Source organism: Nyctereutes procyonoides, unplaced genomic scaffold (genome assembly GCF_905146905.1).
Source record: "Nyctereutes procyonoides isolate TBG_1078 unplaced genomic scaffold, NYPRO_anot_genome, whole genome shotgun sequence".
Taxonomy (NCBI): Eukaryota; Metazoa; Chordata; class Mammalia; order Carnivora; family Canidae; genus Nyctereutes; species Nyctereutes procyonoides.
Window position 1 is genome coordinate 83,327,695 of NW_026575140.1, and position 60,948 is coordinate 83,388,642.

Here is a 60,948-nt window from a genome sequence, read left to right on the forward strand (position 1 = left end):
CACCACGACCAACAAGAAAAAGATATTTCTGGCCTCTGCACTAAATTATATGAGAATCTCTGGAGTTGGGGGTTGGTAAAAAGCCTCACTTTTTTAAAAGTTCTAAAATTTAAGAACAACTATTTTTTAAGACACTCCTAACATGTTTTAAGAATTATCTTCTTTCTTTCTGCCTCTTGTAGTTAGTGATGGAATCAACTCTATACTAGAATTCTGGAGCGTCCACTGTTTTCTGTGGATGCTGCTTCCTCATTGTGCTTTGAGTCTGCGGACCCAACATGGGCCACTAGGATTGTACATAAGCCCAGAACAAGCAGCGTTGCCAGGTGTCTATCCCTTCCCTGGACCTTTTCTCCATGACTCCTGCTTTCGCTCCACTTCCACTTCTCAACCTTGTGAAAAGGGCTTCATTCCTGAGAAACTTAGTAACCATGGACTGATTGGGTCATGACCAAGCTTATTGCTCTCTTTCTTTCCTTACCACTTTCAGTGACCCCTTTCAACAAGGGTCAGAGCCAGATTTGTAACTGAATACAAGAACAACAGGCAGGAAAAGGTGACAAGAGCATCGAGTCATGCCGACCGCTTTAAAAGCCTTCTTGTTCCAATGCTGCACTCAATAAAAAGAAAGAACGAGGCTGCCATGATGTTCATGAGTGGGTTCAGCAGAGAGCTCTAAGGCCAGAGAGCAGGTCTAATTTCCTCTGTAAAAGCCACATCACTTCACTTCTCAATGCCTCAGTTTACCACTTGTAAAACGACAGATGAGAGAAACTCTAAGGGCTTTAGCAGTTTTGAAACTCTGTGATTGAACAAAGCAAAACCATCCTGACCTCAAGTATTTGAATGGCCACTCTCCTCATGGATGAGACTTGCATTTTTTTGCAACCCAAAATTTTTGAAGAGAGACTTGGCACCGGGGTGATTCACACTAAAGCTTCTGAAAGAAAAAAAAAATTGTATAACTTAGTCAACTTTTCCAGTTCCTCTGGGAGGGAGGAGTGTTTCTTTTCTTTTCTTTTCTTTTCTTTTCTTTTCTTTTCTTCTTTTCTTTTCTTTTCTTTTCTTTTCTTTTCTTTCTTTTCTTTTCTTTTTTTTCTTTTCTTTTCTTTTCTTTCTTTTCTTTTCTTTTCTTTTCTTTTCTTTTTCTGTTCTTTTTTTTCTTTTCTTTTCTTTTTTTTTAAGATTTGTTTTTTATTTTATTTGAGAGAGAGAGAGCACAAGCAGGGGGGAGGGATAGAGGGAAAAGCAGACTCCCCACTGGGCAGGGAGCCTGATGCAGGCCTCGATCGCAGGACCTCGGGATCATGACCTGAGCCAGAGGCAGATGCTTAATGGACTGAGCCACCCTGGTGTCCAGGAGGGAGGAGTGTTGAGAGGAGAGAGGAAGGTGGCATCTGAGAGACAGTCAGAAGTGACTCTGTTTAAATATGTGTGAATGGCTCCTGTCCTACTGCTGACTATGTGTTGGGGAAAAGGAAACTGGGACAAGAAGTTGGGTATTCAAAGAAGATGCCGGGGGGGGGTGGGGAACGCTTGCTTACATCCCCATGTTCTCTCCTCACTTTTCTCCCGCCCAGGAATTTCTGATTCTTTTTGCAAGCAAAAACTCCCCCTGGACACTCTCAAGACTGGTTCAGCTGGTCCAATCTTTGGAATCCAGCCTCGTGACATTTGCAGGCAGTTATGCTTGCTGGTCAAGGTCAGAAGTGTGAGTATTTAATAAAGTTTGGGAACTATCCATCCAGTTGTGATAAACAGTGTCCCCAAGCCATTCTGAGCAGCAGCAGAGTTAGCACCTTTAGCTCAGTGTAGAAAGAGGGAAACACACCTCTCTGAGCTGACAGAGAGGCCCAGGGAGAGTGGGACGAGAGAGCAGTGCAAAATTCTCAGGAGGAGGGGCTCCCTTTGCTAGAGTTGCCCTTCCCAGGATGAGCCCAACAACATCCAAGCATAGTGACTGCCTGAGGTATTCCCAGACCCCCGTTCTTCCTGGGCTCTGGGGTACAGAAAGCTTACCAGCAGTACCGCAGGTGTATAGAATTTGCTTACCATCCCTCCTTTGCTTTCATTCTCTTTTTAGCATTGTAAGATCATTCTGCCCGTTATATGGACTCCCAATTTCATTCTCACTGCTACTGAGCCATCTATGATGGTTGGTGGACTGTTTTGGGTCTTGGAGGATGGGTGGGGGATGCTTTCACAGTCACTAATAGGCTACTCTTTAGGAGCACCTGCACACTGGGCCAACCATCTGTGGCCAGAGAGAGTGGCTGAGCCTGGGAAAGAAGCAAGCAGGGTGACCAATGGAAGAAAGGCCTCAGCACACCCCTTTGCAGGAAACTCCTACAGATTCCCAACAGAAGCAGACCTCAAGGGAAAAAGGCTCAGCCCACAGGCAGGAACAGAAGGCCAGAAACCCTATAAAAATGTGAGACAGAGTTAAAGCCTTGCCCACCTGCTTTGCACTCACACATGGGGCAGTGTCGTGGGTAACGGTCACACACAGTAACGTTCTCCTTGCCACCCCACTACAGATTTGCCTCATGACCTCAGTCAAGTTGCCTAACCTCTCAAAGCTTAAGATTCTCCATCAATGAGCCAAAGTTCAAAACACCCCATTCTAAGTTAGGGAACCTGGAACATTGCACATGTCCATTTCTCTCTTCTGAGTGAACCTTAATAGTTGTCTTCCTGGAAAAACAATTAAGATGAACAATTTCTTCTCATGACTAGCAGAGTTAGGGGAAAAATAATCCCCTTGCCATGGCACCTTTCTTGTGTCACTGAGTCACTATGTATCCTGGATCCAGTCTTCTGCTCCTTGCCTCAATTTCCTGGTCTGTGAAAAAAAATCCCCACCTCCCACCATCCTCAGTTCAACTGAACAAAAGTCCCTTGAACCACCCCCGCACCACCCAGTCCTGGATCTCACATCTAGATGCAAACACCTTTTACCTGCTTCTTGTGTCAGGGGTTGTCAGGTTCCTGAGACTCAGTGTCCCATGCTCGGGCAATGTCAGTTAGAGTTTACTGAGCATGACTTTTGTAACGAAGATGAGACTCAGATAATCCTACCCCACGACACAATTACTGTCTCCTCCTGTTCCAACCAAGGGTTACTCTTCCATCTTGAGTAACAAGTTCTATTCTTTCCTTATTACATGAAAGATTAAAAATGTGAAAAGCCTGGAAAGCCTGGGTGGCTCAGCAGTTTAGAGCCTGCCTTCGGCCCAGGGTGTGATACCAGGGTCCTGGGATCAAGTCCCATATCGGGCTCCCTGCATGGAGCCTGCTTCTCCCTCTGCCTGTGTCTCTGCCAATCTCTCTCTCTCTCTCTCTCTCTCTCTCTCTCATAAATAAATAATCTTTTAAAAAATGTGAAAAGCCTATCAGAAGTACCACCACATGTACCACCCACCTAACCAGGCTGCAGGGGGGGTGGGTTCTCGCTGACTTCTGGGGGACTCCGCCCGTCAGCTCAGAGTCAAAGATACTTTTGGAGCAGAGAGGTGGCTCAGAGAGCATGTGTATACATTTATTTTGTGAACACTGTAGCGCAGGATGGGGCCCAGCGTAAATGCTCATCCCCTTAGAAATCTTCTTGATTATTGGGGGGATCGGTGGTAAGGAAATAGCCAAGGGTGGAAATAAGCAACCCGTCTTTCTAGTCCCATTTGTGTGTCTGAAAGGTGCCTTGAGACCCCTCTGCAGACTCAGCTGTGCCTCCCACCACCTCCTGGAAGTGGGGTGTTGGGCGAGCGGTGGTAGCCCAAGCAAGCTCCCGCAAAGGCGTGTGGAGTGCCCCCCACCACCTGGGTGCAGAGCACACTGACATGCCAGACCGCCTGCAGCCTGATGGTTGATCTTATCGGGTCTGTCGGGGAGGTGAAGTGCATGTGTCAAGGGGTTCGTGCCTGTTCATCATTGTGGTTGCCGCGAAGTGGAGCAGCCAAGGTAACACTTGAAGCCATTTTTGCAGAGAATTGCACAAACATCGGTGGCTATTGAGAGTCAGTGGTTCCACTTCAGATCAAGAGAACACCCACAGAATGGCAAAGGCTGCTAGAGAAACACCGCAAACGCAGAGCAACGTACACACGCACACACACACACCCCAGAACAAGGTTCAAACCCAACGTCCCCGGAGCTAGAGGAAGTGCTTGTGCACCAACAAAGAAGTCAAAACTGGAAAGGAAAGATTGGTTTGGTGGCAGCAGGGACGGGGCTGGTACTGCAGAGTGTGGAAGCTGCCTGGCTTTCTTTGAGGAGGCAGTTCTGAGAGGAAAGACAAACAAAACAAAACAAAGCAAAACACCTTGACTGTTCTCAGGGCTTGAAACTGAACATTTCTACTTCGGAGAATTGCAGACGATATCTTTCTCAAGGTGATGGTGGATGGAGCAAGGGAAGTCCAAATTTGGGGTTTCGAGGAAGCAATGGACATTTCCATCTGCTAAGCATCCAGGGGGCAAGAACCCACAACTGTTGATAATTCCTACCGTTACTCTTCTATAAGTATGCTTTTTATATAAAGATTGTGTATAAAGAAGGTTTTTTTTTCCCTCCGAGTAGAAAGATAAATCATGATCTGATTAAGTAGGTCTTTGATGCATCTAAAGTTGTGCACAATGACCACTATGCATTCCTTGATTTGGCAAACACAGTAGAAAGTGGATGAGACAAACCTAGTGTTGTTCCAATATGGTTTATTATCTAGCAGAGGGAACAGACATAAAAAAAGCACAGAAATACATAATTATAAATTGTAATTAGTGTTTTAAACAAAGAACATGTGGTGCTATGAGGAAGAACACTTTTACCCAGAGGTTTGAGCCTATTCAATAAGCATTTTAAAGCAATTATTATGTGCATAATTGTAGTGATATGTAGAAATGCCTGAAATGTGATCCTAACCTTCCAGGAGTGCAAAACCCTTTCAGGAATTCAGGCATGTTGATACATCAATAATAATAGCTGAAAGGAGAAATGATTTTTCATTAACTTATTTTAAAAGCAACAGGTTTTTTTTTTTCCTAGAAAACGGTGTGATTGGGATCCCTGGGTGGCGCAGCGGTTTGGCGCCTGCCTTTGGCTCAGGGCGTGATCCTGGAGACCCGGGATCGAATCCCACATCGGGCTCCCGGTGCATGGAGCCTGCTTCTCCCTCTGCCTATGTCTCTGCGTCTCTCTCTCTCTCTCTCTCTCTTTCTCTCTCTCTCTCTGTGACTATCATAAAAAAAAAACGGTGTGATTATGCTTTGTGCTATATACACACACATTTGCACCATTCAGCTATGCGGGTCTGTGAGATTCTTTATAACTAAGATTCCAAGGCATAAAGCATATTACTGTTTACCTGGTATAAACCACCCAACTCATGGGCATAGTGTCTTAGAGCAGAGTTTCTCAAGCTTTAATGTGCATACAAATCACTGGAGGGTTTTACAAAATATAGACTCTGAATCAGTTGGTCTGGAGTGAGCCCAGTTATATTTGGCACTTTTTGTAACGATTTTGCTGATGATGAGAATGCTGGTGATCTATGGACCACCTTGTGGGTAGCAAGGCTTTAAAGGAAAGAATCAAATTCTCTAACACTGTGTTCACTCAGCATTCTTTCATTCAACATAAGTTTCCTGATTACCTACTGAGGTTGGCTTATATTAAGCATTAACCAGCCTTTCCCTATTTTTTTTTAAAAGGTGTTCATACACTAGAGATCGAATAGTACACAGTTGATTGCAATCTAAGTAACCATATATCTGGTGTAAAAACTCAATTTACATTGAGTTGGGATGAACCAACCAAGATGTCAAAGGCAGCATCAAGTCTCAATACCTCTTTGGGATTTGTCAATGATTTCACTGCAATGGAGGACATAAGTTGACATGGACATAAATTTATATGCCACAGGTGGCTCTGGAACTCAACATGGCTGTGCTTTAGGCTCAATGATCTCTCAGTACCTCCGAGGTGAGCACGGAGTGCAACCTGCCTTTCTTTCCAACTCATAGCACCTTCCCCTCAAGTTTTTGCACTCTGCCATCTTGCAGGCTCTTGGCGGGCCGGCCAAGAGAGGCTGTAGGTCTGCTACTGTCCCTTCCCACATGACATTTATCAACCAAATGAAACTTGACACTAGAATTGTCATTTTAGTGAGAAGATGATAAAACTCATTTCACCTTTCCACTTGATAGGCTGATAATTCCCTCTGTGCCTGATGAGTCTTGGCGAGGTTTGCCCGAAGAACAGATTCAAGCTGCACAGGGCATGCTAATGCATGTCTTCCCCTTTCATGTTAGGAGTTCTTTTCTACCCAATCATTTTCAAACCTCACACAAATGGAATTTCCAAACCCGGGTTTGAAGAAAGCACCTTGACTTCCTCCCACTCACATCATGAAGAACATCAAAAGCCTTGATAAATGATGAGAAGAGGTAATATTCTAGGCACGATGAAGCCCTTCCCCCCTCGTTTCGGACTGTCAGGGAAGTAATTGATGTGCCTCCCTGAGCACGATTGCTTCACACTACCAACACCCTTGTGTCCTGCTGGGAATTAACCCTGTCACTTTGTCTAATTCTCTACCGGTAAGAAGTATTCACTGCCAGAGACTGACCTGTCATTGGGGGTGTGATTACTTGGAGGCAATTGCAATATTTAATATTCCTCAAACGAGGGACAATCTCGAGAATAGAGGAAAGGATGACACATTTTTAAAAAGGGGAGGGGAGACAATCGTTCTTCATTCTCCAGCTACAGGTGAATTGCTGTCTACACGATCTGAACTAACTGATCCAAATCCAAGTCTTAGTAACAGGAAGAGCCAGTCAGAGATTCGAGAAACCATTTAGTAAAGTGCTTCCAGGTATGCCATGGTTTATTCATGTTACAAATATTTTATGAACATTTCCCATGGGAAGGCACTGTTACAAACCCTATCCATTGTTTTAGGAGGAGAATACTCAGCAAAGGGGTAAGAGATACTCAACTGAGAGAACGTGTGGAAGATAGGAAATGTAAAAATTTGAATCTGATGCAGTGGGAAGAGCCTTGGGTTTAGGGGTACTGAGGTCTAATCCTGCCCCTACCCTTAGCTGGCTCTGAGAATTTAAGCTTGACTGAACAGGCTCCTAATTTCCTTACTCTCAATTAAGAGAATTGGGTCCTTGGCGAAGCTAATGTTTTATGGCTTCACGTAATTAAAACCTTCCTATCTTCTAAGGAAATTGCATTTCTCCCAATTCTTTATCTTGCAGGTGATTGCCGGCGTGATACTAAACCACTCACCATGAGAGGCCAGGGGATGTGAGATGAGCTTCATCACCCCTCAAAATAGGTTCTGTCTCTCGTTGCTTCACAAACCAAGGGATAATCTTACACAATCAAAGAGGCGCATCTAGATATCTCTTCAGGTATCTATAGAGGGCATACTCCTTCTGTTTTAAGAAAGCAAAACTAACAAGATTTCCAAGGTCAAAATAAAATTGCTCTCTCCCACGAATTCTCCTCTGAAATGAGTTTGAACACTTGGGGTCAAGCAGCCTAGAAAAACATTCTAGTTTTAATCCGTGTCTTTTTTGGCTTCTGAGTTTACCAGAGGAGTCTTGGAAAGAACAGAAACATAATATACAACTAAATTCAAATTTTATCTGCTCTATCTCACTTAACTCTCATAATAATCCTATGATGGCAATTATGCCCTGCACTTCATAGGTAGAGAAACCGAGCTTGGAAAGGTTAAACTGTTCCCCGAATATCATGCTGCTTACATACAGTGACATAGAATTTGAACCCAGATCTAACTCTTGCTATTCAATCTTAGGTATCTGCTTCAGTTGACTTGCCTGCAATGGATCAATAATACATCGATATATATATATATATATATATATATATATATATATATATATACCAAAAACAGATCAACAAATCATGGTTTTGTAGAGAGGGTTAAATGACATGATTTATACAAAATGTGGCATGAGAGGCACTCAAACTTTATTGCCTTTTCATATATAAGAAGACACAGATCTGCACTATGGGATTTAGAAATAAACATTTTTTTATGACAGAACGGGGGAGAAAAAGGAAAAAGAGCATTGGTGGTGCAGTTGGATGAACTCTTCCAAGACCTTTCTCCAAGTAAGTTATCTTTCCAAGGTTCCTGTTATTACTTTCTCAAAGGCTTTGTGCTTATGAAGCAGATATGGGCTGAGGAGGATGGGCCAGGTCCTGTGGTCACTCTGCAGCCTTGCTTGTGTTGGGTCAGCATGCTAGTGCTCATGCCTCCGTAGAGAGTGAGCACCCTTTCTGGAATCTTGACAGGAAATGCAACCTCCCCCCTGAGCCGCCACCACTCTCTCCAGGAGTCATGGGTGATGAAGATGTTTCCTGCCATTCTACACAGGACAGAGTTAGTTAACCCTGGTTTCATTATCAGTAGAGTAGCCGGCGATTGGACCTCTGCTCCCTACAGAGAACAAGCAGCCAGGACTAACCCTTTGGCATCACCCCATCTTGGTTGCAAGCAAGCAAACCTGTCACTTTCCTGTTTTATCTACACATGGTGTTTGCTTCCTTTGACGTGGATTCTTACACTCAGGGTGGGAGGGATTTCTCGAAAAACAACATTTGTTGTATGCCACTGATTCCCTGTCTCCCCACCCCTTTCTCTTTCCTTTTCAAGGCTCCAGGAATTGCTAAATGGCACGTCCTGAACACCCAACACTCAGCTAAAAATACCCGAGCATGTGCTTATCTACATCGGGGCTTCCTCTCCTGGGGCTTTACAGACGTTATCTCATTTATCCTTAAAAACACCCTGTGAGGTAGGATGTGGTCAACGAATACTATTCCAGAAAGGTAAGGAAGGCTTTGAGAGGAAAGGTCATCGTTTGAGGTTCTATTCTGAGGCCTGGTCTTTAACTTCTCAGCTTAAAATCCCAATCAACGTGCATTTTCCCTTTGGATCCGTGGGAGTCCATATAAAGCAAATACAAACCCAAGAATCCTGGTCCATAGGAAGAGACCAGGTTTAGATGGCTTTGAAATTCCTGCACTGGTTCTTCTGACTGCCTTAATTATATTCATCACATCTTTAAAGACTAGTGATCCCCCGCCTTCCGCCCTTACTCATGTTTTCAAATTGCCCTATATATTCTCCAGATTTACCTCTTCTGCTACCATGGTTATGACTCTCATCTATATAAATCCATTGTAACTACCAGCCTTCTGTAACTCTTACCATCTCTTCATATAATAACTATATCCTAGAGGTTTTACATAAATTTTTCACATGCACTTCGAAAATGTGTTCCTCAATGTTCCTTGGTTGCCTATCTCAGGACCTGGGAATAATGACCCCATTCCCAAACCTGGGACTCATGGCAGATTCCAGCCCCTCTTTTATTACCATGTGCATGTGCTTACTGAGCTAGACCCTTCCACATGCCCCACCAGAACCATATTCCCTTCCCAAGCACAAGCCCAAGGAGACTGACTTACAGGACATAAACAGTAGTAGCTTCCTTGCTCTTTGGCTGCCAGTTGGGTCTGAATTTGGTGAGCACTGGTGGAGACTGGAATAAGGCAGGAGAGTGAGGGTGCTTCCCTCCCACCCACCCTGCAGGGTCGCCATGGTCTGGCTGTTCTCTAGACATAAGGGCAGACCCCATCACACATCCCTTTCCACACAGCCCTTCTACTGGGGTTCCAGTAATCCTTCTACTGCCCATCAGGCTTGGAGGTGATAAAGGCTCCTGCTCCCTGATGCTAGCAACCCCAGGGCACTCCTCAATCCCCACTTCATTTCTTAAGCCTCACTCACACACTCTGTAAATAATCCCTATATTAAACTTATTAAAGCTAGAGTATACCATCTTTTTCCTGATGGGACTGCAACTATTATAGTCACCAATTTCTAGCTTTTTCATCCAGTTCAGATGACTGTATTTTAAGCCCTCGGAGCTGATTGCTGTTACTTCCAAAGCTATCTCCCTGTAGTCTTTTTGCCATTGTTCAGATTGTCAGAGTGTCTTTTTAAAAATGTCCATGTAATTACATCAATCCTGAGTAAGTCCATCAAAGGCTCACAGTGCCCTTCACCCTATCATTTGCTTACTTGTCTATCTGTCTGTCTTTCTAGAGTAAGTCTTTTATCTCTCTTGCCAGGGCATCCTGCCCTCAATAAATATTTATTGAATGAATGAATATTGAATGGGACTTTAGGTCTTAAGGGAAATAAAGCTATTTCCTTTTACAATATTATTTTCTGTTAAAGTGCAATTTCTTGTACTACTGAATGAGACTCATGGCTATGGGAGTACAAACACCTGGGAATAATGTAATGCCTTTCTATTGTTCAGAACTCTTTTCAATGAGGAGTTATATCATGATAAAAAAAAGTAAAGGCTCTAAGCAATTTCTCCAGGAGTTCTGTGACGACAGACAAGTTACTTAATATTTTATGCCTCAATTTACTAATCTATAAAGTGAACATAGTTATATCATCTCACTCATGGATTTACCACAAAAATTAAAGGAATTAGCACAGACCAAACTCTAAGAACAGGGCCTGGCACTTGGTGAGCTCACAATCAATGTCAGCTCTCATTGCTTAACCTACCCATAGTTTACCACTATCATCCTGTGGCGTCTTTGTTTGTAGTTTGTTTAGCTCATTCATTCATGAAAACAGACCTCTACCTGAAAACCTTCTAATGTCAAAGACCATTCCAACATCTAACTTTTATGACTATGAGAACTTCATCTCAAGTTGACATACGGCTGTCACTTTTCGTAGCTTCTGCTGAAAACACCCTTTATAAATTATCTCCTCTTCCATTCAATGACTTGTTAAGAAGGGAAGATAAAAAGAATACAGGTACTTAGAATGTCTTTGTATGTTATCATTGTGATTCCTTCATGATCGTTTCCAAAACCAAAAGAATATTTCCTCCAACAACACTGAGCCTCTGTCTGCCTCTGTTTCTCTTCTTTCTTTTTGAGGAGACTCGTGCCTACGTTTTCATCCCTTCCAGAGATTGACAGAAGTACATTAATTACATTTGGAATTTTAAAGATAAACCAACCAAAGTTTTTTAAAACTTATTATAGAATATATGTCTATAATTACAATGAACAATTCTAGAAAAAGAAGTATCAAGAAGAAAAATAGAAAACCATCATTCTAACATCCTGAAACCTTCACCATTAATATTTTATAACAATGCTTACAGGGGCACCTGGGTGGCTCGGTCAGTTAAGCATCTGCCTTTGGCTCAGGTCATGATCCCAGGGTCCTGGGATTGAGCTCTGTATCAGCGTCCCTGGTCAGTGGGGAGCTTGCTCCTCTGTTCTGCTTGTGCTCTCTCTATATATCTCTCTTTCAAATAAATAAATAATCTTTTTAAAAAAATGCTTACAGACTTTTTTAGATTTATATTATTCTTCATAGTTGAGAATATATTCTGCATATATTTTGTAGCCTGTCTTTTCCCATTTTGTCAAATAATAGTCACTCATCCAAACTATATATGAAAGTAGTTTTAATGATATATTTAATTCAATAATTTAATTCAATGGCATTATCATATTCTATTATTTTCATATCAACCATTTAATTAAATGTCCTCTATTATTATATAAATTATTTCCTACTTTTTAAATAGGAAAACGTCTTTGGTTATAAATTTTCGTCCGCATTCATGAAAGATTCCCCGAACAAAATTGTTGGGTTGAAGAATATAAATATTTTAAGGCTTTGATATAACTTAATACAAAATTGTTTGCCAGAAAGTATATACCAATTTATGCTTTCACCAGTGTTATGTGAAAGTTAAAGTTAGAATTAGGTTACCCTTAACAAGCTCTAAGTTTATGTTTTGTTTCATCTTTTCTCATTGAAAGTCAAAGCCTATGTAGGTTTTTGTTTGTTTTTCTTTTCAAATTTTTATTAAATTCTAGTTAGTTAATATATAGTGTAATGTTGGTTTCAGGAGTAGAATTCAGTGATTCTTTGCTTACATACAATACCCATCGCTTACATGCAACACCTAGCCCGCTTGGCCCACAAATTTATGTTAAATGTGCATTATAAACAATAAGTATTAAAAGAAATATGAAGGGATCCCTGGGTGGCACAGTGGTTTAGCGCCTGCCTTTGGCCCAGGGCGCGATCCTGGAGACCCAAGATCGAATCCCACGTCGGGCTCCCGGTGCATGGAGCCTGCTTCTTCCTCTGCCTGTGTCTCTGCCTCTCTCTTTCTTTCTCTCTCTCTCTCTCTCTCTCTCTCACTGTGTGCCTATCATAAATAAATAAAAATTTAAAAAAATAAAAATAAAAGAAATATGAAGTGGCTTAATCCTCATTTGAATTTCATACTTTATTTCACTCCAATTTAGACAACTTTAGCTAATTATGACTGCCATGAGATACTTAAGGAGTAGCTCCTCTGCCATCAAGGCCGCAGCTATCATCCTGGATGGTAACCTGAAGATATCCTCATGCTGAAGCCATCCCCTAGACTCGGAAGATTATGGGAAGTCCCCTGCAAGAAGCAAGACCCTGGTCACAGACTACAGCTGGCTGCTTGTAGAGTCTGTATATAGAGAAGGAACCCCTCAGCAAGAAAGTGTTCTTTCCCCTAGTTATTCAATAAATGTGAGCTAAGAGCCAATTTCATGAGAGGAACTATGTTGAGCACCAGGAAAACCACATTAAGAGGAAAGACCTAGTATGTGCCTTTGCAACGCTTAAAATTTAGAGAAAGGAATGGTATTAAACAATTGACTACTGAATTAGATCTTTAATCATATTTACAATGAAGTGTGGGAAAATATATTAACAGATATACAGAACATTCAGTCTGATGAATTTACAATTACTGCTTGAGGTATAGTCATTGGGTGCTTGGAAATCACCCTATTATTTGTAAACACACAGGAAGATCGAAAATGCCATTTGATGACAATTTCTCTCCTTTATACTTCCTGGAGTTTCATGAAATCATGCATGCTCCTTGAACAGATAGAATAGGTGCTGTCTCCCTACCACAGTCTACATGTTGGAATAGAAGATGAACTTCCAATGCTCAACAGATAATGGCTTGGCAAAGATGGAGGGAAAAAAGTGAGTTTAGCTAAAATTTTTCTTTCCATAAGTATAGCATCTCAGAGACCCTCAGTGACAAACTCCATGTAGTAAAGAAAATTAAGGCTCAAAGAATTTAAATGATCGATCCCGTTTATAGCTTATCATGGAAAGAACTAGGAACTGCCCTATGAAAGAAATGGGCTAATTCCTTTAGTTGGTTTTACAAATAGCCATTCACTCAACCTACTTGACCAGCCGGTAACAGTTCATGCTGAGAAAGTGACCAAAAAAAAAAAAAAAAAAAAAAAAAAAATCCTACGTCGGTTTATTGCTTTTACCATAGCCCTTCACATGTTTTGTTTCATTACAGACCATATTCCGTAGATGCATCTTCTTACATGGCAAAGGATGGTGATATTTCAATCTATCTATCCCCATCCATCACACCATATGGATCTAGATCAAAGTGCAGATCTAGGAGCATGGTCTATTGCCCTCTGTCCCATCCACACCAGGCTTCTCAAGCTTCCTTTGGTGGCTATTTGCTTCAAACGATGAATGCAAGGCAGAAACTGGCCAAATAGGCCACCCTTACCACTGGTGAGGAATGGTGTCCTCTGAATGCTGAAGTAGCTTCCGGTGGTAAATGGAGCAAAACACAGATTTTCAAACATAGGAGCCAAAGAGAAGTTCTCGAAGGAACAGTGGGACATACCATGGACTATTTACAGAATTCACTGACCTGTGTTATGGCTACTGAGTTGCCTGGCAATTTGCATTGTTTGGTTCACAATCCCCAGGCCTCCCTCTGCAACCTCCACCCCCACCAACTGCCTGCTCAGCTATTGTCATTGATGGAATCATCTTGGCCTTCTCCACCCTGCACACCCACTGCCCTCCATCATCATTTCCCCTATTGTTTGTCGGGCCGGCCCTGACCCCTGGGTATTTATAAAGGCCACTTCCCGCTGCATCATTGTGTGCTCAGTGGCCCTCAGCTCCCCACGTTTCCTGACAATGAGGGGGGAGCTTGTTAACAGCCTGAGTCCAACTCCTGACTTCCTCCATGTCCTGTTTACTATGTTTTGCAAGCATCTTTCTGGCCACTCCTCAGAGGCCAGCAGCACTGATTTATACCAGCATGGGCTGTATTCCTATTCCAGTCTAGCAGTTTGCCTAGAATCAAACAGCCCAAAGGATGAAGGACTTCCTCATAATGGACTGGAACCTTGAAAGGTATTCCAGTCTTTGGATTAAGCAAAATCAAAGACCATGGTGGGATGAGTGCATTACATCATGTATGTTGGTGAAGGGAAAGAGCAGTACTTTGGTGCATCTGTGATTATAATACTTCAAAGTGTCCAATTCCTAGTCTGTTTTCAAACTTAATTTGATAAGGAGCTCCTTCCATTTCCTGTGTCCATGATGAGAGAACCAAAGCTCAGTCAATGTGAATAAGAAATTTGTTCACGGTCATTAGCTGTTGCAGAGCCCAGCTTCTACCTAAAAGCATTATGGTTGATAGCTTTGGTCATGTAGTCATTTATTTCTTAAAAAATGTATTTATTTATTTTAAAATTTACTTAGTGTGTACCCGCACACAAGTGGAGGAGGGCCAGAGGGAGAGAGAGAATCACAAGCAGATTCTCACTAAGTGTGGAGCCCAACTTGGGGCTTAATCTCAAAATCCTAAGATCATGACCTGCGCCAAAACCAAGAGCAGGTGGCTCAACATATTGCATCCTCTGGACATTTCATCCTGTGCTCATTCTTGATGTTACCCCACTCCTTTCCTTCCTCAGGGTTCCAGTTTCCACCATCTCCCCATTTCCCCCTATCTTCATTCATTTCCTCTCCAGGATCGTGGTGGGATACTTGATGTAATGTCCACTAAAACACAGGAACTCCTTTTAGAAGGATTCTCTGTGGAGTCCTCCAGACCCACTGTTGCTAGAGAAGAACTTTCCAGGCTCCATTCACAGGATGAGCAACTTGTTAAACCGGACTCCAACCCAGGCTGGCTTTTTGTGGTGCACTATGGATCCTGTCAGGAACTGACCTTTTAACTGATCCTTTTTGTTATTGTAGCCAGAGCTCTGGACTGAATGGGAAAGACAGACAAAGGTGAGTTAACCACCAGCATATTAGCCAGGCCTGTTTCTCATACCTCAATTGTTTGGTTTGGCAAAACCATGACCCTTTCCTTGTGTCCAGGTACCAAAACCAGATATTTTTCTCCCAGGGGCCCATGTAGCCACTCGGTTTTTCTCTAATCATGGTACATCTACATTTCCTCGGGCACTCAAACAGAGCATGTGTTTTTGGTCTGTGCTGCATCATCCTCCCACCCTGCCACCTCTCCCAATAAGCATCCTGTTTCATCCTTGGCTCTGCTGCTGCTCCAGCCTGAGAAGCTCCCAGCAGGCATTGGGCCAGTCTCCAGACTGGTGACAGGGTGAGTAATGCACAGGCCAGCCAGCAGGTCAGAGGGCAGTTGCTCCTGGGATTGCATCTCCTCAGATGAAGAGGATGGCTGACTGTGATCACCCCATGGAATTAGTTTCCAGAGCTGATGGGCAAGATAAAGCACATTAGCAAAATGTGCCCTCTTTGATTTTATGCCACAGGGGGCAAGAGCTTGCCTGGAGGACTTGAACTCACCACTGACCCTCTCTTAAGGCTACTACTACCACATAATCACCCTTATCAGCACCATAGTCATTATATAACACTAGAATGTTAAAACTGGAGGGGGCATGGCAAAGCCCCCTTTAATAAATGAAGGCACAGAGGTCCACAGGGCTCAAGTAACCTGCTGTAATCCACACCCAACTCCCCTGTCCAGCCCAGTGACCTCTTCAGCTACATTATGCCGCCATGTCTGGAAATGTCCTCCCCAGGGTTAAGAGGGGAGGTTGGAAATATGAGTTACAGATAAGAGGATATCCTTATTTCTCAGGTTAACTTCAAAAGAAGAAAAGAATGAAATGCCAGGAATGAGTTCTCCAGCCCAAGACACATCCTTCCTTGCAGGTAGGGGGAGACAGAAGAAACTATGGCCTCCTGCCCTGGGGGACCAGTTTCCCCTCCACTGCCTTGCTCTGACCTACTTTGTGTGAAGCTGAAGTCACAGAGCCATAGCAATGAATACTAGAAAGAAAAAAAAAGGACACACACACAGACACACACACACACAAAGACAGCATCATCACCAAATAACACTTGTTCAATCCACAAATATGTACAGACTTGTGTGGTCATGCCAACACCACTCAACTCAAACTAGATAGACACAGCCCCTGACATATAAGATTCTTCAGTCAATCAGACAACCACGGATTCAGTCATTCTCTCACTTCTTCACTCAGCAAAGAGATATGTCGCAATATATATCAGTCTTCATTTATTTATTATATATTTTATGCCAGACACTAAACAAGGCAGCAGAGTAATTCTGAGGAATGATACATTGGAGACTACAGTTTGGTGGGGATAATAGAGGCATTAAAAATAGTATAGCCTGATGTGAGGATACGTATGGATACATAGATGTAGATATACACACATATACTATTCATATATAACCATATGTATGTATATATTTATCTTTCATACACATGCAGTAGAGATGTGTGTGAGGAGCATAAAATTGCCTGGGATGGATGAGAAGAACATCATAATTGTATTCACAGAGAGATAATAGTAGAGCTAAGTTGCAGGCTGGGGATGGGGAGAGCATAGCAGAGGCAACAGCCTATCAAAGGAGGCAGAGAGAAGAGGGGCTTGAGGCTGCTCAGAGAGCCACAGAAAGTGCAGAATAAGTGGAGCAGGAAATGACATGACTCTTTGGGCAGGGCCCAGATCCCAGGAGATCCCAGATCCCAGAATGCCATGCCAAAGAGGATGGGCTTTATTCTGAGGATACCAGAGATCCATTAATTAACTGAATACGGTGACTAAGAGAATGATGCTTTCAATAAGGAAAACCTCTGGTGCTGAAGTGGAAAATGAATTGAAGGGAGGTGCAACAGGCAGCAAGAAGGCTCTGGAACAGCCTAGACGAGTGCTTCCATTTGTTGACACTGATCAGTGTCAGAAACTGAACTTAGCACTTTACACCGTCTAATCAGCATCTGTCAACAAATATTAATGAGGAGCAACTAGTTTCCAGGCACTGTGGAACAACCAGGCTGACAGTCTTCCCAACAGAGTGCTTCCTGAGAGCTCGCCATATGTCCAAAGGGCACATTATGGATAGCATGACAGGTACCCTGGCAGTCAATCTCAAAAGAAACCTCTATGTTTATTACTATTATTTTTCCAATTTTCCTGATGGGAAAATCAGGGCTTAGAGAAGTTAAATGACTTGCCTAATTCACACAAATAGTAACTATTAGAAAATTAATTCAACCCCAGACAGTCTAATCCTTGGATTCACAGAGATATTCGCTACTCCATTCTATTATTCAGAGGACACTCTCAAATTCTTGATCATTAAACAGCTTTATCTTTTAAGGCCTTCACAGGTCTTAGGCACTTTTGCTTTTGTAGACCTCTTCTTACATTTCATATCAAAATGCCCCTAAAGCATCCATTGAATGTTTTACAAATACAACCAAATGAGTTAAATTGATGTAGACTAGGCCTAAATAATATCACACTTTACAGGCATTTAATTAATCATTTATAAATTAGGATTGGGCACTAACCTCAGATGCAGGCTAATGTAATTGCAATTAGATATTATCCCAAGAAGTTTAAAAGCAACCTGATGCAAACTGGTGGAGTTGGGGGATGCTTTTGGAGATACATCTGAGCAGGGTTTGGAAGAATGAGGAGGAGTAAGTCAGATAAAAAGAAATGGCAAGCAGTCCAAGAAGAGGGCAGAAAGGCTGTGGTGTGTGCATAAAGAGAGAGATATGGGAAAGCATGGTGGAGCTGGGAAATTTCAGGAAGACATTTATACTCTATGGAGATAGCTGTCATCCCAAGTGATATTTCCATGAAGAGAGAAATGTAGCTTATTTTTTATATGTATCTTTGTTCTTTGAACCCAAAATGCCAGAATAAATCAGCCAAGTGAGAAGGTTCCACTCTGAGAGGCATTCTGTACATAGTTCAGTGGTGTTCACATGACATAGGACACCAAATCATTTAGAGCTGCCCTCAAAACCTGAAGCCCATTGTTCCAGATATCCTTACTAGGGGTTCATTTTTATTCTTTCAGGTGTGAATTTGATTTCTGGAGAGAGCCTACATCCCAGTTAGAGCCCAGCATGAAGAATACTAAAAGCAATAATGCAGGACAATATTGACCAACAGAAGAACAATAATTGCAATCAAAAGTTTGCTGAAGGCTTTCTATATGCCAGGTACTATACAAAATGGCTTTCCCACTTAAAAAAATATGTAGTAAATACAGAACTCTTATTCCTACTTTATTAATGAGGAGGAAAAAGGCTGTAAGACATAAAGAACTTGCCCCAGATCATGTAAAGATTCTGAACTGAAATGAGGCCTAAACCTACCATCTGAGTTCTTAACAACTATGACATTTTTTTTTTTCTCAGCAACACAAGACTCTAAAATGATGCCTTATAGGGGCACCTGGCTGGCTCAGTCAGTGAAGCGTGCAACTCGGTTTCAGGGTTGTAAGTTCAAGCCCCACATCAGGTGTACAGATTACTGAAAAATAAAAATTAAAAAGTTAAAAATTGAACTACCCTGTGACTCAGCAATTGCACTAGTAGGTATATATCCAAAAGATACAAAAATAGTGATGCAAAGGGGGCACTTGCACCCCAATATCCATAGCAGCAATGTCTACAATAACCAATATATGAAAAGAGCCCATCTGTCTATCAACAGATAAATAGATAAAAAGATGTGGTCTCTATTTACAATGATATATTATTCAGCCATCAAAAAGAATGAAATCTTGCCATGTGCAACGATGTGTGTAAACTAGAGGGTATTATTTTAAGCAAAATAAGCCAGTCAGAGAAAGACAAATACCATATGATTTCACTAATATATAGAATTTAAAAACAAAACAGATGAACATAGGGGAATGGAAGGCAAAATAAGATGAAAACAGAGAGGGAGGCAAACCATAAGGGACTCTTAACTATAGGGAACAACCTGAGAGTTGCTGGAAGGGAGGTGGGTGGGGGATGGGGTAACTGAGTGATGGGCATTAAGGAGGGCACTTGATGTAATGAGCAACAGGTGTTCTATGCAACTGACGAATCACTAAATTCTCAGCCTGAAACAAATAAAAATAATAAAATAACCTTTTGGGGTGCCTGGGTAGCTCAGTCAATTGAATGTCCAACTCAGTTTCAGCTCAGGTCATGATCTCCTGGGTTGTGGGACCAAGCTTCAAGCTTCTGCTTGAAGATTCTCTCCCACTGTCCCTACCCTCACTCACATGCTTGCTCTCTCTCTTCCCCCCCCAAATAAATAAATAAATATTTTAATTAATTAACTAATTAATTAAAATGATGCCTTATGATGTAGACCTGCACAGGGCCATTGAATAACCCTCCTACAACTTAAGCATTCTAACTGGTGGAAGCCTACATTATAATATCTCAAACATATGACATTGTACCTACATCTTACACAAATATGGATTATCTCTCTGTTGAATGGTTATAGACCATTTGACATAATAACAAACAAATTTATTAATTTTTATTATAGCTGCCTTTTGAATTCAACGCAGTTACTTTTTTTCTAGTCTAAAATATTATCTTAGGGCCTTGAAAAATCTGTAGACTATAGGGGAACAATGAGGGCAATACCTACCTCTCTAGTTTTGTTCAAGGGAGGACCCCAGAAAGATTTAGGATCCCGCAGTTGGAATAATTACACGGTCTCCCCAAATGAATATTGTACGTTGAAAAACAACTTTTAGCCTCATTATTTATAAGCTTCAAAATGCAGATGCATGATATCTCATACTCTGAGGAAATGCAGCAGTCTGTCTGTGATTGTCTTGGTTGAGCATCCTCGGCCTTGGCTCTATTGCCCGAAAACCGGTCCTATGTCTTCTTTCTGATTGTTTAAAAACAACTTGGTAAGCAAACAGAATCTCCTTATCACTTTGAATTATTCATAGACAGGGCCTAGTGCACCCATCTCCCAAATCGCACTTCAGTTTTAAGATGTATACAATTGTACCCCACTATGTATTTTTAGGAGCAAGACATGCCTGTCCTGCAGCTTCGTTTATTTTGCTTTTGAAAATGAAAAGAGATTTCCCTAAGCACTAGAAAGAATTTGAGATAGGAAAGAGAACACCAGAAGGGAAACAAAACTTCAGACACAGGGTGAAGGAAGGAAGTGGAAACAGAGACCAGATGAATTCTGCTCTCCCACTTTCAACCTGAGACAGCCTCCCAGAGCTGTGGGATCCCTAGGCAGGCAGGCAGGTCCTCCAGCCAGGATCAATGCGTGTATTTCCATATCAAAGGAAAACACACTGACTGCAGAGGTCTTCAATGAGAGATCCAAACTGAGAAGAAAGTGACATTGGGCTCCTTGGCACACATTTAGAAATAGCTTTAAGCTGGAGCAGCTCGGTCCTTGTTTTTCTCATCTCCAGTGATGAATCATCTATTGACCATCCCATCAAGCCATCCCAACCTTGTGTTTACCCTCTGAAGAAATACATTTCAGAACTGCTTGGCATAGTCCATGAGCATAGCTAAAGTAAAACATCTCAGAAAATGTCGATGTGTTTTACCTTTCAGGTCTCAAAGTGGCTTCCGGAACCACCAGGAAGAGAGAGCCTTACCTCTGCTGTTCATACACACATGGGAAGTTGGAAATGGAGAAAAGATCTGTTTCCTGAACATAGAAATCTTCAGAAATCTTTCCTCATCTCCAACTTGAGATGAACCTATTCCCAGTAGGAAGGCACAAGTTGGAAGAGAAGCAGGGAAATAGAACCATTGAGAGCACCTCATGTAGCCTCTTTTGGCCACTGCTCCCTTTGGGAAAACGCGTTGGGGGGGGTGAGGGAAGCACTGGCTCAGCCACCATGTGTTGAGGTGTAAGGTGAGTAAGCCATGCCTGGCCTCCAAGGAAAATCTGCATCCATCAAGTGGCCTTTCCCTTTGAGAGTCACAAAAATGAACTTCAAAATAGCCGCTATAATCAAGCTTCATGGGTGGAGTAGTCCCCAGCCAAGTCCAGGAAGTTCCCTATCCAAAGCTATTCATTAGGCTGGGGCTGTGCAAATAATTAGTCTCCTATTTGCTCCATAACCCTGCTAGGCCAAGAGCCCAGGTGATGAGTCCAGGTGGGACCATTAGGCCACGCTTGGGCAGGCGGCTCAGACATTACCATGGCAACAGGAGGTTTTATTTATTTTACTAAAAAGAACAAAACAACAGACGGCTGTCTTTAGACAATAGGATCATGTCATCTGAGGCCTCCATGCCCAGGTGACATGCTCAGCCCCCAGTTCTTTCCTGGGCCTCCCCACGCATGTTCTGGAGGAGGTGAGCCCAGCAGGCTGCTCAGGCCAGGCGGTCTGATGCTGACAATGTGTCACTGCAAAGCCGCCCTTGCAGATGTTTCCTGGGCTGAGCCTGAGCAAGGCTGAGAGCAGAGATTTTGGCAGCAGGAGGCAACAGGAGGCGGCCCTGAACTCTGAGTTGTGATGGTCCTCCTGAAAAATGTGGGCCAGGTGCAGGGGAGATAAAAATGCCCCGAAGTACAAGATCCTGAAAAGTTGTTGTTTTAATTAACAAAAGGACTTAGAGCTGGGAAGGAAGTACCACCTTTATGGCCAAGGATGAGTGGTACCATTTGGATGATTGGCTCTCTGAGAAGATCTCGAGGAAAATAAAACATACTATGTCCTCTCCTCTTGTCCTCCATTCATGATCCCAGCTCCTGCCCCACCTGCCTGAAACTTCCTTCAGTTACTCCTGCTTACCCAGAACTCTCTTCTCTGAATACAGCATTTGTCACAGCAAGAGTAGTAGTGATTACTAATGCTGAGTGGCCTCTCTATATCAGGCATTACCCTAAGCATGCCATGTTACCATAATTCCTCCTCACAACCAGCTCAGGAGACAGGTACTAATATTATCTTCGCTTTATCAATAATGACATCAATGTATGAAGAGATTAAGTAATGTGGCTAAAGATTGCACAGCTAGTATGAGGCAAAGCCTGGATTCGAAACCAGACATCTGACTTCAAAGCCCTAATCTACCCCCGTCACTTACTCTCTCCCATTAATTAATTATTTTTAAATTTCCTTGATAGAAAGTGCCTGTGCATGTGTGAGCTATGGGGGAGGCGCAGAGGGAGAGGAAGAGAGAGAATCTTAAGTAGGATCCACACTCAGTGCAGAGCCTGAAGCAGGGCTCCATCTCAGAACCCTGAGATGATGACCTGAGCCGAAATCAAGAGCCGAACATATAACCAACTGAGCCACCCCAGTGCCCCTCTTTCTTTTATTTTTTAATTCACCAAATATTCTGGAATACCCAATAAGATAAGAAGATACTTGACTAGACACCGTGTGAGAAATGAAAGTGGGCACAAAACAGTCTGAAACATGTACACAAGGTCCTCATAACATGTAAGCGTGTATAACACACTCCCAACTAAGAAATACTGTGAGGAGAGGTGAGATCCACATCAGAAGTAGTGGTTGCCACGGAAGGTCCATTATAGGCTTTACAAAGAACCCACCACTTAAACTGGAACTTCGAGGAAAATAAAGCCAAAAGAGGAAGTATTTCTGACAGGAACATGTTCAAGCAAAGCACAGCAGAAGGCGTGTTTGTAGATAGCAACTTTCTAGATTGATAAGAATGACACACGTATGAGGGGAATCATTGGTGTTATGGAGGAAATTGGTAGGTTGTGGACAGAGAATGAATATTACTTAGTTTAGGGTTTATTTGTGGGTACAAGGGAGTTATGAGGGTATGTATTTGAACAACAGAACAATGCAACAGAACTGGGCTTTGGAAAGAGTAATCCACAGTGCGTGTGATGATCAAGCTGAAAGAGAGAGAAAAAGTAGAAGAAATGAGGGGTGCCCTGGGTGGGTCTGTCACAGAGCAGGCAGGAGATAATGGTTAATTAGACCAGAATGAGATGGCAGTGGGCGTAGAGAGTTAGAGCTGATGGGGAATGCATAGGAGAAGTTGAATTGAAGGATCTGTTGATGTGTTGCTTCTAGGGGCCCCTGAAGGGGGACAGTCCCCAACTAGGGGCTGAAGAAATATCATGCCATTAAGGGAAAGAAGTTATGGGGATGATATGGTAGGTGGAGAAAAGGGGAAGTTTTATGTAAGTAGTCTCAGAGAGTATGAGCTTGAGACACATATAAGTGCGTAAAGTACAAAGTTGACGATCTTAGACCACAGCTTAGGAGAGATGTCAAGCATCATCCACATAGTAGGGGCAGTTACAATAGAGACAAATATGAAATTCACTTGAAAATGGATACAGAATTTTCAGTAGATTTTTTTATTGTAGAAGGGAAAATAATATAGGTTTAAGCTCCCTGAAAGTGTCACATTTCCCTGATATATATCTAATGTGTAGACCTCAACTCGGTACAAAATAGCATAAAATAGGTAGGTTGTCTGTGGGAGGAATAAATCTCCAAAGACTTAGGGCAATTTAGAAAAATGCTTTGTTTAGATGGCCAAAAAACTTTGACTTCTGCCCTGTACAAAATATTAATAGATAAACTAAGGTAATGTGGTGGGTTTTTTTTTTTCTTTCCAGAAAGGGTACTGGGAGCACACAAATTAGATCTAGAATCTCCTCGTATGGTGATGGCTTCCAAAGTCAGAGTTACGAGAGCTTCCAGGCCACAAAACCTCAGAACTGAATATCGACGGGCTACGTAGGGATATTTCTCCTCTAAGCTCTTGGCAATTTTCAACTCTGGAATGTCAGTCCTCTCAGCCTGGTAGAGATGTTGCACTCCCCACCCCCATGTTCTATCCATGAAGCAGGGACAGAATTCTCAGCTTCAGTACTGTGAGGAAACATCCTGTCAGACTCCTTACAGAAGAATTTTAGATACTGTTCTAAATGGCAGGATAATTATTAGATGATGCATTTAATATTCTTTAAATCCCTTTTATCTCAGGAATCATTTCTAAGAATTGCTTGGCCTACTTTTACAGACTAAAGAGGATGGATTCTGAGCTAGGACTGCAGCCAGCTTTCCCCAAGTCAAAGATAATTAAGTGGGAAGATTGTGTGTACACTTGAGATTGGTGGATATCCAACAATGGCCAAGAGCACACTCTGCGCCATGTGGCACCCCACTCACGGAATTTCCATCTTAATTTTCAGGTCAGCTCTCTAAGATATATTTGGGGCAACATGATGACTCTGCAGTGGTTTTTCTCTGGTGGTTCTGTGTAGATTGAGGGATGGTTGAGGAGATAAACAAGGAGACAGTGTTACCACAGATACCTGAATTTGTTTTTTCTCATCAAAAGATATTCACCACACACTGGTTCTTTTTATCTCTTGCCAGTCCCCAGCAAAGGCATCGACTTGCACCCTCACCTAATTCTTCTAAATCCTAATCCTAAATCAAACTTCTGAAAACTTAAATTTTTTTTAAAAAAAGAATTGACCACACTATTTAATTTCATCTTTTTACCTCTTTCTGTTATTGTCTTTACATTTCCTGTTTCCCTGCATATGATGAAATGCCTCACCTCAGCCTTATCTGCCAGGGGAAATGTTGAAATGTGCTATTTCTTGGGACCTAACATGCAGATATAGATTAGTTTCATTGGTCTTATTTTTCAGATCCAAAGTGAGATCAAAAGTCTTAACTAAGATCACCCAGCAACTGAAGAGCTATGGTGGGAAGTAAAATTCATAGCTACCAAATCCCAGGAACATGGAATATGAGAAAATAGAAGACCACCACCTCATCATCCTCAGCTTCAGTAAGGCATTAAATTAAAGGGTTAGACAATGAGAATTTTTTAGACTAGGCTAAATGGAAAAAGTAGAATTGGGTTTATTGTGTTTTCACAGAATTCAGGTGGATAAAGGAAAGGGGTGGTCCAATAATCTACCTCCAGTCCAGTCTAACCAACATGTCCACACTTTTACAAACCCACTCCTCCTCCTTTACTAGGAGCACTAAATCAGCCTGAATGCCTTGCCCCTATTCCCTGTCCTTCATGTCTGACCAATTTTCATCGTGAATGGACTCATGTTTTACATTTGCTCCCTCGAAAATACACACACACATAAACACACCCATCTATCCAACTATCTATCATGTCAAAACTACTCTCACTAAAGGGAAATTTTGACTCAGAGAAGGGATAGTTCATATATTTATAGTGTTATTATAATTATATAATTGAGGCTTACTGCTCTTATTTTTTTAACATAAGACATGTTTTATTCACAACACCCATGCCTATGAGTAAATGAAAGTGAATCTGTTTTTCCATAAGAACGTTTGAAATTCTTTCAACCTGCATTTTTGCATTGGAGACCCAGGTTCAATCCATACTTTGGAGTGAAGACTCCTATAATTGACTCATGAAAACTTGTTTGATCACAATCAATGATCCAACCTAAAATAAATAGAAACTTGAATTTTTCCCATTGTTCTTCAGGGAAAGACATAAAGAATGCACATGGCATAACTTATATTCCTACATGGTAAATACCCAAGAGCTATGCTGAAATCCAATGTTGGGTTGCTTCCAGTTTATGGTAAGGAACCACAAAAGGCAAGAAAGAGGGTTACCCAATGCATTTTCCACTTCCAGTCAAAGTACAAATGATCACATATCTCCACCCACATGTACTCTCACTCTCAGGAGTGAGTCAGGAGCTATAACTTTGCAGCCAACCTGTGAATAAGAACGATGCTCTTAGGACTTCAGCAACTTTTATTAGCACAGACATTTGGGCCTTATAGACCAAGGGTTGGCCTGAGGCAGAAACACACCTTATTGTTATCTCAGGATCCTTAATGCAAGAAAAGTTCACCATGGAAAATGCATTTATGACAGAGCAGGGGCAGAATGTGACATCACCCATGTGCCTAAACCTTTACCTATGCCTGGAAACACCAGACCACATGGAACAGGTTTACATCAACATGCAAAAGCCTCAACCAAAGAGGAGCCTCAGAACCTTGAAAGTGTGGGTGGAGCCTGAGAGAATGGAAAAATCTACCTGTCACTCTCAAATTCTCAGAAGACAACTATTAATACCCTCAGGGCTTATTTGGGAAAGAATGTATAAAAGTTAATGAGTATATAGTTCGGGGATCTAAAGCAAAGCATATGAATCAGATCTCATCCACGTGTGTGATAACAGGGGCCAGACTTATCTCCCCAGAATCCACACAATGTCAGGGCTGGGGGAGACATTAGCCCGCCAGACAGGATGCTGCCTGTTAGGATAGAAATAGCACTTGTCTTGAATGCAGAAGACAAGGGTTGGGACTCCCAATCTTGTTCTCCACAAGCCATCTCCCCCTTCTGTACACACTTTCCTATGGTTAGGGCAGATCAAACTAGTTAAGTTTCAAAATTCTTTCTAACATGGAACTCTTGTAGCTCGAAGTCCCCAGGTCTGGCCATATGAATAAGACTCTAGTGTTCTATGTTCCATGTTCCAATATTTTCCAATATTTTAAATTCAGTCCTCACTTCCCCAGACTCAGGGGAAACAGGAAGAAACCAAGTGTCTCTTCCATTTCCTTTGATTTGTTTTTTATTTATTCAGTCATCTCCACTCAGCAAACATACAGTCAAATGCAAGGTACCATGATAGATATGGAAATTACTGTAGTAACTTGTAGCCAGCTAATAATTCTCCATGGCCTCTCATATGTGCTATTTTCTTTGAGCCTTATCAATAAGTCTGTGAGTGTAGGCAAGTCAGACATACCTGTTCCCACCTCAGTCATGAGGATACTAGGAACTGGTGAGAGTAAATGATTGAATAGTGACTACATATCTAAAAATCATGAGAGATAGGGCCAGTAACCACGGTTTTTAATTCTTGGACTCATTTCTGATCCAACATTCCAAATGGCCTCACTGAAATAATATTCCACATTTTTAATTGAACATTATGCTTTAGAGAATGCTCTTCAAACAAAAATATCTGTGTTTACCTTCACAAGAGCCCCACAAAGCTCTATGAGAATAGGGCCCTGCCAACATAACCATACATGAAGTAAAGACTCAAGACTGTTATGGTTAACTCAACTACTGTTAGCCACACACTTACCTGAATTCTCACAGGTAATTCCTGAAAATAAGGAAGATATGAATCACTTTGTTCCTAAAATGCATCAGGAAGCCACTGTGCTATTTTCTTAAGGTATGTCTTTATTAAATTAATTTTATTTATTTGAGAAGAGAGAGTGTGTGAGCACAAGTGGGGGGAAAGGCAGAGGGAGAGGGATAAGCAGACTCCCCACTGAGCAGGGAGCCCTGCCCAGGGGCAGATCCCAGGACCCTGAGATCAGGACCTGAGCCAAAGGCAGATGCTTAACCGACTGAACCACCCAGGTGCCCCTAACGTATATCTTTTTTTAAATTCCTACAACGACCTGTAAAGTATGTACTACCATTTAACAGGTGAGAAAAAACTGAAGCTTAGATAAGTAATAGGTACAAGGTCACAGAGCAACTGAAATGAGTAGCTGAAATGAAACCCTTGCGGCAAAGTTTAAGCTCTCTCACAGTTCATAGGGAGAAGCTATGATTCCAAATTGATAACTTCTGTCCCAAGTCACATTAAGAAACTCAGTTGGCCTCTATCTTTCGAGAGGCAGTGATTCCGAAGAAGTAGCTAATTCAGTTACATCCGGATGGGAAGTGTGGAGAGGTGAAATTTGGGGGAAAATACATTCAGAAATAAAAAAGTCGAATAAATTGGGCAATAAGGATGCCAGGATCAGTAAACCTCTAACCACAGTCTTAGAGAAAGAAGATCTCCAGCTGACAGTGGCTGGTATTCATTCCTAAAGATATCACATGTACTCCTAGAGTTGCAAACTAGTCTTCAGCAATAATAGTCAATACACTTTTAAGAGTTTAATGCTTGAAGCTGGTCATTTCTTAGCTGTATTAGTCAGGATGATTAGCTTATGCTGTAGGAAGAAATTGACTCTAAATATCTCACTAACACAACAACAAAAAATAGTAGAGTTTTATTTCTAACTATGCAAAACAACCCAGTTTTCTGAAGTAGTCACATGACCTCACTTGGCACATGAAAAAATTTGGGAAGTACATGGAAATTCAAGGAGTTCTAAATATCTCTGCCAAACTACTTTTCAAGAATAGGAAACCCCATCCCCAGCCATAATGAGAATCGACAATTTTTTTCTTTCCCTTTAAAAGGTGCTCTTTACCCTTCTCCATCCTATTCTGTGTCCTAGAAAGCTGAACCATGCACACAACACCAAATGCTCCCCTGCTCTTTGACTTCCTCTTGTGTTTGATCCATAGAGAGTGCTTTGAGTTCAAGATAATGGTTCCTTTTTATTCCTGTAGCATCACTGGGAGCAGGGCTGAGTTTCCACCATTCATGAGATGGGTGGAGGGATGGGTGAAATAGGTGAAGGAATTAAGGGTATGTTTACAATGATGAGCACTGAGTAATGAGTAGCTAATTGTTGAATCACTATATTGTACACTTGTAAGTAATATAACACTGTAAGTTAATTATACTGGGATTAAAATATAAACAAACAAACAAATAAATAAATAATAAAAATAAAATATTTATTATAGGAATATCACTTTAACTCTTTCTGTGTTCCAGAAACCACTACTACCCCATCGCCACAGGGAGGTCAACAACCTACTCTTACAAAGCTGAAAGTATGACACCATTCTTTGTGCTTTTACCACATTCTTCCTCTTTATTAAACTCTAATTGCTCAGTTTAAGTGATCCTTCTGTTTATTTTTTTCTGATTACCCATGTTTTTATAATCCTCTAGTGGCTCCCCATTACCATAGAAATGTAGCAAAATCTTTTGCCCAGACTTCAATACCCTCTATAAAAGAGTCCATTTTCGGCTCACTCTGAGTACATTTTTCTCAATTCTCTAGACCAAAGGTTGGCAAACTACAACCCATGGGCCAAATCAGGCACTTTTGTAAATATGGTTTTATTGAAATATAGTCACATTGATTCATTTACATACTGTCTATGGCTGTTTTCAAAGTATATTAGCAGAGTTGAATAGTTGAGACAGAGACTATATGGCCTGCAAGGCTATATATTTACCACCTGGCCCTTTGTAGGCAAAGTTTACCAACACCTTCTCTAAACCCCAATGTCAGCATAAACATTCGCACATGCTGTTTCTTAGCCTAGAATGAAAAGTGTCTCTTGCACTAGCACCACATTCAAAAATTAGGTTCGGGTGTAGTCTTCAATCTCACTTCTTCCATAAAGTTTCCTAATGTTCCCAACTAGATTATCCCAGCAGCTTACTCACAACTCTACTTATCACTTACAATGTGTATTAATCAGAGTTCCCTAGAGAAACAGAGCCAATAGGATATGTACAAATATGTATATAAGAAGAGATTTATTTGTAGAGAACAAACTGGTAGTTACCAGAGGGGAGATGGGTGGAGGGATGGGTGAAATAGGGAAAGGAATTAAGAGTATGTTTACAATGATGAGCACCGAGTAATGAGTAGCTAATTGTTGAATCACTATATTGTACACTTGTAAGTAATATAACACTGTAAGTAAATTATACTGGAATTAAAATATAAACAAGCAAATAAATAAATAATAAAAATAAAATATTTATTATAGGAATATAACACAATTATGAAGGCTGAAAAGCAGAAAAAGTCTGCCATATGCAGGCTGGAGACCTTAGAAAGTGAGTGATATAATTCAATCCAAATTTAAAGGCCTGAGAACCAGAGTAGCCAGTAGCATAAATCCCACTCAGGGTGTAAAGACCCAAGAATAAGGAACACCAATATTCAAGGGTAGGAGAAGATAGATGTAACGACTAAAGCAGAAACAAAATTATTCTTTCCTTCACCTTTTTTACTCTATTCAGGCCCTAAAGTGACTGTTTCATAGCCACCTGCATTAGTGAAGGTGATCTTTACACAGTCTACCATTTTAAATGATAAACTTTTTTGGCAACCCCCTCATCGACACACCCAGAAATAGTGTTTTGCCAGCTATCTGGGTATCCCTTGGCCCATTCAAGTTGACACAAAAGTAACCATCATGAATCCACCCTGGTCAGCTTGGCACCCATAGACATCTCCTGAAATCATACTTACTCTCCAAATAAAGACAATAACAAGTTCACAGTTCTGCCTAAGGTGACACAACCATCCTGTGTACAACCAAAGACACATTAATTCCTTTCTCAAATGAGGAGGTAAAGTTCTTGAATGGTGTTTACCTCTTTCCTGATATTCCATAATTAAGTACCATGATGTAAAATTAACAGGACTTAAATACTACTATAAAGTCAATACACCTATGTAACATGATAGAGAAATAAAAGAGGAAAGAAAATAAAGATATGTGCTCAATATGTGTGTATATAAACACACAAACACATATTCACAACTAAATAAGAAGGAAACATTCATGACAATTACAGTCTTTATTTCCATTAACTAATATCCTGTTTATAGCTGGTATTTATGACTATCTTCTACTACCCATTCTGTATTCTCTTTGCCTTTAGCAAGCACCTCAGCTGGTTGTGGTTCTTAACTAGTAGGGTGACCCAAACCTTCATTTCTGAAGGGTCTGGGCCATTAGTATTCCTACCTGGATTGGATTGCTGTAGTTTTCCATTGGCCATAATCACAGAGCATGGTGAAGCCCTAAGAAATCTCTTGCATTCCAGACATACTCTTTCTTATCCCCACTGTGGAATGAACTGTAGTCCAATTTTCCCTTAGTAGTCAGGAACAGTCACCCCAGCCAAAAGTGTAACTCCCTTTTTTGCCTGTTGATTCAGTCATGAGGAGCCCTAAATGGCCAGGTGGCAGCCTTAACTTGCAGTTCACTGGAATCATTGTTATATCTCCTAGTGGAAGCAATCTGCCCTCTGGAGTTAAGACTTCTAGGCTAGCAGGGCACAAAGTCATAAGAACAAGAAGCAAACATTTCGCTAATAGTTCACTAAGGATAATAGTGAATGGCACCCTTTCTATTTCCACTCTTCAGTTCCTGAATGAGTGAATCCTGACTCTCTCAGAGAAGTAGCACCATATACTGGATGCTGCTTCAAAGAACTCTAGGTTATACCTTATAATGGATTTGGCTTTTTCTATGTCTGTTTCTTATCATTGGATTTGAAAGAAACTTGAAGATAAGAATTGTATTTTAGGTATCTCTATATCTTCCTTGAAACATACATACTGTCTGCAACATTTCATGTGTTAGGTAACTGCCTTTCAAGTGAATGGATATCCACAGCAGGAAGAAGTATGAATGGCTCCTGTAATCCTAAGGCAACATGAGGAGAGGACGGGGGATTGGATGACAGTGGTCAAAAGGTACAAATTAAATTTATAAGATAATTAAGTACTAGAGATACAATATATATACCATGACGACTCTAGCTAACATTGCTATAGGATATATAGGAAAAGTGTTAAGAGGTAGATCCTAAGTTCCATCATGAGGGAACTATTTTTTTCTTTTCATTTTATTGTATTTATATGAGGTGGTGGATCTTAACTACACCTTTTGTGGTACTTATTTCACAATATATGTAAATCAAACCATTGTGTTATACACCTTAGACTTACATGGTGATGTATGTCATTTTTCAACAAAATAAAAAAGATTGCATGATCATGGGCCATAAAGGAAGCCTATATTCACGCAGAAGCAAAAATAATTTACATTAATTTGCAAAACAACACCAAGACACTCAGGAGCTGTGTGAGCTGGAATCAGTTAGGTAACAGTGGGTAACATTGTGGGATCTCCTAACATAGGGAAGTACACCTCACATCATTTTTATTATCAGTTTCATTAAAAATAATCACAGTTTTTTTTCTCCCACTAACATAGTTCATTAGGGCTTTTGATGCATTTTCATATCCATTTATTCCTTTAAATATCATAACAATCCTATAGTTTAAGTACAATCCTGTTTTAGTGTTCGGGAATAAATAGAAAAGCCCATGAAAATAAGCTCTTAACCATGTGCTCTCTGGTTTTCAACTACAACAACAAAAGTTCATGGAATAAAAAATGGGCTGTGGGTATAATTAGGAACCTCTTGTCCATTCTATTTTTAAGTTATTTGTGGCAATGAAAGGCATTCATCTTCTGAACAACAACAACAAAATTTTCCGGACAATTGAATACTGAAAAAAACTGCATACACCTCTTCTTCTCTTCAACCAATTCAGCTGAAGTCAAAGGAATAAATGTTTCTGAGGGAAAACCAATACACATAATACAGAGGATGTAGGTTATTTTTTAAAAGAGTATTTATTTATTTATTTATTTATTTATTTAAGAGGCAGAGAGAGCAAGAGAAAGACTATGAGTTAGGAGAGGGGCAGAAGGAGAAGGAGAAGCAGACCTACCCCCTGAGCAGAGAACCTGACCATGATCATGACCTGAGCCGAAGGCAGTTATTAACTGACCAAGCCACCCAGGCACTCCCGGATCTAGATTGTTAGTAAGGTCATTTACCCAGTTCAGATCTGAATTTATTCCAACCTTCTTTATTTTTCCATTGCAAAACCATTTGTGAAGAATTGTTTTCCTCCTTTCCCCTTCCCAATGACTACATCCAGGTTAACATAGGAGCAAATCAAATAGGAATAAACAGAAGCCAAAAAGATGCTGTGGATTGTAAAACAAGAGAAAATTTTGAGCTATTACCACAAGCTGTTTCCCATTGGTCCCTCATACCCATGACTCTCTCCAACTGCCATTGTCTTCAATTCTGCCAGTAGTAATAACTTTATATATTATACTGTAGAGAGAAGTTGATTCAGGTAAAATCCAAGACTCAAATTCAAGAGGTCAAATTTGAAAAATCTGCCCTTAAATCTCCTATCAGTGATAATGGTACCAAAAGTCAAAGCTTTCAAATACATAAACCAAAGTTGTGAGAAGCAGGGGAAAAAAAGAAAACAGAAAAGAACGCATTATGATCTAAAAATATTTTCCCAATCAAAAGAAGATAAAAGTCGAACCATAGGTAGGAAGAGGAGAATCAGAGAAATGTGACTAGAATTTCAGTATTTGCAGTGTTCTGGGAAGAACACTTACTTTTTATAAAGACACCCAGGGAGAGGATGAAGGGACCACACCCCCCAGAAGAAATGTCAAGTCTGTGTGTTAGAGACGGTGGAGGGCCAACCCTGGAGCAGAAGGAATGAATGACTAGCTTCCCAGTATCATCACTCTGGTGAACTGCAAGACTTAAAAAAGGACCCCATGATTGACACTTCACCTGAGCTCTAACGTAGCCATTACTGAATGCATTAATCAATGACGGCCTCGGATATGTGGCTGACAGCTTAACCTAAACCCAATAAGAAGAAATGGTGGTTATCTCGAGAGCTCCTGTAGTCCCCACCCCATTCAGAAAATTCTACTCATCCTTCCCTTTGCCGAGCTAGAGTGCCCTGGCAATTAGCTAGTTCAAAGCCCTCTCTCTTCCTGGACACACTTTATCAGAGAATCTATGAAGAAGAAATGATCTTCAGCAGCAAGATCCCAAGAACATCTGGGTTGCATCCCAAGCTGTCCATCTTGCTAACTTATTAATAACAGAGAGGGATGACTAAAAAACTGGATAAAAAGGTTATCAGCTCCTCTTCCCTCCCTAGCATCTTTCTGATGGTCTTGATTGATGCCAGATTGCCTGGCAAGGAAGAGAAGTGCTATTTTTAGTTGGCTCTGAATCTGAGGGACTTTTATTTCTGCTTGTGAACCTTTATAAATATTTAAGAGAAAGAAAAAGCATGAATGGAAGAACATGTGGCCTCACGGATATCCATCAAAGCTGTCTGTGGAAATTATAGATGTGTATGAGTGTGGAGCTGGAGAGCCGTCTGGAGGGACAGAGCTGCATGTGGATGAATAACAGAAAACGCCCAGAGCCTTGGAGATAACTTCAAAGTTAAGAGAAATTCAAGGCTAAAAAGGTGCATGCTCTGAACTCTTGATTCAGCAGCCTTCACCACCTTCAGCCTCTGTTTGCCACTCCTGAGCCAGGTGTGCTTACCTTCTTGCCCTTGAAAAAGGAGGAAGGTTGGGCGTGAGAGGAAGTCAGAGGCTTGGGTTCAAGTTCCAGGTCTGCCCGATGCATTTGCACAGATGAGCAAAGTATCTCACCTACTGGGTCTCAGGATCCCCACATGTAAGATGAGAGTAGGTCTAACATCCAAATCTAAATCTATACTCGTAAAGAAGTCCTCTTCCTTCTTATGACCTTTATCCAAATTGTTTCCTTCACTTCAGAAAAATCTGAAATGTCTTGCCTTTTGTTTTCTTGCATGGCACATTAAAAAGTCAATTCACCAGGCATTTCCTGACTGTCTGCTACACCAAAAACCCAGTCCTGGCCTGTGGGAGAAAGGGAGCTCAGAGGAGGATCATGTTCTCTGGTAGAAGAGTAGGTAAAGTTATCAGTTCCCTCAGGTACAATTTCAAAAGGCAGCAGTTCCCTTCAGGAGAGAAGAGTCTTCGTAATCCTTCTTTCAGGGAAAGAGCTCCAATGGATCCCGGTTTTAGTCAAAATTTCGCCTATTCTTTCTATCTAGCAAAACCCTTAGTTACATGCCCTGCAGGGCCAGAAAGTAGAACCGCGTGCATGCACACACACACACACACACACACACATCCAATTATTCCTTTAGTAAAATTTGCTGAGCATCTACTAAGCTAAGTACTGAGACTGTAGCACCAAAGAAGCAGGAACCGTGGCCAGGAATCCTGCTCTTGTGGAATTTACAATGCAGTTGGGGATACAGGCATTAAAAAATAATTATAAACTTGATAGATATTCACAGAATGAATGGACGCCCACAGAAGAGATTCTAACTATCCAGCACATGATGGACCCCTTTTTTGACCTCAGCAATCCCCCTAGGAGGTCACAGGCAACTCTTCAAAAGCATCATAAGTCTCTGAAACCAGCTCAGGAAATTCCTTCAGACTTGCCTTCCTCTCCCTGTGTCTTCTTCAAACCTCCTGTCATCCTAAAGACTTAGCTCTATGTCTCAGATTCCTTTTTTTTCATCCATTCCAGGTTCAAGGATCCTGGCTGCAGAGTATCTCACCTGGTATTTCTTTAGGAAGTCAGTCTAAGCAGCCACCCCTCCACAATTCAGAGGAGTTTTGGCAGGACCCTATACACTATCCCTCTCCCGGGCCCAGCTCTAGTAACACCACCAGCTCTCAAGCCACTTGGCTTCCCAGCCCTTAGGAATTCATGGAAAAAGACAGTACAGCAGTGAAGGATCTGTGGGTGGTGTGAGCTCAACCCTTGGGGTGGGGTGGGGGTTTGGCTTTAATGTCTGACTCTTAGACTTGGTACAAAACTCTGCTCATGTGGCCAGAATGACAGTAATGTTCTGTGAGTGCAGAGCTCCGAGAGAACTAACAAAAAGAAAGAGGTGAGTTTATGAAACTCCCTGGGACTCCTTAGTATAGAATAAACTGAGCCTTCCTCTTATTTAGACTATTAACAAAGTGACGGTTTGCACCCTGTGTATCTTGCTAACTGCCTTTCCTTTCCTCACTCACACCTGAAAACCTCAATAAAGCTGCTCGAGCCCACTTGGCCCACTCTGCGCTTGCGCACATCTGTGTTCTCCTCATACAACTCCCACTCGCTTCCCATCCAGCACATTCCTGCCTTTCCCCCCAAATTGTGCAGATATGCACTTGTCCCTCGGGAAGTGACATTTCTTCCTTGACCACCCCCTACCACAAAACATCTAATTTCCTAGCAACAGCTTCCCTATAGCACTTTATTTATTTTATTAGCATGAACTCATTCTTTCAACAGACGTTTATCGGGCACCTACCACCCTGCAGGGTCTGACATGGGTTTTTGGCAGAACTGTGTTCTCCACTAGGCTGAACCACTTGGAAACAGAAACCATGCCTTTTGCCTTGGGATAGTGCACACATCTCATACACATTAGGCGCTCAGTATTCGCCTGGTCAATTCATGTAAACTATGAATTATTTTTTAAGGGAGCTGATGGACATGAACTTGCAGAGAAGAGATCTGAATTGATGTCTAGGGAATTAGACTCTGTGAACAAAATAGAACTAAATTTGATTAAATGGATCTCTTGCAACATCATAATTCCATTCCAGAGTGGAAGTCTCCACTTTAGGACAGCTAAGCTCCAGTCTCTAAGCTTCCCTAAGGGATCCCAGGAAGGGATATGATCTATTCCACAGGCCGTGTCCTCTTTCCCCTTTTGGCTTCTGATTCTTAGCATTGCAGAAATATTACTCCCAGAAATAAACTGACCTTTTAAAAAGTAACCAAAATCATGCATTCCAGCTGAGGACAATGAACTTGATGTTTAAAAAATAAGTTTCTGTGCCAACATAATGAACTTGTTGGCTACTACTACATTCTCTCAGTTTTTAGATAAACATAAATGTGATTCCCAAACATTTGTTTTAATAGAAGTGTTTTTTTTTCTTCCTACCTTTGGCAAGTGTTACTGGAAATCCAGTGGGGTGGCTAAACACTGCCTTGTATCAAGTCAAGATCGTGAAGTTCTTTTTTCAGCACCATGCCTATCCTCCAATGACTTGTGTCATTCAAGATAGATTTAGATGTGAGTGCACGTGATAAAAATTTAATTCCATGATGATAAATGTGGAAGTGAAAACATAAGGCCATTCCTTTGAGTCAGATCGATTCATTCATCAGTGATAATGACAGTGATGGATATTGGCACAGCATCTGACACTTTACCCAACTGTATTTATTGGTTTATTTTTTATAACTAGGATCCTCCTAACAAATTGGGGAAATGCTTTATTGTTACTATCATTGTCTATATTTTATGGATCCAGAAATTAAAATTTGGAAACATTACGTGATTTGCCAAAGGATAAATGCAATGCAAGGTTTGGAAATGTGCATAGTATGGCAGAAAGTGTAGTGGCTGTAACCCAACAAAAGTTGGTTTGATTCTTGGTTCCTCTACTTACTGGCTTTGTGATCTTTAACCATAACAGCCATTATGACAAATATTTATTTAGTGCTCACCATATGCCAGTCAATGTTCTAAGCACTTAGCTTGTCTTGTATTATTTAATCTTCATGAGAATTTATAAAGTACATTCCATCATTATCCCCACCAAGGGCTGAGGAAACTGACACAAAGGGATAAGACACTTGCCCAGAATTTTCTAACTGCTGAGTGGGAAAAAAAAAATAGGATTTGAACCCAAGGAATCTGATACCAGAGTCTAGCCTCCCAACCACTAAGAAATACTATTTCCCTGTGAAGTTAGTTTATCTTTCTTACTGTCAATTTTTTTCATCTACTAAAGAGAGGCTATGATGCTTACTTCGCAGGATTGCTATGAAAATTAGAAATAATGCCCATCAGGTACCTAATAAAATTCCTGGTATATAGGGGACTCCAACTAAATTTTCAGATTTTACTAACCCACATGATATTTCCTATGATACATTATGCTAGGATTTCTTATCCTGAACCTATATATGGGACCAGAAATGAGTTACAGAGAAAGAGCACCCAAAAGAGAGAGAAAGAGATAGAGAATGTGTGTGTGTGTGTGTGTGTGTGTGTGTGTGTGTGTGTGTAGAGAATGCATGCATTTTTCTGGAGAAACTGTCTATAGTCTTCATTAGCCTCACAAAAATGTCCATGCCCCAGTAAAACAGTATCACTTTGGATAATCTTGAAAGAAGACATACAGCCTCTGCCTCTATTTTTCCATATGGAAAATAATTTAAATATTTTCTCCAGCTAACATCGTCAGCAGAAATGCATCTGCCAATTTGACTTACTGTTATTCAAGTTTTAAGTACAGGTTATAAAAAGAATCCATTTATTTAGATGAGGTCTAATAGAGTTTGGGAATCTCTGCCTTCTGTATTTTTCTCTGGCTCTAGCTGGGGTTGGAGAAAAGTCTTCAAAAGTACGTGTGAGCATGTGTGTTTACATGGGCCCTCAGGGTAAGTGATTTCTGCGAGCCTGAGAGCCTGGCCTCAATTGGCTGCCCTCCACTTATCGGAAAGCAACGTGCAAGTTTATCCTGCTCCCTAATTAATCTCACCCCCAGCCAACAGCAGACTACCACAAGCAGCTCTATGCCTCACAACATTTGGCAACCACGTGGAATGTTGGTGAATGCTCGTGGCACTTGACCTCGTTTGTCACCATGCCCCATCAGACTCTGCCGAGCTGAGGATGACAAGTGGGTGTCAGTGGGCACGTTGGCCCCATAGCCAAAGAGCCTCGTGGGGATGGACAATGCCAGGGAGTCCGAAACCTCACTTGTCAAAGACAAGTACAGGCATCTAATGCTGATTGTTATGACATTCACAACAAGTTCAAACCAGCCCAATCCTATTTTTAGAGAAGAAGTTGGTGGTGAGATTACAAAGGGTCTTATTTAATATGTTCTCCTAGTCTGAGAATGCAAAAGGAAACAAATGCTATAAACAGTGTGAAACTGTGATCGCCCCTCCTGTTTGACACTGGCTTTCTCACCTTTTCTTGTCTTTTATTTCTGCTTCTCTGTCACCACCTTTGCCACTTCCTTCAGCTGGTTCTTTGAGCAGCACAGCTGGGTTTAATGAATTCAGTGAGTAGAACTAAGCATTCCTGGACAAAATCAAATTATGACATCTCCTTGAGTACATACTCAATGGTCTTTGAAAGAGTCTAGGGAAATAATTGCAAGCTCATCTCCAAACCCTCTTGCTCCTGGATACTTGGTTAAATAGCTGTGCCATGTTCAATGTTCGAGGTATTTTAACATTAAATTAAAATTGTTTGAATTCATGTGGCTCCATTTACCAGAGTCTCTGACGTTATTATAATCATCTGTAAGGTATGCAAAGGAGAACAAAGAGTGATAATATTTTTAAATGGAATAAGATTTTGTTGGTTTTAGACCACTTTCCCTATTTTCTTACTTATGAAGTAACATATCAGTTATATTTTTTTAAGATTTTATTTATTAATTCATGAGAGACACAGAGAGACAGAGAGAGGCAGAGACACAGGCAGAGGGAGAAGCAGGCCCCATACAGGGAGCCCGACGTGGGACTTGATCCCAGGTCTCCAGGATCACACCCTGGGCTGAAGGCGGTGCTAAACCGCTTAGCCACCCAGGCTGCCCAACATACCAGTTTTAAACATGTAATGCTCCAAATTTTTAATAATCGTTTCAAGCCTAATATTAATCAGAGGAGACAGTTAATAGGCAGCATTTGATTTATACTGAATCTCTAGGTGACATATGGTAGAGGTGTGAATAAACTTCAAATCGATGACCTCCGCCCTTATCTTTAAAAAAAAAATCAACCAAACAAAAAACCTCTCTTTTAATTTGCTTCCCACCCAAGCTACCATTTTACCTGTCACCTTGCTTTCATGGTCACATTTCTTGTTCTCCTCCCCTGCATTCCCCAAGCCCTTGTAACCTGGGTTCTTCTCTCATCACCTGTAGAAAGTGACCTAACATGGGCAACTGAGTGGCTCAGTTTGTTAAGCCTCCAACTTTTGATCTCAGGTCAGGTCTTGATCTCAGGGTCGTGAGTTCAAACCCCAAGTTGGACTCCACATTGGGTGAGGAGCCTACTAAAAATTATTTTTAAAAAAGTGACCTAACAATCCTCAAATACTGTTCTCCATCTCAGATCTCCCAATCCTCAAATACTGTTCTCCATCTCAGATCTCCCTTCCTGTTTATCTTTTATGAACGCTCCACAAAGGTGCCTCCTCCCACCATATAGCTCCCCCCTAACTTGTTGTCACCTATCCTGCCACTAGTTTCCCTGCCACATATTTTGATGTTTCCATTGGGCTATTCTGCAGAAAGCTTTACTCTCAGGTGTACTTATTGTCAATGTGTTTCAGTTTATTTGTTTACCTAATAGTATTTATCAAATGTTCAATACTGGTAAGGCTACTTCTAACAATATGGCACACTAAAAATCTGAAAACCTCTCAGCTACAGAATCCCTAGAAACACTAGACAAATACGTAAAAAACCATTTAAATAAGGGGGAAAATACTGAGGATACATAAAAATAGGAGGAAAATCAAAATTATATGCAGGGTATTAAATAATCCTGAGGCTACCTTCTCAAGCAAAATCCAAATTCACATTTTTGATCACCTACTGCACAGCCTCCCGTGACTGTGTTACAAAAACCTCAAACTCGGTATAGGCTAAAGAAAGAAAAGCAAAAATCTTCCAAATTGTTTTATCATTTGTTCTCAGCCTAAGTGAATGGAATCACAGATCTTTCAGTCATTTCCATAGTTTCTGCATCATCCTCTTCCCAACTCCTCCTGTAACCTAATATCCAGCGTACCCGAAAAGAGTCCTGACCCCTATGTGTCTTTAGAATTAACTCCTGTTAATTCATTCTGTTTGATAAGTTCATGTGGTGGGGCTTCTCTCTCAGTTATCTCATGCATTCTCCAAATACTCTGCTAAAACTTCATTTTTTCTGTGTAAAGCAGAGACACTGACACTAGCTGATTCTTACCAAGCTCTGCTTGAGGATCTTCTGTGCCACAGCAGTGTGACCTCAATGATGCTTCCATGTCATTCTGAGCATCACACTTGCCTCAAAATCTCTACTGGGAACACTGAGCATACCAACCTATGGCCCTTAGCCTGGGTGGGTATTGATGCCAGCAAAATTAGCAGCTTGAGAAGCTGCTGCCTACACTAACCTTTTCCTCTGTGTATCCTACATACAAGGAGACACCTTGAATCAAAACTTAAATTTTACCAACTATTGGAATTCAAGTATGTCTGAGCATAAATCTGGAAAACTGGTGTATCGGGTATGATTGTGTCCACTCAAAGTTCATGTGCACAAGAGGGTGATGAGCACCTTGGGAGAGTGCATATCTCAGGAAATAAAGGTTAGGCAGAGAATACAGGTCATGAGCTAAAGCCTTGGTCATTGAAAAAAAGGAACAACTTTGAGTTTAATATAATATCAACTTCTCGTATACCCTTCGAAGCCTAGCACATCATGAAATCCTGTGTAAGCTCCATAGAAATTATGTGTCAGTTACAGAGATGAAATGGAGTGAAAGTCTTCATATTGTGATAAATACCAGACTGAGTTTCTGGTTGCCATCTTGTGCACTCAAAAGTGAAAAGATATCTCAGGCCTGGGGTCAGTGGGAGGGTTGACTGGAAAAGACGACATTTGCTTTCTCAACAACACAGGGCCATAGAGTCCAAGAGATTGAAACTCTGGCTTTAAGCTCAGCATAGAACAAGGAAGGAAGCAAAGGTCAGGGTGGCATGATATGAAGAAAGATCCAGGCAGAAGCGATAGACACAAAAGTAGAGTTTCAAGATATTGACTTGATAGTACAAGTCTTTAGTTCCCATTTCCCCACTTTTTGCTTAGCAAGCCTACATCTAAGACTCACCAACGTCATATTCCCGTTGCACCCTCTATCGGGACTCCCCACCCCCACAAAGTAGGTTATCAGCAGGAAGCTACAGCATCTAGTGCCGGAGTACCAGGTTAATCTGTATAAGCTAATATTATCCACACATACACATCAATAACCCCTTCTCGTGTATCCTGGTCAGGCAACTGAGGATTGCTTAATTATGATTGCCTCCCCAGATCTGTCCTATGTTTCTTCCTCTTCCTTGTTCCTTTACCTTTATTTTGGTACCATGATCAAACATTTTTTTCAGAGTCTCTCTCCCTCCTCTCTTTCTAACAGTGTACACATCCTCATAACTCCTGATATGCCTTCTGGAAAGTCAGTATCACAGGTATGCCATGAAAACTACTATGATATCTTTATCTAAATAATAATTGAGTGAAATGACTAGTCTAAAGATCAGCAATGAGCTGGAGACAGAACAGCGATGATTCTCAATATGTAATCTCCTCCTTAAGCAAAAGGAAATTGATCTCATATTGAATTATATCCACTTGATACTGACGGAATAGCTCACCACCTATTTAACATAGTGGAAATGCTGGATGAATAAGAGAGAGAGTCATATTGTGGCTTCTGGTCATCACTCCAGAGAATGAGTGGACCCAGTGTTTCTAAGCACCCTGGACAGTTCCTTTGCTCTCATTAGTCCTACCACTTGCATCTTTCCGTTTGGATAAATGGGTCATATTATCACTACATAGGTTTAAAAATCATATGTCAGAAAGTATCTCAGCTGTCATCTTGTACAACTTCCTTTTGAGAAGTGAAGAAGCTTAGACCCAGGGGTCGATCACTTAGTCCAAGATCACTACTATCTTATCTGGAATAAAAATGAGCAAACAAACAAACAAACAACTCAAGCCTCCTAGGTTGCATTTTAAAAGCCTTCTCTACCATCTATTCAGGTTTGTTAAGTTCCTCTTAATCATTATTTTACAAGTGAGAGAATCCAAGAAAGTTGGGAAATTCTAAACATATTTGCCAAAGTTAATGGCACTGATCATCATAACTGAGAGTATAATATGGAAGAAACTGTGTCATTTTTCCTACTTAGCTGAAGTTAAAACCCTGCCTTATTTATTTATTTGTTTGTTTGTTTGTTTGTTTGTTAATATTTTTGTTTATTTTTTCCCATGCCTCTATATATGGTTAGGATATGAAGATGTAACAAAATCCAGAGTCTCCAGGATGCCTGCGTGGCTCAGCAGTTGAGCTTCTACCTTCGGCCCAGGGGGTGATCCTGGAGTTCCAGGATCCAGTCCCACATCGGGCTCCCTGCATGGAGCCTGCTTCTCTCTCTGCCTATGTCTCTGTCCTTCTCTCCTGTGTGTCTCTCATGAACAAATAAATAAAATATTTAAAAAAAAACAGAGTCTCCAAGAAGCATGCCCCTCATGCTCCTTGGAGCAGGAAATGAGAGATTACATTCCCTCTAAGACATGGCCTTATATGTACATAAAGTAAAGTTGGTTCAAAATGCTCTTAACCTAATAATAAATCTTTGAACGCTAATTGTGCCTTGATTTCCAGCACATGTTTGTACCAATAACCTCATTTTAAAGTCACAAAGGCTTTTTGCTGTTATTGTTTTTGTTGAAAGCCAATGCTGGAGGTAATGTGCCCATAGGAACCTCTAAAAGTCCATTTTTGTGTAGAGTTACTTAAACTCATCCATACTTTCCATTCTGCATTACAGTCCTATTGGCAAATTTCCTTTCCAATCAGTTTCTATTAATGAATGTTAACACATGACATTTTAGGCTCTGCTAAGATGAAATATTGTCAAAATAAATAAGCCTTTCCAACAGTCATGTTCATTTCCTGTTTTCCCTATTTTCCTACTGTGATAGAAGTTTTTTTCCTTTTCTTTAATGTCCTTGATTTTGACACTTGCTTTTGTCTCCTGTACCTCTAATATAGCATATTTGCCAATGTAACTACTGTATTTAATTCTTCATTCTTATAATCTTACATATTCCCCTCCTAGCCTCATCTTTCATCCTTTCTGATCAACTAAAGTGAAAGCCACCCCAACCTCCTCTACCCCCATTCCCAGACTGACCTTTCTTGTCATCTGCAGGACATGAAGTGTTGCAAGAGTTCTTTCTGCTGCTATAAAGAAGATTAACAACAGTTGAGTTGCCACAGTCATACATTTCATTTGTAGCCCTCTTCACCCACCACCTAGAATCCAGACATCTAGCATTTCTTCCTTGAATATGATGTGGCCATACTGTCATCAACAACACAACATTTTTTGAGCACTTACTCTTATACAGGGACACAAAAGCTATGAGACATGGTATAAACCACCTAAAAGCTACAGAGAGTGAAAAGGTAATTCAGTGCAAGGTCATAGGGACTCAGAGATAATTCAGATTATGAGAGATCCGTTATGTATAAAAGGCTCAGAGAAATAGTTCCTTATTGGGTCAGGCTTGAACTGACCCTGAAAGAAGGAGAGGAGATACCCAAATGGAAAGGAAGAGAGAAAATATTCCATGGGTGATTTCGTGATTTTAAAAGTTGGCTTTCTGTATTCATAGAAAGTTCTTTGGTTGTTTTAAAGAATAAGGTTCTTCTTTGTTTTTTTTTTTAAGTTTTTGGTTTAATTCCAGTTAATTAACATACAACATAATATTAGTTTCAGGTGTACAATATAGTAAATCAACATTTCCATGCACCACCCAGTGCTCATCACAAATGTATTCCTTAAGTCCCATCACCTATTTTTTAAAAATATGGAACATTTCATGAATTTGTGTGTCATCCTTGCTCAGGGCCCATGCTCATCTTCTCTGTATCATTTCCATTTCAGTGTATTTGCTGCCCAAGTAAGCACATCCATAGATAGTTCTATTCAAAAAGACTCTTCAAAAGTCTGTTTGAAGGACAAAAAAAAATCACATATTTGTATACATTAAGGCCAAAATTTTAAAACCTCTTTATATTAATGTTCTGAACATTAAGAAACACAGAGTAATTATTCCTGATGTATCTTTGTATACTTTAATCAGTTTCTTAGCTGTAGCAGACTTGAAAGCTGTCACAAATGTTTTGCTGTAGAATTTATTTTTATTAAGACAGTCTTATCATTTTTAATTTTACCCTAAAGTTTCTTTTAATTTTCTTAAAAGTTAAATTTTTGTTTAATAAATTTGAAATTATTGGCTTTGCCAATGGACTCATCTTTTAGACCATGTTATATTTTACTGAGAAAAATCTCCAGGTGGTCAGGTGACATCAGACCAAATTCTACTAAATACAGAATATTCCTAATTCTAATTCTTTGTAAGGAAGTATACAAATATTCAGCTCAAATGTCTTCAATGTTTCTGTTTTTGGGTTTCCACCCAAATTACTTTCATTTCACATAGGATCAAACTCTTCAAATAAAATGCTTCTATCTGTCACATTTAAAAATAACAGCCAGAAGGGAGGGGGCTGGACAAAATGAGTGAAGGGGATTGGGAGATACAACCTCCAGCCATGGAATGAGTAAGTCATGGAAATAAAAGGCATTCATAGAGAATACAGTCAATGATATTGTGATAATGTTGGATGGTGACAAAAGATAGCTACACTTGTTGTGAGCATAGAGTAATGCATGAAGAAGTCGAATCACCATGTTGTACACCTTAAACTAAGATAACATTGTGTGTCAACTATACTCAAAAACTTCTTAAATCCTTAATAAGTAAAATAAATGTTTCATAAAATGCAAATATTGCAAAATCATAAGGCTTCTCAACTTCATTTCCATTCTGGAAGAAAATATAAATGCATCTAATTAAAAATAAAGTTTCCATTAAAAGACTATTTCCCAAAGTTGAGGTATGTCAGGGTTTTATGGAATTTCAAGATTAAGGCTTATATATTCTGAATTCTCAACATCACATTATACAAAATGTGCCCCACGCTGGTACTCAAGATCATTTTTTTCTGCATTTTTATTAATTTTCAGGATCATCTCACTTGGACATTTTATTTTTAGTAATTGCAATTTTCTAAAATCTTCAAAAACTAAAGGTTTTCAGTGTGCCAATTATTGATTTTTTTTTTTTGACAGTGGCTGACCTGCGAGCACACAGTCTCCAGCCTGTCCTTAAAGGACAAAAAGTTGGCCACCCTGGCACAGGAGCTTCTGGGCCCCAGCCATCATGAACAGTAACTGCATCCTGCATTGCAGACAACAAGCGGAACATCCCAAAAAACTTTAATAAAAGAATGCCAAATGATTTGAAATAAAATGGAATTCAAATCAGGTAACTCATTTACAAAAAAAAAAAATTTTCAAAAACTTCATAGGACCTGTAGGATGATTTACATAAAGTTTTAACATTTGTAACATTTGCTCATCGACAGGTAGCAAAACATTTACCTCCTTTTATTTCCTTTATATTCAATGTCAGCTTCCTAACCAAAAATTAAGTTTAATTATTTTAACTATAACAATAAAAAGTAGTTGTAAATGTTATCAGTGATAGCTTCTATTTTTGACTATGGCTTGTGGCTTGTTTGGATAGACACAGTTTGAGTAATATGTTTACCGCTAACTCCATACACACTTCTGTTTCACAGATTTCTTCACTTTATAACAACACTGATCATTTTGAGGATATGCCCCACCAAACTTTGTATTTATCTCATCATCACAAAGTATATAAACTGTTTCAATGTTGAAAAATTTTTTTTGTTTTTATTTTATTTTTTTTTGAAAAAATTTTTTAAAAGATTTTATTTATCCATTCATGAGAGACACAGAGAGAGAGAGGCAGGCAGAGACACAGGCAGAGGGAGGAGCAGGCTCCATGCAGGGAGCCCGACGTGGGACTTGATCCCAGGTCTCCAGGATCATGCCCTGGGCTGAAGGCAGCACTAAACCTCTGGGCCACCCAGGCATCCCTCGATGTTGAAAATTTTAACTAAATTACAGTAATATTCAAAATAATGTCAAAAATTTCACCTTTGGAAGAATGAACTTCCAGAAGCTTTACTTGATCCTATGACTGGGAGAAAACCTGTTTTGGGGATACTATCTTTATGGGCTTTCAATTTGAAACATATGACTCAGCCTTTTTCCACCAGGATTCTTTGAGAGAATTAAACTCCTCTGGCTCCAAGGCATCTATTGTATGTAATGGCATGCACATCTGGAATGATACTGGTTATCTACCATCTTGGGAAAAACTGAGAAAATAGTCTCTCAAGTCACTTTTCTGTGTTTTGTGGTTCAGCCCAGAAACTCAGTTGATCGCACTAATATAAAACTGTCATCATTTAACGGCTACTGAATATTTCCTTCCATAAAAGGAGCCAACACAGTTAATAGTTATTACTTCAGTTTTTGTATTATATACACAAGAAAACTTGGTATAAAAAAATCAGAAAAATTATCTTAGAATATTCACTTATTTAAATGTGCATAAAAAGTCAAGCTTCCCATTATTATATGTAAACACACCCTCTAGAACTATAGATATTAAATTATTGCACTCAGGCATGGTCTTGCTAAATTAGTAATTCTCTAGTGGATGCTGATGCTTCTTCAGCAGATTTGTGTTTTCATGTTGCCATGTGGTCAGTGACCGCCGCAGCCTCGGGGGGGACTGGTGAATGTGGACAGACCTTGTCTTCAAGTTACCCATTCATCATCAACTCCCATGAGAATAGAATGAAGATGTAGTCTTTGAATTTGCATTTAACAGGCCTTGAATTTGGATCCAACAGGCTCTTTTCTTCCTTTGAACTTATTTCTGTCAAAAAGGCTTATTGCAAAAGAAAAAAAAATGTACCACCAAACATTGAACTGTTGGCTGTAGACTTACATCACATATATGATGACAAAAATCACCATAGCGAAAGCCTTCACACTACTCACTATGTGATCTACACAGGACTGCCCAGTTTCCAGTTCACACACACATTTCATGTAGACCTCACAGAATTTCCCATGTGTCTCATTCATTGCTCCTGCCAACCAGGGGCCTGGCAGCTTTATGCATCTCTCAGGTTGTAGCAGGAGTCACAGGAAGGCCATGTCACAACTGGCTGGCAAATCAAGTGGCCACCAGGGCAGCAACTTCAAATGCCTCCACTGGCACCACTCAAGACCAGAAAAAATTAACCACCCCATATGGCTTGTATCTGAGCAGATTTCATCACCAATCACTTGACGTTCCTCCCTTGAGAAGGAGGCATCTATTAGTTGGTCTTAAAGCAGCAATTTAACCACACAGTCAACTGAGAGCTGCTGTGCTCACTATAATGTGGCTCATACAATTCTAGGAGACATCAGATGGGAAGTGTTAGCTACAAAGTAGAAGTCCACCAAGACTAACCTAAATAAGTGTTATTATTATTTTAATGCAACAATTAATATTAATACTTCAGCAGCCAGTGAACAATCCAGAGCAAATGCTAAATTGGACAGAATGCTGAACAATAGACAAAATACGAAGATGGTTGCCAGCAAATTGAGACGTAAGATTACTTGTACTTTAAGTAAACAAACAAAATCATCTAAGCAGATTTTTTTTCTTAAAAATATTTTAATTTCCAGGGGCGCCTGGGTGGCTCAGTTAGTTAAGCATCCGACTCTTAATGTCAGCTCAGGTCATGATCTTGGGGTCGTGAGATCAAGCTCAACATGAGGCTCCATGCTGGGCATGGTGCATGCTTAAGATTCTCTCTCTCTGTCTCCCTCTGCCCCTCCCCACCCCCGCTCCTGCTCTCTCTCTTTCTCTCTCAAAAAAGTGTTTTTTAAGTTTCCAAATTATAATGTTCAGTAAACTTCGTGGTTTTATTACATGGTTTCTTTAAGGAAAAAAGGGGCACCTGAGTGGCTCAGTTGGTTAAGTATCTGCCTTTAGCTCATGTCATGATCCCAGGGTCCTGGGACCGAGTTCCACATCAGGCTCCCTATTCAGTGGGGAGTCTGCCTCTCCCTCTTCCTCAGCCCCTCCTCCCTGCTTGTGCTCTCTCACTCACTCTCACACACAAATAAATAAAATCCTTTTTTAAAAAACTCTGCTAAAATGAGTATATTCCAAATTTATTAGCCTAAACCAAATGAAGTTGCCATCTTTACAGTGCAAAAATAGTTGAATATCAACAACTTCAGATTAGTAATCTTAACACTTTGATAAAGTCCACAGTTTAGAAGCCATGTTGTTGAAGCTGAAGAACAAGAAAGAATTTTGGAGGAAATACAAGAAGAAAACATGCACACATTCCAGGAGAGGACTGGGAAATGGAGGATCAGGGCCATAAAAATTATGAAGAGGTCTTTGCTTTAATTACGTTCCTAAAGTTTTATGAAATGTGTCTTGAGCAAGATCTACCCTGAAATATTCTCAAGAGGGTATGAGTTCAGAAACCAAAAAAGGAACCAGAGGCTCACAGAGGATACCAGTAATTTGTCTGGCACTTTGCAAAGTGAGAAAGAGAATTGAAAACCGAATGGGACCGATTAGACGTGAAAAGAAAGAAAAGCAAGAACAGATTCTCAGGGAAGCTTGGGCCTTGCCCTGAGGTGTACCAGTCACGCACTTAAAACCCTTTAACATCAAAACCCTGTTTAACACATGCTAACGCCCAGCTGGATGTGATTTCCAATTCTCCCCTTAATTTTTCTCAGGTGCTGAACTTGTAAGGCCCCCAGCTTCATGGAGCTCGTGATGTGGTCGGATCTGCCTAGCTGAATGCCATGCCACAGAGGTATTTACAGCAACAGGGGGTTGGTGAGGGAAACTATCCTATATTAATTTGGGACAGCAGGAAACATATGGTATTGGGGAGAAAAGTACCAGTATTGCGTGATTGGTCACATCGCTCACAAACTAGCAGTGACACCCAACAGATCACTTCATTTCTCTAGACTTCATTGAGAAAACGGCAGTTTGGGCCAGGGAAATGCCAATGTAATGTGTCTGTGCTATATTCCTCAAATCGGGATAATGCAGAATTAGCAGATAGCTTCTGTTATCTGTGTATTTGTGTTCTTTGTTAGATATTAGATCCGGGGAATAGAGAGGAAAAAAATAAAAGAGCAAATTCCCAGGAATCTTCAACTAATGTGGAAGAAATTACAGGATCAATAGAATCAGAGCAGAGGCAAAAAGTGGGGTCCAAGGTTGGGGGAGGCAGGGGTGGAGGATGAATTTGTCTGTTTGAAAGTTACTTTTTTTTTTTTATCAAAACTGTCTCTGTGGACAAGGAACATCATTTAAGGAGTTTATTTTTACTTCTTGCTGAGATCTGTATGACTGAAATTCAGTCTTGTTTTTTCATCCTCCTGCTGTTTTTCTGTTTGTTCAGTACTGAGTATTTGAGAGATATTTCAATTCTGAAAGGGGGAAAAAAACAACACTACAGGGTAAAGTTCCATGTCTGGACAGTTTTCTTATAAATTTTCTCTCTGTGTGTGTGTGTGTGTGTGTGTGTGTGTGTGCATATTTGAGGAACTTCAAAGCATGTGTTCTTAATCACTCTATTTCATTTCATTAATGCTTACAATTCTGACTTATTGAATCTAAATGAAGTCCTTATTGTAGACATTGAACATACAGTGCAATATGCTACGAGTAGGATAAAATGTCCCGAAGGATGGAGGAAATGAATTTCCATGCATGTCTTTCAGGGTAGTATTCTTTTCTAAAAGGATATCCTCCAGAAGCAAGAAGATGCCACTGTTAGTTATTTGTTTGTTTGTCTAGCAAACAGATATTTCACCTGCAATTAATCTATTAGTGGTTAATGTTGTTTTGACTGGAGATACTAAATGATTATTCGATCTTCATTGTTTAAATAAGGAAACCAAACATCCAGGGTATGGGCTTTGCCTAAGGTCATATAGAGACTAAGTCACACAGTCACACCTTCTGACTCTGGCCCTTGGTTTATCCCATTACATAAATTAAACAATGTTCACTTCTGAAAGTTCCACAATCGGTCCACCATCTTGGATTGGCTGTGTGAACTTAGGTTGTAAAACCATTTGACCTCGTTGTTTTGTTTTATTTTGTTTTCTGGCAACATGGAGGTTTCTACCTTCCTCAGTTGAAGGTGGCAGGTTAGCACAAATAGTTCATCTGTCAAAAACTATATTAGAGGGGGTCAAGCCAGAGGGACCAGGGAATGAAGGCTTAAGAGCAATTATCCCTGCCCTTATTCCTTAAGGATTTTCTCTATTGAAACTTCTCCATGGTGCCTCCGAAGATTAGAATGCTGAAATATATGGGAACCTGTTGCTAGCAAAAGTCTGTTAGCATTACCCTGGCCTTGTTATCATAGCATGACTATGATCCATTTGTTCACCATTCCAAACTCCAAAACTCAAGAATACTCTGAACTAAAAGTTATTCTTACTGAGTCACTGAAACTCATTTGACAACAAAAGCTAATATAGGGGCACCTGGGTGGCTCAGTCGGTTAAGCATCTAACTCTTGATTCCATCTCAGGTCATGATCTCAGTGTTCTGGGATCGAGCCCCACATTGGGCTGTGCACTCAGCAGGGAGTCTGTTTCTCCATCTTCCCCTCCTTGTGCTTGAACTCTCTAAATAAATAAATAAATACATAGAATCTTTAAAAAAAAGCTGATATAAATGAATATTTTTATTTATAGTCTTTATTTATCCTAGTATGAATATTCAGCCAGCCTTTTTTACATTCATTTTTAGGGCGGGGGTCCAGGCCCTGCTGGGATATACTATAATGGCATAGGCATTGTATTATATTTCTAAAACTTAAAAAATGTCCAATTGAAAGGCACATCTGGCAATTTTGGATTTTGAATAAAAAGTTATAGACCTGTATATAAAACTTGTGTGCTCCCAGAGCCTTGAGAAAATGCAAAGCATGATTTGTGGCACTCAAGTGAGATGATCTGTCCTACAGCTTGGCAAAGGTCTATGTTGGGTGGCAGCGTCTTTCATGTATGTGAAGCATATGTTTCTGTAGCATATCAGAAGAAATCATGTTGACTTTCTCAGAGGACAATTCAGGGAAATTCTTTACAAGAACTGAAACACTCCATAGCCTAGATCCAGAAGTAATTCTTGTGCTTGGAGCACATGCTTATAAAACCTCATAAACTGATGGCACTCAGCAAACACAACAGAGTTAACCATCGCACTAGTGACAACTTCCCCAAATGATGTTCTATGGGAAACTGCTGAGATAGAAGGCTGTGACCAAAAGTGCTAGAGAAGCCCCAAACAGTCTTCCTGTTCTTGGAAACTGACAATGTACATTAGCCAATTAAATACTTGGAAAAATTCTACAAAAACAATAACTGTTTAGCAAATTTGACCCTGAAATTCATCATTTCCAAAAACATCTTATAACATCTCACGGTACTTAACATTTCCATGAAAGAAACACTGAGAATGTTACTTCCTGCTATTGAATATTGCCAAATTTGGGGTTCTCTGCTATCCCCAAATAGGATGACAGGCAAAGAAGGGTAACGAGGAGCCAGATTATGGAGAAAATGCTACAGGCACTTGAGTGGGAAAATTGGTCCGAAAAAGAGAAGATTTGGAATCTTCTGACCCATCACTGATGTCTTTAAATGTTCCCTCTATTATCATCAGAGTTTCCACCCGTGGCTAAAAAGGTCCTTTAGATAAAATGTTCCAGTTGGCCTATTTTAGCCAAATACAATTTTTTTTAAAACTCTGGTAAAATATATATAACATAAACTTTATCATATTAATTACTTTAAGTGTATAGTTTGTTGGCATTAAGTTCATTAACATTGTTGTGCAACCATCACCACCATCCATCTCCAGTTTGTTTTCATCTTCTTAACCTGAAATTTTGAACCCACGAAACAATAACTTCCCATTCCCTCTTCCTCCCAGCCTCTGGCAGCACCATTCTACTTTCTGTCTCTATGAATTAACCTCTCTAGAGACCTCATATAATTGGAGTCACACACTATTTGTCCTTTAGTGACTGGCTCACTCAACTTAGCATGATATCCCTACGTTTCACCTTCGTTGTAGCACATATCATTATTTCATTCCTTTTTAAGACTGAATGATATTCCACAGTATGTACAACATTTTGTGTGTCTATTCATCCATTGATCAGCATGAAGGTTGCTTCCTCCTTTAGGCTTTGTGAATCATGCTGTGATAATCATGCGGGTACCAATATCTGTTTGAGCCCCTGCTTTCCATTCTTTGGGCATATACCTAGAAGTGGAATTGCTGGATCATATAGTAATTCTATGTTTAATTTTTTAAGAATCCATTATACTATTTCCAAAACAGCTGTACCATTTTACATTCCTACCAACAGTGCACAAGGGCTCCAATTTCTCTAACTCCTCATCAACATTTGCTATTCTTTATTTTTCTTAATAGTAGCCATCCTACTGAGTGTGAGGTGGTATATCATTATGACTTTGATTTGTATTTTCCTGATTTTAACAATGTGGAGCATCTTTTCATGTGCTTATTGGCCATTTATATATCTTTTCTAAAGAAATGTCTATTCAAGTCCTTTGCCCTTCTTTAAATCAGATTGCTTGTTTTTTTGTTGTTGAGTTTTAAGCTGAACATGATTTTTAAAAATTATGAGCTCTCCCTAAAGATAGAATTCACTGCCTCTGAGATGGTGAATCTTTATGATTTGAGGTGTTCAAACAGAAGATGAAATTATAGCTCCTTAGTAATTTAATTATTTCCTATATTAAAAAATATTCACAGACTGTTTAGAGATGACTATTTGAATGCATGCATTTATTGCCACTTCCACTTGAAACTCCACTAAATTGGAGTTTCAGTAATTCATGCCATAAGTATTTATTGAGCACCTACTATGTGTCAGGCCTATTTTTGGCACTGGGGATACAGCAGCAGATAAAACAGTCTTTGGAATTGAGGAATTTATGTTGTGATATGTGAGGAGATAGAAAATGGAAATACTTGTTATTTCAGAATCACAATATCTGTAGGGAAAGAATTTCAGGAAGCTGGACCAGCAAGCAAAAGGTCTTAAGACAGGAGAATGCTCAGTATCTTCAATAGAAGTGAAGGCTAGTATGGCTGAGACCAGTAAGTATAAGAGGTCATGGTAGGAGATAGAATTTGGACAGACAGAGCATATAATGCTAAGGAAAGACTTTGGATTTTATCCTAAAGATAAAGGTAAATCAGTGGTGTACTTTGAACAATGGAAATATATGATCAGACTTAGATTTTAAAAGATCACTCCATCTGCTGTGTAAAGAATATTCTTAGCAGGGCAAAAAAAATGGAATTAACAATTGAGAGCAATCCAAGTGAGAGATAATACTGGGTTGGTCCAGGTCAATAGTTGGAAATGTAATGAAAAGTCAGACTGAAATATACTTTGAAGGTAAAGTCAATAGATGTGATGATGGATTGACTACGAAATTAAAAGAATGAAGATAATTAAAAAGATCTCAGCAACTGGGTGATTGATATGTCATTTCCTAATATGAGAATGTGAGAGCAGCAGGTCTGGGTGGGAAAGAAATGAAGACTTTGGTATTAGAATGTTAAGTTTGGGATAAAAATGACCTATCACAAGGAGATACAAAGTACAGAACAAACAGAACTTCAGGCTGACTAAGCAGGGCAGAAAAAGAGAAAACTTCCTCTGGCAGTAAAAAAAAAAAAAAGTGATTTATCCTGTATGAGAAAAGATCAGGAATTTGAGATGACAAGATACTTCTAAAATGGTGGTAGAAAGAAGACCGAAAATAGCAAGATTTATTAGAAGTTTTTGTGGGAATGGTTAGATTCCCAGATCCCCGAATCTCTACTCCCTCCATTCAATTGGGCATCTGCCTATCATTTATTCTAGCAGAAGAATAAAGAGTTGCCTTCTGGGTATGTTGAACTAAAGATTTTCTAGAGTTGAAGACACGAGGCTCAGAAGAGTGTGGGAACGCTGCACTGAAACAAGAGTGTTACATTAAATCACACCATATGTGAAGACCCCACCTGTACCTCTACCCCAATTTGCCTTCCTTAAGGGTAATCAGCTTTATTTCTCCCTTACAAAAGACGAGAGATTCTTCTTTGAGAAATCTGTCTAATCCACTAGGAAAGATTCTGATATATGGGAGTCTTGAAACAGTGACTGATCAATTCACCCTACAGAGAACCCCACCAATCCACAAGCTCCACTCAAGTACAAAAAGATTCCAAAGAGGTTTTAGTGCATAATTTTAAAATATGAACAGAAAACCAAGAATCATCAAATATTTGAGGAAATCCTGCATTATGAAGGATATATCAAAACAAAAATAATGAAGAGGTGCCTGCATGCTCAGCCAGTTAAGCATTCAACTCTTGGTTTTGGCTTAAGATTCTCTCTCTATCTCTCTCTCTCTCCCTCTCCTCTGCCTCTACCCCTCCTTCTAAAAAAATCAGACAGCTAAAGAAACAAAAACGTTATCTATAACTGAGAACATAAAATAGATGAAAGTTGTAAGTCAATTAAACAAAACTATGCCCCTATGAAAAGAATATGCAGAGAGGTAAAAAAGGAGCTCTTGGTTATTAAAAATATCTAAACTATATTTTAAAAATATCAATGGAATTGAATAAGATTGAGAAAATGTCACCCAAAATAAGACATCCAAACTAACAAACAATAGAAATATATTAGATGTAACTGAAAATAATAAGTATAACTGAAAACCAGTACAGAAGAGCTATCCATAATAGGGAACTCTGAAAGAGAAAATGGAGGAAGGAAATTATCAAAGAAATCATACAGGAAATTTACATAGAACCAAAGAACATGAGTTTCCAGATTGAAAGAGCCCATCAAGTACCTAGCATAAATATAGGCAACACGAAATCACATCATTATGAACGAAATTTTAGAATACTTTAGAAATACTTTAGAAATCCTTAGGATGTGAAGAATAGATCCTAATAACCATGAAAAGGAGAAAAATACAAATCAGATTATCTGCACAAAGAATTCAAGTAAGAATGGCATAGAGATTCTAAAATCAGTCTAGTTGCTAGAAAACAACAGGGGAAATGCCTACAAATTATGAGGGAAAAGGGGAAAATGACCTTCTACCTAGAAATCCGTATCAATGTATTGATTAAACATGAGCAAAGAATAAAGATATATTCAGCTTGCAATTTAGAACAAAAATTACTTCCAAATACTTTTTCAGGATGTACGGGACAATTATTTTCCACCAGAATGAGAGGATATATTAAAAATAGAGGAAGACTAAAATAAAGGAACAGCCATACCAGCAAAGGAGACAGGAGAAGGTAATCCTCAGGATGAGACCGGAAAACCCAGGATGTATCTACATTGGGAAAAGAAGACAACCAGTTCACATTGGGATGGGAGAATGGAGGACCAAAGGAAATATTTATCTAAGAAGTCAAATTGATATAACATCTGATATGCTTGAAAATTGAGAGAAAATTGACACTTCTGACAGTGTTTGGGGTTGATTTTTGTTCTAGGTATGGGGGAAACTAAACAAGCAAAAAAATCAAGAAAATTAATAATGCTAGAAAAGGCAACATTTTATAAGAACGGATATATAATCATAGTAGTCTACATGGCTCAGCTCGTGCACTTTCTCTCACAAATAAATAAAATTCTTTAAAAATAGTTTAATTTCATTAAAAAAACGTATTGTGTTTTGTATTGTCTACACCTACTTTGTCTGATTTTCACTTCCCTTAGCTACCTCAACACCAAAATCTGGCTTCCACCACAGGTCAATAGCAAATATCACAAATGATCTTATTTTTTAGGCCAAAGGAATAGACACCTTGTGGGTCTTCTCCACAATCATTTCTCTGTTGACCTGAGCTCTGGCTGTAAGCAGGCAGGTGCCCTCTTGACATGTTATGGATGTTCCAGAGACTCCTGAGTTCCCTGACCACACCCCAATCCCCATCCCCCACTCCCAGATCCCCTACATCTTATCTCATAGTCCCCAACTTAGTTAATAATACCATCATTCAAAGCATTATGGAGCAGACCAGACTGCTGTTTGCTCAGAGAAACAGTCTATTGTGATGGTTAAAAGGTTACTAGAAACAAACGGAGAAAACCCACTTCTAGCAGATTTCCTCTCAGAGACAACTGGAATAAATCTCTTTCAGTAGAAGGTAAGTTTTCAAAGAAGTATGCTCTAGTAAAAAGAGATGTTCACTAAACCCTCTTCCAAAATGGGACAGCCTGCTTAACTGCTGCCTTTTTGTTGGTTTGAATGGAAGAAGCAAGTTTGAAGCTTGAGGTGAATTGCTCAGGACAGTAGAGGATAGGCTGAGAATGTATGCAAGGTGTCTTTCTTCTCCACCCAATGCACAGTATGTACAATAGATCTGTTTGATAGGGCACTACATTATTACTGACTTGAGATTTCCAGCTGTTACAGTCTGGTTTGGATGATCCAATCAGTTGCCTAAGTCACACACCTAAATCATTACCCTTTTCCATATAACTCGCATGCAGCCAGCCACTACTCAGTCCACTTTCTCAATCTCTTTACATGTACCCCCCAAAATTTCTATCCCCTTAACACAATTTCAGGTGCCAAGTCTCCTCATTTCTCCCAAAATTCTTTCAGTAGCTCCTTAATTGATTTCTATCACCATCAGTGTAGTTTTCAGTTTCATCTTTTCCCCATCCATCCTCTATGTATGCTTCAGTGATATTTTCTAGAATGTGAATTTGATAATGTCCCTACATGATTTACAACTCTTCGCTAAAGCCTGAATGTCATTATTTAGAAATTAATGCTTTGTGTGATTTCTGCTACTTACTTAGCTTCACCAGAAGGATTTATTGCCAATCCCTGCACAAATCAGTACATACTTGATTTGTGTTCATCTGTATAGAGAAGCACACTTCCACCATTGTCCAGCCTCTGGGCCTGTGGGAATTCACACCCCTTCTCTGCCTTGATGCTACACGTACCCTGCCCTCACTTAGCCTGAATAAATCTTACCTGAACCAAGGTGCTCACACAACTGTCACTTGTAGGAAATGTGTCCTGCACCCCTTAGTCCGTGTTAGCTGTTGCTCTTCTGTGCATACTAGCAACTAAGCTATTAGCTTAGTTACATTGACTTGAGATCTTTTTTTTGTTTTTCTCTGCTTTCTCCACTAGACTAAGTTCCCTGAAAGCTAAATGCACATAAAACTCCCAGACTCTAGTATAGAACAATTACAGAAATTAAAATACGTTGAGTGGTAGTTGATCCTCAGAACTTTGTAGGTTAAAATAGGTTTTAATACTACCATTTTAATGATGAGAAAACTGAGTTTCAACTAGGGATGATGTGACCAAACCTAATAAGAGTCAAAATATTTCAGAGCAGGAACCAGAAATCTGGCTCATAAAAGTCTAGCCTCAGTTGTATGGGAGGCTAGACTTTTATGCATCTACTTATTCAATAAATACTTACTGAGTTCTTACTATGTGCCAGGCATTGTGCTAAGCACTGAGTGCTTAGTTGGTTTTATTAAACTAACAAAAATTCCTATTCTCATGGAGCTTGCATCCTAGATAACCTCAGGGTTTCTATGCATTTAAGACTTTACACTCTGATACTGTAATTCAGGGAAGGTCTATCCCCAGTTTGCAGGGAAGGTCTATCCCCAGTTTGCAGGAAGAAAAAAAGCAAAATATCTTCTAGAGCTATGAAAGCAGAAAAATCATGGAAAAAATTGCTTTGTTTTCTAGAAATGAAGATGCCTCCTTTGCAGGCTCTTGTTGATCAGCAAGCCACAACTCAGGAGAGCAGGACACACATCCAGAAACCACTGAGCCCAAGAGATATTTCCAATATAAATTCTCTGCTCTTGTCCCCTCCACATACCATATTTATGTAGGCCTCGGGGATTTTATTTATGGATTTGTCCATTTCTCCTTTCCTCCTTTCTATTCAAATCCAACCCACCCTTCAAGGTTTAGCCCATATCACACCTTCTTGGCAAAACCCAACTCAATCTGAAGATTCACTAAGGCCAACTTTTTCCCAAAACTCAACAACACCAAAAGTTATCTTAATAATCTATGAGTCTATGATGGGTAGGATTTTTTTTCTAACTAACATTGAAGTTCTCTGATGGTGGAAATCCTATCTTGTGCTTCATTAGCATCTACTAGCACCTGCAAGTGTGTGGGGCATATGAGAGATAACTGAACAGCACTGAAGGAATGAATGATTGATTGCTAATTTCCAGTCATTTTGCCATCTGATACTCTCCTGGAAGGGATGTAAATGCCTCCCTGTGAAAGGGACACTCTCCAGCACAATGACAGACGTGCCCCGCCCCATTGCTATTGGCCATGATTCGGTTCTTCTGAGAGAAACATCAAAGGGGAGGCAAGACAGGCCTGGCACACAGAAGCCAGCCTCTCACTTGCTCCTTATACCTCAGACAGCAAAATGCCAGAATGAATCTCTCTTCTGAGCCATGAGGTTAATGTGGCCATTTATAGATAGAAGGAGATTAGGTATGTTGAAAGGGGAAGGTTTTTATGCTTTGCTTTTGATCCCGTCTGGCACTCCTCAGAGCTGCCATGTGCCCCACACCTGATAAATACTGTTTTATAAATGGCATAGAAGAGAATTTAAAGCCATAAATCTATCCCCACCCCCACCCCTCTCTTTTTTATGGATCTAAAGGCTAATTAAAACCATGCTTGCTTTGCAAATGAAGCCTCATCTTTCTGGCAGCCCCCATTTCAAATGAACTTGAGGGCAGTGTCAGTGCAAAGGGCGGCCTTGGGTTGCTGCTGTCCAGGCTGTCCCGGAGCACTCCTGGGCCTTGTAGTTCTGTCTCAAGGTGTGTGTGTACCACCCAGGGCTTCGGCAATGAGCAAGGACACACAGTTCTGCTTGGGCTTCGACCTTGGTTAATGCACAGTGCTAATAATATGGGCCAGTTCAAGATTTAGTTCTTTTTTGAGAAAATGAAAACAAAAGCAAAAACAACTTTCTTCTTTGGCCATAGGCTGCTCCCCCAAACTTCAACCACTGCTTTCGGTTTCTGACACCAGGGGACCGAGGGATTGTATACAAATGCATCGGGACTTCCAAGGAAACAAAGCAAAATATTATACAGCTGATAATTGAATCATTATCAAGGCTACATAGTATCAGGGAAAATGTTCAGGATGAAGCTATACATGGAAAACGCATGTTTCTGCTTTATGATAGTAAAAATACATCATTTTTTACAATATATTTTCAATTACCAAATGATACGTGTACACATGGTTGAAATAAGAAATAATCAAAAGGGTTTACACACCAAAGGCTCCCATCCCTCCTACCCCCAACTTCATCCCCACAGAAAATACTTTGAACTCTTTCGGCTTTTTTTCCTGGGAGGTAGTGCCATCTCTCCAGATAATATATGGTTTTGCCTCTACTTCTTATTCACTTTATACATTATCTGTTGAATTCCAGATAAATTAGCATCTGGCTCACACAGCCTCACCCTATCTTCCCTGCACCAAATATCTTAGTAAATCAAAATTATGTCTTTTATTCCTTACCTTTTTACAATTTATTTTTATATTTTTTCTTCCACCAGCTGAAGAGAGTATCTCTGCTTATCTGGCTACTCGGTCAGGTAAGAATATTAGCATCCCTGCTCTTTCCTTCTAATCTCTGCTTTTTCTCCCATCTTCTATCACCAATTTATCTCATGTACACTTCTTTTATATCTTCAAAATGGATGGCAGTTACCTCTCATTCAAAACCAGTTTTCACTGATGGGCTGATTCTAGAAGTTGAAAGTCAACTGGCAATATCTCTGTTATTATGACCATGTCAGTATTGGACACAAAAAAATTAGTCATGTTTTCATGATTATAGTTCTTCCTTGCAATGCTTCCTGTGTCTTCTGGAACTTCAAATGCCCATTTTTAATTTTGTTGCCTTTATATTAATTTTTAATTTTTTAAATTAAAATTCACACTCTGTTTTCATATAGATTTGTCCTACCTAAGTCCCTCTATCCTTCTGATCCAATTTAAACCTGTGTCCCCTTGGCCATGTATATTGTTCTTCCTGAGATTTTCCTTTTCCTTTCCTGGATCCATTCCAACATAGGTTGGCTGTAGTACATAGCAGACACATTTCTTTTTTTTTCT

The 60,948-nt window shown here is 40.1% G+C and overlaps 1 non-coding gene across 1 annotated transcript; it reads right to left on the reverse strand.

Annotated features, from left to right (window-relative positions):
* Positions 1-44,539: 44,539 nt before the first annotated feature.
* Positions 44,540-44,642, reverse strand: LOC129498025 (U6 spliceosomal RNA). The gene has a single exon (XR_008662059.1). It is a non-coding gene; the product is annotated as a U6 spliceosomal RNA (small nuclear RNA).
* Positions 44,643-60,948: the final 16,306 nt, after the last annotated feature.